General features: G+C 42.7%; 1 long non-coding RNA gene across 1 annotated transcript; it reads left to right on the forward strand.

The window, feature by feature from the left end:
- Window positions 1–25,084: 25,084 nt before the first annotated feature.
- On the forward strand, window positions 25,085–48,525 carry LOC146862362 (uncharacterized). Its single transcript, XR_014978431.1, has 5 exons — window positions 25,085–25,217; window positions 25,870–25,905; window positions 43,557–43,718; window positions 46,711–46,788; window positions 47,878–48,525. It is a non-coding gene; the product is annotated as an uncharacterized LOC146862362 (long non-coding RNA).
- Window positions 48,526–72,089: the final 23,564 nt, after the last annotated feature.

A 72,089-nucleotide genomic window follows, 5' to 3' on the forward strand; every position in this document is an offset into this window, starting at 1 on the left:
AATACAAAGCTGTAGTTGGATGGTGAACACAAGAACCAGCTAGAATTGGTCCTAATAATCCATCAGCTGCAGATGTAGCAGATAAATATAAGGCTGTGATTGAGTATTTGAAACAATGAGTTCCTGAAAAGGATATACATTGGTAAAAGATTATGAAAGCTTCACAGGAGAAAAAAGAGTCAGTGCATTCCTTTTAAGACAGGCTTATGCATATACATAGGAAACACAGCACAGTCGAGACAGATGGGGGTCAGTGAATTTGTCAGCTGCTTTTGTGTCAAGGTTAAAACTAGAGATTAGTAATCACATTCAACAGAGTGAATTGTGTTGGCAGACAAAGAGCATGGAAGAGATGGTGATGCTGATGAAAAATAATTGTGGTTATTTTGAACCAAAGAATAAGAAGAAGCTTAAAGAAACGCTGATGATTGCCCAGACAAAGCAGTTAGAGAAAGTATCTCAAAATCAAATGGGTTCAAATATGAGTTTTGTTCAGTCTGGTATGAATGAAGTGAATCAAATGCAGATGCAAGGCGGTGGTAGAGGTGATGGTATGAAGATGAATGTTAAAATTATGAAAAAGAAAACAGCTTGTCACTTCTGAGGGAAGATTGGGCACTGGACAAGGGAATGTTATCAGAATCCTAATAGTATTCATGGAAATGTAGAGTAACTTTCAAAGATGCAAAAGAAATAATGTGATGGTATTGAATATGCAAAATTCGGAACAGAGTAAGCAGAGTCAAAAAATAATCTAGAATGCCAATGCCTTCAACCACAGTGGTACAGCATAACATGTGGAGCAAGATGCCCTATAGTGCAGGGCACCAGCAGAATTAATTGATTCTGAACGATGAGTTGGCAGGGAGCAGTCAACAATCATGGTGCCTGAGAGGGAGGTGGATTGCTTACTTTGAGCAATCCTAGAAATAGACCACAGTGGTTCATGCATTGACAGGGAAGCCAATGGCTATCCTGTTAAATTTTTGATTGATACGAAGTCTACCGGTTTTACAGTTCATTCAGTAGATGTTCCAAACCTGTCCAAGTTGTAGGGATCAGTAATAAACAAATTGTTAATCAGGTTACAGCAGATGCTCCAGTTAAAATTGGTCATATGGAGAGTAAGCACCAGTTTGTTTTGTATTATTCAAGTCCTGTGAACTTGTTGGAAAGGGACCTGCTTTGCAACACGAATGATGTTGTGATTGAAACACAAGATGAGGATTCCATACATAAAATACATTTACCAGACTCAACAGTTGAGTTTTAACCAAAGAAGACCTGCCTCTGGATTTAAGACATACTTTCGAGGATGATGTATGGGATTTTACTGATAGAGAGATTTGATTGATTTAGCAAAGCCAGTCAAAATAAAAGTCAAACCACATGCAATATTTCCTTAGAACTAGACAATACACACTTCCAAATCCAGCAGTGATTTTGTTTCAAATTCCACCCAAAGCAGAATGGTATACATTCATTTACTGCATGAGGAATCGCAATTCCTTTTTGCATTTAAATTTTTGTATGAAGTGCTCATATGGTGCAGAATCGCACAAGGGTATATGGAACATACTTAGATTTTTAGTCAGATCTTGGTGAAATATCTAGAGAGTTTGAAATTGCCCTGAAATAGATCAGGGAAACCCTTTTACGTTTCTCTGATCTAGAACTCAGTTATTGAATGTTCCCAGTTATTTTTTACTCTGCTCATTTTTGTTGGCCCTGATGTGAAGGAGCTTGGTGAGTCTTACCGCAAGATCAAGGGTGCTGGAGTGTAACTTCTTTAAAAAAAAAAATTCAAATTTCTTTTTATTAACAAGACTCGAGAAACCATAGCATACAGAGATGATAGCATGAGGATGGTGTTTCCATTTACAATAAACCACAGATAGTACATTCTCAGATGGGGTGGCCCCCCCGGGGTGCCCCCCCCCCAGTATTTCACCCCACATCATAAATCCAACACCCCCAGCCCTCGGTACCTTCACCACGGCAGCCACACCCATTCCCACTTTTTGGCACACCCCCTGTTCTTGTACACTGTTTCCTCCGCTCTCTGGCACCAATCAAGGTCCCGTTTCCATTTGTCAAGCAGGGGAGGAGACTGGGGCCCCCAGTTTCTGGCGATGTTGCACTTCGCCACACCCGCCACCAATGCCAGCCATATGCCCACGTATCTGGACCAGTCTGCCTCCCTTCTGATCATGAGAAGAAGCCACTTTGGGAACAACGGAATCGGCTCACCCACCACCTCTGACATGACTTCAGTAACCTTCTGCCAGAATGCGGCTATCTCGGGACAATCCCATAGCGTGTGTAGGAAGTTACCTTCTTCTCCGCCCCCCCCCCCGCACGCACTGCGCAGATGTGGCACGTCCCCAGGAGTAGAGGTGAGTGCGAGGGTAGTATACGCAATGTAGGATCTTGAGCTGCACTAGCCTGAATCTGACGCGCATAGCTACTTCCCAGGGACTCTGGAGTGTCTCCTGCCAGTCTTTATCATCGAGATCACCCAGGTCTCTCACCCAAGCTGCCCTCAAGGAGACCAAGGTTTCCGGCAGGTTGTTAACTAGTTTGCGATATATTGTTGAAGTGGGTTTCCCATGTATGGGGTCCAGCAATAGCCGATCTTCAAGTGGGGAGTATTCAGGAATTGAAACCCCCTGTTGGATATGGGTGCGCAGCACATGTAGGAGCCGCAAGTGTGTGTATCGCTGCGAGTCATGCATATCATATTCTTTCTGCAAGTATTCAAACGATCGGGGTGATGTGCCCTTCCATACGTCTCCCAGGTACTCAACGCCGATTAGTCGCCAGCCCCTGAAACCCATCAGAACTGCCACCTCCCTAAGAGGATCGCCCGCCCACAGCGGGGTTCTGCCAGTCAGCCGCCCAGCCGAGGAACCTGTTTGCATCCTTCCAACACTGAACCACTACCCTAGTATGTTCCGGCCAGTCCGCGCCCAGTCAACGGGAATACAAGAGGGATTGGAGCGGAACTTCTGAGGTAAATTTGAGGGTGATCTAAAATAATGGGGTACATTGGAATTTTGGCGTTCTGGTCCCACAATGACGTACCCTAGGCAGAGCATTCTGACATAAATCAGTATTCCAATGCTATTTTACTTTCTGTCACTTTCGTACTTACTGAAGAACAATAATTTGCATTTCATCCCCAGGAAGAATTTGTTCACCTTGAGCATTTTCTTCTGGTACACAACTTAGACATGAAATTTGTTTATAATGTTGTAATTTTCACAAGGTATCCCGTACTGCTTCTATAATGCACACGTGTTTGTCTGCTTGGACTTCCAGTGTTTCTGTTGGATCTGCACTTTTATAATAGGCACATAAATGACTTCACATGTGCAGCGAAATAAAGATTGGCAAAGTTTTAAAATTCTGCCAAAGTGTTCTACTGGCAAAAGAGGGTACCATCTGTTGTATGGTGAAACAGCATATAAAGAAAAAATGCATCTACCAATCGAATGACAGCATAAAATGAATTATGCAACAACTGATTAATGTTATAAATAGGGAAGGCGTTTTGATGAGTTGGATCATAAAAACAAATTGGAATGCTTTTCGTAGAAAAATTTATAGATCTCTGTCTGACTCATCTGATTTTATTTTTATTCCCATTTGATTGTGAAAGATAACCATAAAACCCTATAACTGTCTAATTTGAAAGTTCAAGGAATTAATTTTTACATAGTGAAAGGTGGTAGTGTTGGTTTATGTTATAAACTAGGAATGTGTTTAAACATTTGGGGGATAATATGTATTTGGGAAACTTTTTATTTGTGGTACGAACTCTTAGAATAGTACTGAAATAAGTTTTACAATAGTAAGTTTGATTTCTTATATGTTTTAACAAACATGTGCGGGGCTTAAAGAGGCGCCACATTCTGTATGGCCTAAACAAGCGAGATGACAAACAATGAAAAGTAAATCTGAAACTTGTGCCGCTGATTACAGCTGTCTGTAAAACCTGTGGCCATTTGATAAAAATATTTCTTGGTTGAAGAATTACTTAGAATGCCACTGAAGGTGACAACGTGTAATCCTTAAACCACCTACATAACTCTGCACATGCTAAATTGAAACCTGGAGCACATTCTGAAAGAAGCTCTTTGTTATGAATATGTTTGGATAGACCACACACAAGTCGTTAGAGAGATCATCTGTTTTGACCACCAGGGTCCAAATTTACCAACATTTTGTGCTGGGTTTGGATGACAAAAGTGACATAAACTGACACAAAGGGTTGATTTTGGGCTTTACTTTCCTGCACAAAACATGTTTTGCACTGGAAAGCAGTCACAAAGTAAACACTACTTTGCATCAAGGGGCATACCATGGGCAGTACATGAACATTTCCATGCAACCATGCATGAGTTTTGATGCAAATCCTGATCTGCTAACATAGGTAGACAGAGATTAGCAACAACAATATACAGCCTTCTAAGGCAGTCTTAAAGTTAGAGAAAGGTTTTCTTTTCTCTAAAATGTTCTAACTTTACATGCATGCTGTACTGTGCAGCACACATACAGAGTTATACAAGTGTAAACATTTCCCAAAGCATAGTATTTTGGACTGGAATGGTCCTGGTCCAGTATAAAACCTTTGCTAGACATGATCTGCAAACCCTTGCACTATAGTGTAATGGTGTGTGCATTGGTTAAGGCAGCCTAAAGTGCCCCAGTGCTAAAATAGAGAAAAACAGCACCAGTTCTGCTCTCTTCCATCATGCTATGCAGAACTTATTGTGGCCGCAGGTGCATTGCATAAGTTCTTTGTAAATTTGCCCCTAGACGCCCACATCAAGGAAAAGATTAAGGGGCATATCTACCAGCGGCGATAAAAAAACTATCGCCTCTTTTGCGGCCGTTTTCGGACGAAAAGCGTGATAATTTTATCGCTATATCAGCAAGGTCACGCTATCGCGTGAATCCTTGCCTTAGCGCCTGTTTTCTGAACGCCCAGCTTTGCATCTCTATTGAGATGCAAAGTGAGGATTCCTTCTTGAAATAACTGGAGAAATGTCGCTAACCGACATTTCTCCAATTATCAAGGGAATCGCTAACAAGCATAGCGATAAAAAAGTAGTGCTAACCTTGGTTATCGCTACTTTCCTTACGCCTGCTTTTGGTTTGACTTAGCCATGATATCCGAGTTTCAAAAGCTTTACTCGACAGCATGTCATAAAAGCAAATACATCCTAACCATTACATAAATACTAAGCTAAAATACAATATATAAAAGTACATTAAATCGTAATGCTGGCGAATAATATTGAGTAAAAACAACATCAATAGATAAAATCCTTTTAAAAAGATCAAATATTGAATAAGAAATTAATTAGACATTTCTTGGTATCAAGCATTCATTGGCCAGTTTCAAGAGATTTCAGGGCACGAAGACGTAATATCCATGCCCACCCCAGAAATTTTGCAACAGCAATAGCCAAGCAGGGGGTGCAATCAGATTCAAGAATTCTTAGGGCTTCCTTGTAACTGCGTGTTCCCAAGTTTGAACATACTGGCTTTAGCCACCTAAGGCGGGGGGCAATATACAACGGACACACAAACAACAAGTGTCCTGTATCCTCAATCAGGTCTAAACAATAATGGCATTTATCATCCTGGGAGGGTGACCATCTATCGGTAAAAGCTTTTACAGGGAGAGACCCAATTCTAAACTGGAAATACAGTTTCCTGTCCATGGGCCTCTCTATAATATCCCAAAATGCCTCACAAGATGGTAGAGATTTAATATAAAAAAATCGACCAGTCAAGTTGGAGTTTTGGCCAGCACAAGAGGCAGATGTCAAGGTCATATCCCAGTACTATTTCTTAAGGATTGGCTTTGATGGAAGAACTGAACCATTTGGGTCATTCCATAAGTGCCCTAACTCCAATTTTGTAAGCAAATCCTTAATTTCTTTAAGCCATAAGATAGAATGAAAACGATCAGCCCTAATAACATCTTTCAGGGCGGTGGCATAATGTGCTAATTCTGGCGTTGCCATGATCCGCCGCCAATACAGGAGTGGACGTAATCGTGCCAGGTCCTCAACTTTTTTCCTACCTAGATCATATTTTAGCGGGACCATTGGAGTACTTTGGGGAACACCTGTTAGGCAACGTAAGAACTTGTTTTCAGCCAACCTTAAGTGATTCAGGTTGGCAAAACCCCATAGTTCCGAGCCATACAAGGAAGCGCTAATAACTTTCATGTTATAAATTTCCAGGGCGGGACTAATTGGTTTAGTCAAAGAAGATTTATGTTTAGAAATAATAGCACCTGCTAGCTGATGAAACTTTAAGACAGCCATGTCAATATGGTTTGACCATTTCATATTATTCTGAAGGGATATTCCTAGATATGTAAAAGCCTCAACCTGTTCCAGCGGAATACCATTAAATTTAATAGCTCCTCTAAAGTTTTGTCGCTGGTTTAAACACATAAATTTAGTTTTGGAGGTATTTATCTCAAGGCCCCGTTCTTGGCAGAAATCAGCAAACACATTTAGCGCTTTCTGTAATCCACTTGGAGTTCGCGAAAGTAGCAACGTGTCATCCGCGAACATGAGAACAGGCACTCGGGACCCTGCCAATATAGGGGCGTCCGTGGGGGAACATCCAAGGTGGTCAACTATCCCATTGATGTACAAGGAGAACAACGTAGGCGCCAAGACACATCCCTGTCGAACACCACGTTCGACAGGAAATGGGTCAGTCACCTCCCCCTGACTACCCCATCTAATTTGTGCGTAATTATTCTCATGTAAGCGGATGAGTAACGTTAGTAGTTCCGGGGCCATTCCTGCCTGAGCGAGGACTCTCCAAAGTTTAGGACGAGGCACCAGGTCAAAAGCTGATCTCAGGTCTATAAAGACCGCATAAAGGGTCCCGTTAGTCAGCTTCACATTCCTCCAGTAAAGAGCTAAAAAATAAAAAACTTGGTCAATAGAGCTAGTGCAAGGTCTAAACCCGGCTTGATATGGTGATAAGATATTATTTTCTTCAACCCAACATTGTAACTTATTTTGCACTAATCGACCTATTAGTTTTTGTGCTGAGTCTATAAGACTAATAGGTCTATAGTTACTTGGGAGTGATTTGTCCCCTTTTTTGAAAACCGGAATTATTTCCGCCCCTTTCCAAGAAGGAGGAATAGGTGCACCCATAGCTATTGAGTTGGCTAGCCATTGAAAATATTGGCACCAAGATGATCTGTCTGTTAAAAACACATCCGCAGGTATCCCATCCATTCCAGGTGCACGGCCCGCTGTTACGCTATCCAAAGCTAAGTTGACTTCTTTAATCGAAAACACCTGCGTTTGGAAATAGATGGTAGGGGGAAGTGGATACTCTCCTTCAGAAAAGACAGAAGCATACTGTGGTCTAAAAAAGTCTATCCATTGGTTTTTTGCCACATTATTTTGGGGAGAAGGTGCAGACCCACCTCTATCCCATTTTACTATGGCCCAAAATTGTTTTTGGTCTTTGGCCAAGCATGCATGTTTCAAATCTTGCCACTGTTCCTCATCCCACTCTTTCTTAGCTACTAACTGCGCTTGTCTATATAGCTTCCTAGCTAGTCTCACATCTTCCGTGTTTCTTGATCTCAAAGCTACACTCAAATTCTGGCGAGCTATTTTACAGGTTTTATTGAACCATCCCTCCTCAGGTGGATATCCCTTATTGGCTTTTCCAGTCCTAGAGGGCTTCATAAAAAACCCTTGAAGTTTTGAGAAAAAGATATTATGGGCCTCAAGCATAGTTAAGTGGAAGTTTTTATTAGTCAATTGGGAACTTAAATTGGCCACCTCACTAGTGGTCGCTTTTTTAAGGTCCTCTAAATTTTCCAACTTCTCTATAAATCTATCCCATTTGACATGTCGCATGTTATTCGATACGACAATGTCCAGGGTAATTTTCTCTCCTCCAGCTTTAGGTATTCTAGGACTATTTGGCAATTGTAGTTCCAAACACAGGGGATTATGGTCACTTTCATCCCGTGGGATTATGGACATATCATTCAGTCTATTCCAGACTCTAACATCCACCAGGAAATAATCAATACGACTAGAAAACCTGCCATTATCAAACGTACTTGCGCCCTGGCGGTCTGACTGGGTACGCCCATTGGCGGCTCTGAGCCCTCTTTCCAGACAAAGTGCTTTAAGTTGAATAGCTGCAGTTGACCATCTCTTGACCGGAGGAAGATCCAGCTGGGGAATACCCCACCTATTGTCCTCTTCAACGGCAAGAAACTGATCCTCAGGGCCAAGGGGCTCAAAGGTCGTATTAAAATCTCCTCCTACGATTATTATCATTTCCAGAGGAAGCGCTGCAAGCTGATAATCCAAAACAGTTGTCACATCAGACAAGGTTCCTCCAACCATCCCTCGAGCGTAAGTGTTGAAAATAGCCATACCCTGGTCATTGGGCCAGATGAGATTTAGAGACAAAATATCTTTAGATGGAAGGTTAGGTTGGTTAATTTTGCAACATAATGATTGACGTACCCAGATTATTAAACCACCCGATGGTCGACCTTTTGCTTTTTTAGTAGCAGGTATGTGGAAGTTGAGAAATCCAGTGCGAAAGACTGGGACCAGGGACCACGATTCCTGGAAGAAAATTATATCAAATTGATCAACAAAGCTGCACCATGCAGACAGGGGGGCCAGATGGAACCAGCACAGGGGAAGACAGGTCTCTCGGGCCATCAAAGAAGGCCCGACGGCTAATGGACTACAGCTTCCACACACTATGACTTTCTCAATGGCCCAGGATGTTATGGTACAGTGACTCAGGTTCATAACTGTGAATGTTTCTTATGATGTACTATATGCAAAACCCTAATAAAAACATGTCAAAAAAAAAAAAAAAGCTGCACCATGCAGTAGAATGTAGCTTGTTGGCTATACCTGCAAGGTTCCAGGATAGGATAGTCAATCCTGAATCGATTGCAGGGGGGCAAGGGGGATCTTTAATCAATAAGCCATGTGTCTCACCAGCTGTCCTGCCCACATGGACAATATTAGTGCATGAAAAACCTGGTGAGACATTTACTAATGCATCCGGTACTAAACTCGCACCTCCAGGATTATTAAGGAGTGGTTCGATTGTGTTGGTCTGAGTTTCTCTATGGTTATCTACTGCCCCAATTTCTCTGGAGCTAACAAGAATTGTAGAGGCGGTCACAGTATTGGACAGTACTATATTCTTGTTCACTGGATTAATTTCTCCATCAAGTCAATCGCATGCATTTAAGTCTGATAAAGCCCCAAACCTATTTTCTAGACTAATATTCCACTTACTGGAGGAATCACTCCTGCCCCCTTTACTTAAGGCCGGTATCCACCCTGATCTCAATGTCACTCGGTGGGCGTCTCTGTTTCTCTTATAATAGAAATATTTGAGAGTTAGTGGGATAATAGCACCCTGTCTTCGTTGGGGGGGGTGTATATTAGCCAAAACATTGGGGAGGACTTCGGGATTAGAAAAATTAAGAACCACACAATCTCCTTTGAATTTTTTTGGATAGTGCCCTAGCCATTGGACTCTTCTAGCCATAATAATTTCCCCTGCTAGTTTTTGCTCGCCCCAAGGAGACATCTTCATATTGTTTACCAACCAGTGCAAAGATTTACTGATCAAGGAAGATGTAGATTCTGCTTTATCAGCCGACAAAGTAGGGACATTGGCAAGAACCAATGTAAGGGGTTCAGCCTCAGTGATACATTGGAATTGATCACTTACCAGTGGTAGGACATTATAACTATCTTTATTTGCCTTCTGGAGATTTTTATTAGTTCCACATTGTTGGAGTGGGGCATTGACTATCTCGTTTGCTACAGCACTTAATCCTCCACTAGAGGGCACCCTATTAATGATAGATGCTTTTGGTGACAAAGGTATTACTCTAGTGACTTCGTCCACTGGCCTATTTATTATAGCATTCAATCTAACTACCTCTGCCATAAGGTGATCGATTTTAGCTACCAATGGTGTAATGATACTTTCTATTTTGGTATCGATCAGGTTTACAAGCTTCGCAGAGAGCTCGGTCTCAGGATCTTTGTTAGCAAGCGGCCCTAGTACATCTTCTTTATTCCCGCTTTTGTTTGCAGTGGTTACCCTTTTCCTCCCTAGGCGAGTCCCATAATTTTTAATCTGGGATTTTCTACACGCTCTAACCATCCTGGTCCTCAGGGGAAGGGCAGGAGACTGTAAATCTGACCCTTCAACAACCTCTACTATGTCTGAGACAAGATTTGATGGCGAATTAAGAGCTAGGGGCACACATGAATCAAAATTATCGCTATCTAGGATCGCTAAGTCGGTGGAAATACTACTAATGGTCTGTGAAGGAGAATCCAACGGTAAACCGGACAAGGGAATCAACGGTGGGGATTTGGGAGAACATGTTAACCCCAGTGACGCCCTCCTATCATTATTGATTTTGCTAACAATCTGGACCAAGTAATTGTCCATGGTATTTGTCGTCAAAGAATTTTTTTGTTTCGACATTGTACCACTATACTATAGCACTGACAGAAAATCAATCAAGTGATAGTATCACGAAACGTCAAATAACTTCAACAGCAGCAGTACCTGTAGAGGCTCTGTCCCAAAGCTAGAGGCACATAGGCGCTGATACCAATAATGTGGCCCGTCCCGTCCTCGCTCGCCCTCGGACGGCCTCAGACGGCCCGCCCTCTGCCCGGGCTCAGCCCGGCGTCGCCCGCGCGTGTCCGCGAGGCGGAGGGGGCTGTCCTCTTTTCAACTCCTCCGGCGCGGGAAGCAGGCAGTGGGCGGAGTCACTGGGCAGGCTGGGAATCGTAGTCCGCACCGCTCCGCGGCCGCGCGATGTAAGGGCACGGCGGCGGGTGCGACCACAACTGCAAGGCTCTTTGGCTGCTCCGCTTTAATATTACCAGGTAGGCGAGCAGGTGATAAATGTTTGTGTGACCTTCTCTGAATCTACTGCGGCTCGATAGTGCTCCCCCGCTCCTCAGTGGGGGCTGTCCTCTTTTCAACTCCTCCGGCGCGGGAAGCAGGCAGTGGGCGGAGTCACTGGGCAGGCTGGGAATCGTAGTCCGCACCGCTCCGCGGCCGCGCGATGTAAGGGCACGGCGGCGGGTGCGACCACAACTGCAAGGCTCTTTGGCTGCTCCGCTTTAATATTACCAGGTAGGCGAGCAGGTGATAAATGTTTGTGTGACCTTCTCTGAATCTACTGCGGCTCGATAGTGCTCCCCATGATATCCAATGGAAGGTGGATATCATGTTTAAGTATGCCCTGCCCTATCAACAAGCTATCGCCAAATGCTGTGCGAATAGCGCTGGATTTCCAGCGATAATCGCACATTTGGCAGCTTGCGCCAGGAATTTTATCGCTTTTGAGATAAGCGTTGCTAATAGCACGCTATCTCGGCGCTAGCCGGCGATAATTATCCTAGCACTAAGTGCGCTTAGCGGTAATTATCGCCGGTTGTTGCTGATATGCCCCTTAGCTCTTTCTAACATTCACAATATTTCAAGTCTCCTTTCTTTTAGATGGCGGAATACTCGACCTGCAGGTGATTGGAGATGGTGCTCTGCTTCTACAAGGGCCGCCACCCTCATTATCACGAACTGCACAATTCAGCTCACAATGGAGTAAAGGTGCCAGCATTCCAAGGGGGTAATGATTAAGTTCAGTTTACTTTGTTACTGAGACCTGACACATTTCGGCTATCCTGTAGCCTTGCTCACAATAAATGTGCACCATTTTGTAACACCCATATATATCAGTACTATGGTGATCGTGTAATGAACATAAAAGAAAAACTATTAAAAAAGGTCCTTGACAGTAATGTACATAATATTTGTATTTTCCAATGCATAAATTGGTCAATGCAAATATAACCATTAAAGAACTGAAAAATTCAATTCGAAATCAAATCACATTGTATAATCTTAGTAATAGAAAAATTCACATTCAAAATCAATGAACTGATACAGTGCATTTTTTCAAAGTGTTTGTACTTCTTTGCCAATTACTTCCTAAATTCAGTATCCTTGCAATCATGCCCTAGTAGGCTGTCAAAACATTGTTACAAATATACATTTATTTACAACGTCCAATCAAATAGAATAGATTCAGAGCAGGGACACGTCAACATATATACTGAGGGGCAGATTTTCAAGCCTCTTGCGACATCTTTATGACACCGTTACGCCTCGTCTGTGACGCAGCGTCGTCATAAACAATGCGCCACTATGCGACATATTTACAACGTGATGCATCCAGTGAGATGCGTCACGTTGCAAAGCCCTGCGCTACATTATACCTGCGTCAGGTATAATGAATGCAGGGTGGGCGTTCCGTCGCAAGGAAGCCTCGTAAAAGTGACTCAGTGAAAACTACAAGATTTCATTGAGTCACTTTTACGCCCCCGTTGCATCAAAACCTTACGCCTGCTTGTAGCAGGCGTAAGGAGTTACGCAGCACAGCAAGTATAGGCCACCCCTGAGCAGTGTTGGAGTTGGGTCGCGCTTGCGACACAACTCTAGCACTGCGTCACCTTTACGCCGAAAGATGCGTCATGCACCTATCTATCCTTGCGCCAAGGTGCACCGCATTGTAAATGCGGCGCATCCATGGTGGCGCAAAGGGTTTTTTACATCACGCAAAATAACTGGCGCATCCCTGCTAATATGCAGGGATGAGGCAGTTATTGTAAATCTGCTCCTGAGTACTCAGTTTTACAGTTATAGACTTTTCTTAGGGGTATACTTATGCCTCTAATCAGATTATACACTGCTTGAATATAGTCCCCATTTAAACGTGCTTTGCATGTCTTGCATTTATAAAATCCTGGTTGTAAGGGCAGCTTTTGAGGCTTTTCCTGTATTATCTCACTTTTTTACCAGATGATCTGTAGTTGATTTAGCCCTCCTATAAGTTATCATGGGATGTTTAGTTATCCCTTGACCTATTATAGAGTCATTGCATAGTAGATGCCAATACGCCCTCATAATTCTTCTGATGGTCACTTATTGTCTGTTATATGTAGTTATCAGACTGATTTCGACATCTTTCTGTGCGAACGACGTACTCTTATGAAATAAAATATCTTCTCTTGCTCTTTCCTTCCCCTTATTTACTGCCTTAGTAATCGTACTGTCTTTATAACCACTTGCTCTGCATCTCTGTTTAATGTACTCACTAACTTCCTCAAATGCCCTGTCACTGCTGTAGTTCCTTCTAGCTGGAATCATCTCTCCATACGGAATACTTTCTTTTAATGGAATTGGATTAAACCGTTTGCATGTAACAAGCTATTTCCTGAGTTGGGTTTCCTATATAAAGTTGTGTAAATCCATTCATCATCTATCCTTATGTTGTAGAGGAAACGTCATGGTCAACATTGGTTTACTCAGGTAAGTAACTTTATTGAAATCAACAAACGGAAGCGGTCTAATCCCTTACTGGCCAGTGGTAAACTCAAGGAACGTCCGCATTCAAACAGTAGCGTGGAATCTCAAAGCTGTGAGATTCCACCATGAGCACCTCACGCATGAGCTGAAGGCTCTTTACAACACATCCCCTTCCTTTCCAACCAAAAGCAAGGTGAACTAAAGAAAAGAAGAGAACTGACCAGGAGATGGAGCCTGGCACATAAAAGCACAACAAACAAAACATAGCATTATATAAAAATGTCTCAATGGCCTATAAACATAGATCAAAACAGAAAAATGAATAATACCCCAGCATTAAGTATATTTACAAATATAACCTTTCAAATACTCTGGTGGCCTACATTCTCATGACCTCATACTTTCCACATACCCTGACACTTCCATATTCCTCGCCTCTGCCGCAATGGGTCGGGTCACCACCTGTTCATTCACCTGTTCTTCTCTCCTGTCTTGAGAATTCAACAACCTCTCATTTTGTTTGAAATCTTCATCCTTCTTCAACTTGTCTCCATTGCAATTTTCTGCTTTCTTTCCAGAGAATTCACCACCCTTTCGATACAAAGTCACTCTTTGTCGGTTCCATCGCTCACCGTTCTCTAAGATCACATGAATCTCACGCGAGTCTAAGTGGGCCGTTAAATTTGGATAATCTTTTCATCACTCTGCCCATCTCAACTTTGACCCAATCACAATCTGCAATGACACCTCCTCAAACCACAGTTCCTTCTTCCATAGTTTCCACACTTTCTCCTCTTGCCACCCAATCCTTTAACCAAGCTGGTACCAATTTGGTGCCTCTTCCCCTCATTACTTCAAACTGTGACTTCTGAGTAGACTCGTGCTTGGTGGTACAATAAGCTCACACCATATATTCTACCATTCTCACGATACTCTGTCCTGACACACTCGCCATCTGAAAGACCCCCTTAACCAGTCGGTTGGCCCTTTCAACAATCCCATTACCCTGAGGATTGTGCAAAGAAGTGCAAGGATGTTTGATACCATGCTCCCGCAGAAACACCTCCATGCCATGAGAAACCAATTGCATGCCATTGTCTGTTATGAGGATAGGCAAGGCACCCTTTTCCAAAAACAATTAACTCAAAATATGACTGATAGCATCGGTGGTAATCTCTCTCATGAATTCCACACGCAACCACTTGGAGAAAACATCCAAGCACACCATGGCATATTTACAATCACTATGTATTTCTGACATGGAACCAATGAAATCAATACACAGGCTATGCCAGGATTTACCTAGGTTCAAAATATGTCCCATGATGGATAGCGTACCAACACCAAGCCTTTTATTACCCTCTTTGCACACACTGCACTTTACAACCCATTCTGTAACCTGGTAATTCATGCCCGGCCACCAAAACAAGGTTTTTAGACGTTGCTGGGTCAAACTCTGCCCCAAATGACCTTAATGAGCCATTGCTATAAGTTTGGATCCTAAGCTTACAGGTGGCACGAATCTTTCACCTCTCATCAATACACTGTCACCACATACGGACAATTCATCCATCACCTTGACAAAAGGCCTCACAGAAACTGAAACACAACTTTCTCTCCTTTTACCACCATGTGCATAATCTCGTTAAGGACTTCATCAACATCCATAGTTTAGCACCATTCATCTTCTGTGAAGGCACCAGCCCCCTCCAGTACAATATCCTGTGAAGATGCAACCGCTCCCTCAATCTCATAATCTGTCACAACAGGACCATTCACCAACTTTGTCTGTTTGCATGTTCTTCTAAACCTGAATGTGTTCTACCACATAACGATACTCCTGGAGCCTGGCAGCAAGCCTCGCCAATCTTGTAGAGCCCTTACCAGCCCCACCAGAGAGAAATATTTTCACAAGGGGCTTATGGACCGATCTTAACATGAAGTTCGTGCCCCAAATATAAGTCCTAAAACATTCTACACCACATGCGGCCGCCACCTCTTCTCTCTCAATCACCAAGTAATTTCAGCACTGGTTAGCGTCTGGAATGCAAAAGCCACTGTTTTCTCACCACTGCTCTGCTTTTGAGAAAGGGTGACACTAGCACCTGTGGCACTCGCATCCATCATCACAATAGATTTGAGTTTGATATCAAATGGTACTAGGATACCAGCCTCACAAATATTTCTTTTTATAAGTTGAAAACATTCTTCCTGCTCTTGCATCCACACAAAATGCGACCTTTTCTTAGTAACGCCCTTTGTACCTCTGTGTCATCAGCAAACCTTTGAAAAAACTTTGCAGGATATTCAATAAGTCCCATGAAGGATCTCAACTGATCCTTATCTTGGGGACTTGGAGACGATTCAATAGCTTCCAACACTTTTTTATTTGGTTTCACACCATCACCTGGCAGTGTATGCCCTAAATACTCCACATGTTCTTTCATAAAACATTTGTCTCTACGCAATGTGAGTCCCACTTCCGCAATCCTATGTAGAGCTTGTTTCAAATAGGTGTCAATAGACTTGCCAGAAATCAAGATAACGTCTTGAAAGTACAAAATATTTTCTAAACCTTTGAATACTTCCAAAAATTATACATTGGAACGCACTGGCTCCAGATGAGAGCCCGAAAGGCATACGATTAAACTGGAAAGTTCTCTTTATAGTGCTGCACACTGTGAGTGGCTTAGAACCTTCCTGAAGTTTTATCTGGTGATACCTTCCACCTTTTAATAACAAAACCATTTCATAACTATTTGGCAATGGATACGTGTTCGCTACAATGCTCTGATTAAGTGATTTTAATCAACACAGAATCTCAAACTCCCATCAGCTCTTGGGGTAATGACTACAATTAGATGCCTCAACTGGTTCTATAATACCTTCCTGTAACATTTCACAGATTCATAGTGTACATAGACCCAGTATCGGCCATGACCTGCACTCGCAAACACTTATGGTAAACATCGCCTTAGGTCTATTTCTCCTTTGACTTTCTTCCTCCCCCTCTTCTTGATTACCTACACTCAGGAACCTGTCACTCATTTCCATTGGCATGCAGGAAATCTCTGATACTGATGCTACCTTGCCCTGGCCACTTGTCCTACACATTCTCGCAAAATGGCCAGAGCAGCCACACTTCCTCCATGACTAGCACTGCCACAACGGTTACATACTTTGCTACCTTTTTTAACTGGCCCCCAGTTTTTACTGGATCTACTATTGGCTTTTGACACCGTTAGTGTCTCTCCTACTAATTTACGCACAGCCCCAACCTCTGCTACCACACTCCCCTGTTTTTTCTTCTCCATTTCCCGCATACAAAGATCTGACTTCTCCAACACCTTGGCTATATCAATCGCATCTCTCAATGTGGGATATTTCGCTGCCCACAACCTTTCTTGTATTTTCTTGTTCTTTCACTGAACTATAAGCTGGTCCTTGATCAGCTCATCTCTCATATCTCCAAATCTACCCCTGGTCGACAACTCACGTAATCTAGAAACAAATTAATCTATTGACTCATCGACCCTCTGAGGTTCAGTTTAAAATGTATACCTCATCATAACAAGATTTTCGTCTTTGGCAAATCAAACCTCCAGCCTGTACTTAGTTTCTTTAAATTCAATCTGAAATGGTTTACTGTTTGGTTCCAGGGCTTGCGGTAAATAACTGAAAACACACTGACCCTCTTTCCCTAATGTACTCAATAACAAAGCTTTCTTTCTAGATGCAAGGAAATCCTGCCCATCCAGAGTTTCTAGGTAATTGTCAAACATCAAAATCCAATCATCTCAAGGCATTGGGGGCAATCTTGCCTGTGCTAGGATGCATGGAGGTGAAATTACCAACACATGAGAGACTGGGGCAACCCCTGGTGCAACCGCACTTAGAGGACTTTCAGATGGTTCCCCCCATGTTGAAATGAAATGAAATGAAATGAAAAAGGAATTTAATAAAGCGCACTGCGGCCAAAGCGGCTTCCTGGCGCTGGGGGCTCAAACACGCTCACAGGGAAAACCCAAGAGGACTAGCCGGGAAAAGCCTGGGAAAAAAAAAAAGTTTTAAGGGCCTTGCGGAAGTGACGGTAGATGGGGATGGAACGGATAGCAAGAGGAAGGCTATTCCAAAGCCGAGGGGCCAGAACCGAGAAGCGAGTGCCCCCGGTACGAGTTTTACGAAAGCGGGGAATGTGAAGCAGAGACAAAGATGAGGAGCGAAGAGTGCGAGCGGGGGCATGAGAGGTGATAAGGGAGTTAATGAACAGAGGGGCAGAACGATGGTGGGCCAGGAAGGCCAGACAAGCAAGTTTAAAAGAAGATCTGAAATGTACTGGGAGCCAGTGGAGAGACCTAAGGGCAGGAGTGATGTGAGAGCATTTAGGTAAGTGAAGAATGAGTCGGGCCGCCTGATTTTGGATGGCCTGAAGACGGCGGGCTTCATAGGCCGGGATGCCAGCATACAGGCCATTCCCATAGTCAAGGCGGGAGATGATTAAAGCGATGACTATAGTTTTGAGAGCATCAGCCGAAAAAAAACAAGAGATCTTGCGAATGATACGAAGGGAAAGGAAACACGATGAAACAACAGAACTAATTTGTGAGTGCATAGACAGGTCTTGGCTGATCTTGATGCCCAGAGTCCGGACAGAAGAGACGGGTACCGGGGGAGGACCAAAAGAGAGAGGCCAATGAACAGGGGACCAAGGGTTGGAAGGACCACCGGTGAGGACAAGCTCCGTTTTATCCGGATTGAGCTTCAAATGATTGGAGCTCATCCACTGCGAAATAAAAACTAGAGTAGAGCACAATTTGGGAAGGGAAAGAGAAGGGGAAGAGAGATCGAAAACAAGCTGGAGGTCATCAGCGTAGTTATACACAGAAACCCCCAGCTCGAGAAGAGAAGAGACAAGAGGGCGGATATAAAGATTGAAAAGAAGAGGGGAGAGAGAAGAGCCCTGCGGCACCCCACAGGTGACTGAACGAGGGGGAGCGGAGAAGCCGGAAAGATGAACCGCTTGCGTCCTGCCTAAGAGGAAGGACGCGATCCAAGAAAGGGCAGCTCCCTGAATGCCCACTGCGCTGACACGGTCGAGAAGAATGGCATGATCGACCGTGTCAAACGCAGCGGACAGGTCGAGAAGAACCAGGGCCTGGGGGAGACTGCTATCAGCTTTCCCCTTAAGTTCATCCATGACTGCCAACACCACGCCCTCTGTAGAGTGGCCAGGGCGGAAACCCGCCTGGTGGGAGGCCAAAAGACGATTCTCCTCGAGATAGGTGGATAAGCAAGTAGTGACGTAGCTTTCAAGGATCTTCCCGAGATAGGGAAGCAGAGAAATAGGCCTGAAATTAGATAACAAGGAGGGGTCAAGACTAGGTTTCTTAAGAATAGGAAGAATGATAGCAGATTTGAATGAAGAGGGGACAGTAGCCGAAGTAAGAGAAGCATTAAGAAGAGCAAGAGGGGGAGCAGGGCAACTAGAAAAAAGAGTTCTAAGGATGCGAGCAGGAGCGCAGTCCGCAGGAAAACCGGACTTAACTTTGGCAAGCAGATCCAAAAAGAGCTGAGAGGAAATGGGCTGAAAGTAATTAAAAGAAGAAGAGGGTGAGAAGGAAGAGGCAGAAAATTCAGGTTGGGGCACAGGAGGAATGTTGGCCTTAATAGTAAGGATCTTATCAATAAAGTAATCATTGAGTGAAGAACATAAAGATTGGGAAGGAACCAAAGATGTGCAAGTGCGGTCAGAAGTGGCAAGACTATGAACTAAGGAAAAAATTTCACGCGATTTGTTGGCAGAGAGGGTAACTCTCTCAGTGAAGTATTTGGTCTTGGCCGCTAAAATAGCACTTTTGTATTCGTTCAAGAGGGTTTTATATTTGAGCCGGAGAGTGGGACAGTAGTTCCGTCTCCACTGACGTTCAGAGCGCCTGAGACCCAGTTTAAGAGTTTTTAGTTCACAAGTAAACCATTTGTGGGCATCATAAGGTCGAACACGCTTAACCCTCTTGAGGGGGGCGGCCTGATCACAAGAGGAGGAGAGCCAAACAGTAATGGCGTCAGCCTGATCTTCCAAGGGCAAGTTAGTGAGGTCAGGAGCGGATAGAGCCAGAGAAGATGAGAGAGAATTAAGATCAATCTGGTTCCAGCTGCGTGCCAAGATGGTCTTAGAAGGAGGAGCTTTCTCAGCAGAGCCCAGATGGATGGAGAAAGAGATCATAGAGTGATCCGACCAGACACAGGGGAGAATGGAAATTGATGAGATGTTGCAACATGAAGACCAGATTTGATCCAGAGTATGACCCTGTGTGTGAGTGGGGGCCGAAACATGAGAGGAAAAATTGAGGCACTTAAGAGTGGCAGTGAAATCTTTGGATGATGAATCCTCCCTGGGATCACCTGGCCAATAGTTAAAATCCCCGAGTAGCAGCAACGAAGAATTGTTGACTACCAGGGTGGCCAGGAGGTCCAGCAGGGTGGACACAAAAAGCGGCATGGCTTGAGGGGGGCGATACAGAAGAACAACTGTAAGAGGAGAGGGTAGATTAAGGGAGCGGGCCACCAAGAAGTCTACATTAAGTATAGGGGGTGGGCGAGGAGTTGAAATTTCAAGGAGGATCGAATTATCATGGCCACACCCCCACCTATCTTACCGTCCGGGCGATCAGCTCGGAGGGCATAATAGGTGTCAGGCAGAATAGCTAAGAGATCAGGCAGAGAGTCAGAAGAGAACCAGGTTTCTGTGAGAAATAGAAAATCTGGAGAGTCCGTGTGGAGAAGAGTGGAAAGTGCCGTATGATTTTTGGCCGCAGAGCGAGTATTGAGCAGAATAGCAGAGGCTGGAGGGAGACTAAGAGAGGAGCGGGAAGCAGGGGGAATACAAGGCAAGGGAAGGGAGGAGGTACTACCATCAGAGAGGGAACAAGGAAGAGGGCGGGCATAAATGCCCAAAGCGTCTAGATGGAGCCGTGGAGAAGGAGAAAGTGGTAGAGTAGTGGAGTGAGCAGACAGTTGAGCCGAAGTATACACCAGAGGGGAGGCAAGGTCTATGGCCCCTAGTCCCGGCTCGTCGCGGACGGGCGCAGACGGGCTTAACTTAGGCGCAACTTAGGCGCGCCTTCGGCGCGCCCGCTGCGCCCGTCCGCTGCGCCGCCGGGGCCAACTGGCCAATATGTAGGGACACATATGGGGAGTGGCAGGGGGGGAGGGGCCAGAAAGCTGCACCGCTAGCCCAGCGCCGCCCAAGATGGATGCCTCGCCCGTCTCCGTTCCGAGCAGCAGCCCGGCTGAAGGAGGCGATCAGCGGCCGGCGCTCTGGGGGGCGAGCAGGAAGTAGCAGGAGTGGCGTTGCGCAATGGACCAGAGCGCGGCTAGAGGACGCCAAAGATCGTGTCACCAGGTAGGTTTAAAAGTTTAAAAGTGCAGCGTTGCTCCCGGCGAAGCCTCGGGAGATCTGTAGCAGGCGTAAGACAGGGCGCGAAGACCACGGGCGCCTGGAAGTACTTGTTACACCATTATACTAGTAACGCTGTGCCCAAAAGGACCACAAAGACTTAAAAAACAAATATTAGAAATGGCACTTTTGCCTGTCTCCGGTTTAACTTTCTATGTAAGATTGTCAAAAAGGATAAGCACGTGTCAAGTATGTGTGCCCATCACAGGCCCAAATGCGAAGTAGGTATGCACAGAACCATAGTACGCACTGTTGCAACCTTGAGAATGTATGACTGTATGTAGAGGTATTAGTGCTGAGGTGAGTGCATCACCGAAGATGCGCAGCAAGGTTACATGCTGAGTTTTGTGTTAACAGTGTGTGCGCATCACCGAGGATGCGCTGTTGCCGCTTAATTTCTATGTGCGTCTGGAACTCCTTTGCCGTTTTAGAATCCTGCGGGCATGTTCCTCTGTCTTACAAGTGAAGAAAACTGCACAGTCCCCGGTCACAAAGATAATTAGCGCCCAAGATGGCAGCTACACTGAGTCAGCGTCTTACGTCACAATTCATCTTGACTGCACTGTCTGTTTTGTGGTGCACAAAAACTGCTGGTGAAATATCCTCCAAGATGGCTGCTATGTCCAAACAGTGTCCTACATCACGTTAACACTAGACTGCGCTGTTTCCTCCAAGCAGGTAAGAAAATGGCTGCGGCGGTCACCGTCAGAGTTTAACGTATGCTCTGCCAGTCCCAAGGGGAGGTTGAGCCCTCAAACTTCCCACTTACTTCCCAGAGGCAGAATCAGTCACAGCAACATGCCAAATGGACTCATTAGGCTCACGACTGCATAACAACTTCGCTGCACACTACACTTTAGGTTCTTTACTGCTACTCTGCACCTCAGTTGTTGTACCTCCACCTGCAACAACTATGCGCAGGCCCCCATTGTCCACTCCTCACTGGCCAGATCGTCACCAACTATGTTGTAGAGGAAGCATCATGGACAACGTTGGTTTACTTAGGTAAGTAACTTTGTTGAAAGACAACCACTGGAAGTGGACACATCCCTTGTTGGCCAGTGGTAAACTGTCCCTCACGGAACCTCCGCAGTCAAACAATAGCGTGAATCTTACAGCTGTGAGATTCCACCATGAGCACATCAAGCATGCGCTAAAATCTCTGCACAACACCTTGCTTTCTAATCAAGGAACTCCACTTCCTTTGTACTCAGTCACCATGAATTTCAAATTGAGGGTATTGCCATTAATGGTGTATTCAAATTCCTAAACTGCATTCTCAGCACCTTGTCATATTACAAAGAGGTCATCTATTAATCTTAATCATAGTATTATATGTTCAGACCACTTTTCCATTTCCAGACCCTGGATCAGCTGCTCCAACTACCAGCCTATATGCAAATTACCATAGCTGGGTGCAAAGCAGGTGCCCATCGGCAGCCCTTGTTTCTGCCTGTAGACCTAACGGTTAAAAAAAAATGTTTTGCTTTAGGCAGAATTCCATCATTTTCAATATCATTTGTTTATGTAGGTACAATTTTAAAGGGTGAGAGCTCAAAAAATGTTTAGTTGCCGTCATTTCATGTTAATGTATTGTGCTTGTGTATAATGAACTCACATCCATAGTTAACAATAGAAAATCCTCCCTTCATGATATATCAAAGATTCTCTTAAGAAAATCCCTGTGTCTTGTATATATGAAGGAAAACCCTGTACGGTGGTCTCAATGTGTTTGGTCAATGTATCTGGACATGTTTTCCAGTAGGCTCCCTTGTGAAGATACAATAGGTCTTACTGAAGGGTCAATAGGGTCTATATGAATCTGGGGGCTCATTTAAAAGGACAAGCATATTCTTCAAAATGTAAGATACCTTCTTCGCTGAATTCTGTTGAAGCAGAGTCAATTAATTGGGTCTGTTAGCGTGTATGTTAAGGGACTTTGTCACAAACACTTTTTACCACTGCATTATTAAAGCAGGCCTAGAGGTAAGTAATGTGTGACAAAGATGCTGTGCAATCATTATTTTCTTTTGCTCACTCTTGCAGGTTCTTTTTTTATTGCTGCTTTTTCCCTATGTCATTGTTTTCCTGATCTTTCCTGCCTTCCTCTTGCTGTTCTCTGAATCAAATTTTGATGCAGAAAAATATGTACCAGTACCCAGAATTGAATGCAGATGCTGGCCAACTGCAATCACTGGCACAATTTAAATTCTTTTTTCATCCCTTTTGTAAATGAAAAATTAACTAATGTGCCTCAATATTATGTAGCCTAACTCAAATTGTCAGTCTAAAGGATATTTTAAGTGCTCCCATTTTCATATTTTGTTACTTTGAACAATATTATCGTGTTGTGAGCTCCCCAAAAAGATTCAGAATCCAAAAAACAGCTCAACCCAAGTCTTCACCTCCACTTACCGGACCGCCAACTGGTGGTGCATTAGACAGTGCCAGCAACATCCTGATAAAACTGGTAATTTGGATGCCATAGAATAGGCTAATTACCGCCCCATAGCCTGACATATCTGTCGGCGCAAAAGTCATGCATTGCTGGAGTTGTGTTGCAAGCATGACACAACTCAGCAATGCATAGGGTAGGCCTGTGCCTATTGCACTGCGTCACCCTTACGCCTGCCATTGGTCAGCTGTAAGGTTTTGACGCATTGGCGTCCTAGAAGTGTCACAGTGAAATCTCATTGATTTCCCTGCAACACTTCTACAACATTTTCTTGTGGGGGAACGCCTACCCTGCATACATTATACCTGACGCGGGTATAATGTGGCGCAGGGCTTTACAAAGTGATGCATCTGCCTAGATTCGTCACTTTGTAAATATGACGCAATGTGGCGCATTGTTTACACCACCGCTGTACCACGAAAAGTGACGCAACTGCGGTGCAAAAATGTCACAAGGCCTTCATAAATAAGACCCAGTGATCCTAAGACCGCCTCGTTTCATGTGTCCATTGAACTCTCTACGAATGATGCCTTTTGATATCATTTGTCAACCCTCACTCATGCTCAGCTGAGCGTATATTCTCTTTTGGTAACTTACTTATCTCAGGAATGAACTTGCAGCTGCCCACATTGACCACAACAGTTGATAACTGTCACTATGGTGTGACCTTTAAGTCTGTCTCCCCTTGAATGTGTGCTTCCCTTTCACGTGTTGCTCACTTGCCTCAATGATGCCCATCATTTGGGTTTTTTGTCCAAATGTGTTTGCCAAGCTTCACCAACATACAACATATGTATAGCGTAGGTAGCAGCATTGCTGTACACACGCAGGACACATACAACAGGTGCGCTGCAAGTGCAAGGTTCCCTGTCTGTGGGAATAACACATAGTACAGCACAACTCATGTCCCGTCTTAAATATACTTTATGAACGGAGCCCGCTGTGTCTGAGCTCTGTCCCATCAAACTTGTGTTAATATACAAAAAGGTATTCTTCAATTCGGACACTTAAATTCTCATTACGTGTTCCCCTTTAATCCAGATTCTGCTGGTATCAAGAGTTACCAGTCACATCGTACTGCAAGCTCCACAGTAACTCAGAGTATCTGCACCCAGAGACTACATCTGCTAAAATAGGTGGAGGCTTCAGACTCTGGGTGAAATACCAGGGAAAAATAATAAATAAGAAATTCATGGGGTAATCATGACCAGAATGACTGATTCACCTAGTAATTCTTCATCTCCAGGGGGACCCTGAGGCGCCTCACTTGTAATCCCTGGTAACTCTGCCCTTCAGAGTTGTCAGTTCCCCTGGTATGGGTATCACGGAGGTAGGGATGGACTTACCAAGGGAGATGACGGGGCCTCAGAATGATGCCCTTAAATTAACCTTGTGAGAATCCACTGCGGCTATGACTCGTTGGAAGACAGCCTCCATCTGTGTCACCTGCAGAGTCATCACACAAGCCACGGTAGAGTTTTACAACGTGGAGTACAACAAACCTCTTGTAAATACCAACAGGAAGTTTACTCACTGCTGTATGAGCCATCACAAGCCCGAGGGCAGATGCGCACGGCATCTTTGTTTACCAAATGCTGCAACGTAGATGGATGGCTTTCTGTCATTTCTCCACTCAGAACGAAACTAAGAATTCACCATTTCTCTTTTTTTTTCTCTTTCCTGCCTGAATGGGGCAAAACTTTGCAGGCTTCAACTGTCCCCGTCTACTACGCAAATGCAGGTGCACGTGCAAGATGCCAGCGGAAAAGAAAAAGATCAATTACTCATCGGTCCATTTTACAAAGATTTCCAGACTTGATGGGTGGGATTTACCTCTCCGGCAAGGATGCATAAAAGGTATGTTAAGCCCCAGTAGCCTATTCATTGAAAATAATCAGCTTTTAGGCTAGCAAGAGACAACACAATACTGCAAGCATGAAGGTGTCCCTTGTGGTCGGTGTGTGCCTGGTCTCTTGCTGGTTAATGCTGGCCGAAACCCGGCCGTTGCTCAGATACCGGGAGCTTCTTCTAACAGTCAAATTACTACGGACATTGGTTGATGACGCAGTAAGTAGTTTTATTAATAATGTTGTTTATGTATTTATTTTGAGGATTTATATGGCACATACAAGGCCTGTTGAGCAGCAGAGCAGACAATAGTATAATATACAGAAATTGCATACAGATGTCAGCAGAATAGGGGATAAAATAAAATTATAAATTAAAATTAAAATAAAACAAGAATACAAATAAAATTACAGGAGAACTAAAGAAGAAATAAACAAGATTGTAAAAGAATCAATAAGAATATCATAATGAGTGGGTTGATCTAATGATTCTCAGGGAAAAATCCCAGCTGGAGCCTTTCACCAAAGTGGGGAGATACGATGAGGCCATTACATACTTCAAGATATTGCGTGGGGAAGAGATTGTAATATCATTCAAAGCATCATTGATTTAAGATTCTTATAAAATATCAGAGTACTGATCAGATTGTGTTTTGTTACAGAACCCCACAGGACTCTACTCTCCAGACGCAGCCGAGGTAAGGACGTAATTTATGTGGCTGTTTCAGCTATATTAGGGACGTGAAAATACCATCTAAGAATTTTAGTTGCCTGATGGTTGTGACAATAGATATTTGTTATCCCTGTGATGGGTTCAATAAGAGCGAGAAATGCAATTTTCAGTTTGAAGTGGCAGCCGTGAAACAGAGTTGCACAGGGGTGTGGGAAGCACGGCAGCCATGTTTGTCCCAATACTGAAAGAAGTGTGTTATCTAGTGAGCTATTACTGGCTGGGATCCTCTGACCCAAAGCACAAGGCATATTCATTCTTCGTATAGTGCTGCAGATGGAGGACAAGCAGAGCATTGAATTAGTCATCGGTATTCTCTTTCGACTACCAACTCTGGCGTGGTCTCTTCCTTGGGCACCACCGTCAGTATTTGAGGAGGAAGATCAACCAAGTGTTAGAGAAGTGTCGTTTGTAAATTGAATGGTATACCAATTCTGCAACAAAGCGACTTCGAATTTTTGCTTCATGATATCCTGGTTGAAAATATCTAATTTCATAATTGTTATCGTTTATTTGTAAATATATAATTATGGTATACACTGGTATGCTTACAAATCCTGTGGCATGCTAAATTATGTTTAAAACAGTAAGAAAAACAGTGGGAGTTCAAAGGAACCTTTCATTCATGTTTTACAATAATGATGAGGAGGTTGATCTTGGTTGCGTATCCCCTCACACAATATGTTTGTTGATGAACACACCTGCAGGAACCGACCACAATCTGAAGCAGTTTACGTTCTGTGTGAGAATGGTGAACGCAAAGTTCTGCAGAAATATCTAAAAACACAATTCAAAGAGGGCGACTCTGAAAAGTTGGAAATCTGCTCCCATTCCGTTATTCCTACGTAAGGAGTAGATTTCCAACTTTTGGGAACTTCACAAAACTCCCTGGAGCACGCCATTGAAATCTGTGATCATCGAAGGTCTACAGTCCGATATGCAAAACTGTACCCCCTGATAATTGCAAAAACATTACAGCAAGTGACAGGAGTGATCAGACGGAGCAAATCTTGTCACAGGATTGTACCAATACAGTCCCATGCAATACAAAAATATTGATGCAAAAGTGCACTGAGACCGGAGCAATATCGTGTAATCTGAGGCCAGATGTCGGCAGTCAGCACACAATTTACTGCACTTGCTTGCAGCCGGGCCATGTTATAGACAGATTGCACTTCAAGCATTATTACTAACTAATACTAACTGCGGATTGTGTGCTATACGAGTGCAAATCAACAAAAGCAATATAATATTAGAGTTTAGTGTCGGACTGGTACAGGAAAAAGCAGGAGGGCAAACCAACCTGGATCTATATATCTTAACAGCTGATGTTTTATCTGGCACCTAAAAACTATGTGAACTGTCTTTTCATTGGTAAGGAGCATAGCTTACCAGAATGCAAACAGTATCATACCTATTCGTGGGACAAATTTGCTTGCAGTTGTGTCTGCCTCTTCCTACAATTTTTAGTACCTTGATAAGCTGAGTGAGCATCAGGGTGAGTAACACCGGCTACTGCAGAGGAGTGAGTGGTATCTCAACAATGCCGACTTTTAGAATTTCACTTAAGTTTTGTGAAAGTAAAGAATACAAACCTTGACGCCTGCACGCAGTCACTGGGGTGCTCTCACCACAGGACGAGAGATGTTTCAATGAGCTTCAACTAAGCCAAGCCCGCGAGCGGGGCCCCTCCTCATTGCGTCGTCGGCTATCTGAGCCCAGACAGATCAGGAAGGTTGTGGTTCTTCTGCATCCTGGAGTACTCTAGGGTTGCCCAGCAAACACTACACTTTCAACACGAGCCTGTAGTCATGTTCACATTGACCACGACCATCAAATCGCTTGTACGAGCACCGATGAGAGTTTATTCTATTTTTTGTACATGTTTGTTGTCATTTGTATATGCTGTGCTGGGAAAAATACCAAGACCCGCTCACATGTTTGCACATGACACAAACGTAACGGTCTGTCAATTTGGGTTTTTACTGCCTTGCATCTTCCTCTGACTTGTCTAATCGTTACCCCCCAGAAGGCCCACACAGCTCTAAATTCATTTCCTTTTATGCGCAGTGCAACAGTGTGTGTGGTATACTACCAGAATATCGAGTATATTGCAGCTAGAATGTCAGCTACAAAAATATTGTGAAGATCAGCATGTATAAGTAAATATAGTTAAATATAGGTATGCATAGATGTTCTATACTTAAATTCACATGTATGTACCTCGACATGTGCGTATGTGTCTGTGTGTATATATATATATATATATATATTTATTCAGGGTATGTAAATAATGCGTTATGAACAGTACATTTATACTTACAAAGCTAATATTTGGTGACATCCCTGCATAGCATTTTGTCTTTTTGAAATAATGATGTTGTAGGCTGCAGAGGCAGGAGTGACAAAAGATTCTAAAGAGTGACATTTTAATGTCTGTATACGTCAAAGAATAAGTGACTGCATCCAACAAAGAATATATTACTACACTCACCTATGAGATTTATGATCCCTATCCATTAATGTGTACACATCGTGGGGACTATTCACAAATGTAAATTTATATGTGAGTAAATCTAGGTGTAAATTGAGTCTTAATGTTTGTTTTAAATGTACTACTTTTGGCTATTCGCCATTTCCAAGTGTAAATATAGTTCAAAGAGCAGACTTACATGTCTTCACCTCCTGAACCTGGGGATGGAGCCAAATTTATGAGTGTAGAGTTACTACTTGTAAACTTTTACCACATAGGCAGAGATCTCTGTCACTTTATGGAGATCTTTGCCACTGTAGTGGACATTTCCCTATCGTAAAGTATGGGGAAATTGTAAAATGTTTATTATCTTTATTAAAAAAAATAGTAAAAATATTTTACGTTAATTATGAATGTAAATTAATATTATGTTTATTTTAAATATAGAACAAAATAAAAAAAAAGCTACAGCATGTATAACCTAATTTTAGAAATAAATATTGAATTAATTTAAATACATTACATAAAAATTAGTTTTTTAAAGATTATTACAAAATCCTGCCTAAAGTAAAATATTTATATTTAATATGTATTACAAACTGCTAAAAGGTTTTTGTGGAGAACCAAAAAATAGACTATTGTACATTTACTTTACATTTCCGTACGTAGACGTTTCTAACTGGTTTGTCATTCACAATGTGTAAATTCTATGCTAGTTAGTACTCCTGGAACATTAAGCCTGTTGCAGTTTTTCAGAAGTACTCCATGAATTATTTGAGAATTCCACAAAAGGCAGAATTATGCTTCAAATACAGAAGGATTCCAACAGTGGCCATTTTCCTACTTTCTCTCCATGCAGCCAGTGAATGACGCCCACAATGTCGTGCCTGATAGTTAAAAGTCTTGACTGGCTAATAATTTTATTCTTTACATCGAACCAGACTTTCTACATTCAGGATATATCTCTGAATTATTTGCCAGAAATGTTTTAAGGCATGGGTAATGTTGGCAATTGCCCAGGGCCCTAACCTTCCAAGTGCCCTCAGCTGAAAGTGATTTTCTCCCTATTTCTCTATACATCTTACCTCTGTATATTTCTTTTTTTGCAATCACCATCTCACTCTTTCTCCTTCAACCCAGTGTCATCCTAAAGATTTTTTGAACACCAGGCAATACATATTTCTGTAAGTTTAGGTATAATTCAATAATGTTTGGCACCATGAAGGCTTGAAATAGTAGATAATGTGTAAAAAAAAACGTCAAAGTTGTTCTGATGGGAGGGCCCCAGGTAGTCTTAATCGGGGATCCAAAAATCCTAAAGTTAACACTGTTCATAGCCATTGTCTCCAGACAAAGAAAGGTGAGAAAGCCTTCTGAGATTAGCACTTTTTGCTAATGAGACCTCTCTGCTTTTTCCGTTCTCACGGTAAGTTATGACCTCAGCAGAATGCTGGAAGCTCATGAGACATATTGGTTTCTAAAACATCAGAAATGAAAGAAATGAGGCAAATGTTTTTAGTTTCAGCTGGAAAATAAAGCCGTTCTGAGGCATTTTCCAGTAAATTGGACGAGTTATGGTAACGGGTGTTTTTAAGGCACAAGTCGTTATGCTCTTTTGTATTCTTTTTTTTAAACCTCTCACTTTCACACAATATACCTGGGAGGAAGTACAATTAAAGCATGCAACACCCCATAGACCAGATTTACATAGGTTTTGCATCACATTTGCGTTACTTCTTTAACGCACACATGATGCAAAATCCTTTTTAGGATTTACCAACCAACACAAAATGGAATTTGTGTTGGTTTGTGAGGCAAAGTAATGCTTTGCGTTACTCTGCGTCAAGGGGGCATCTCATAGGTTGGACATGTGCATTCCTGGGCCCCCACCCATTGTTTTTGATGAAAAACCATAGTTACTAACAATAGAAGAGAGTGTTTTTTTTCGCCAAACATTAACGTCACTTGAAGCAGGTGTTAAAAGAAGAAATACTTTTATTTCTCCTTTCTTTTCTGTCTTTGCCTGTGTGCTGCTCTGTACAGAACACATACAAAGTGGTAAAAGTTTTACAGCTTGTCGAGGCATAGTATTTTGTACAGGTAGGGTCCCCTTCCAGTACAAAGCCTATGCTAGACTCATGCAAACACCCTTGCACCAAGGAGCGTGCCAAATCTCTGTAGGTACGGCGGTTTACTGCTCTCGTCATGTCACACAACACTGTGCAGCAACTTTTGGTGCGGCACTGCATTGTGTGACAGGTACGTAAATCTGTGCCCATTTCTTTCACAATAGTAGACTTCGCATGAATGAAAGTAAAGCCTTACTTGAACAATATAAAATAACTTTGGACAATATGTGCTAAATAAATCTATTTGTTACAGCGTTCTGCAGAGTGTCAGAGAGGCACTTTTGGCTACTTCCTAGTGCTCAGTGGAGCCATAGAGTACATGCTGACAAATATAACAATAGTAGAAAGTTACAAATGATTAGGGCTCCCAGTTTTACATTTTTACACATAGATAGAAAACTGTCTATTTCTTTGTATTTATATTTAAATGTAGAAAAAAGAAAAAAAGAGTATTTTTGGCAGATTGTCAGTGCTAGAACAATAGATATGTCGTATGACAGTTAAAGCAGCTAGAAAAGGACCAGTCTTTAAACAGCTGCAGATGTGCAAGTATTTGTACTGTAATGCTAATTATTTCATAGGTGTTTATTGTATATTGGTGATGCATTATGCATAGCTTCTTTTATTACTTCTTAATGGGAATCCATATGCGTGCTTCCCTGCCGTTGTACCTTAAAGTAATTTGGATAAATGTGAGTGGATACTTTGTTTTTTCAAAAAGCACAAAAAAACAATGATACATATAGATAACATGACTACAAATTAAATATTGATAATACAAGTGGAAATGCCTAATAACAAATTAGATAAAACAGGGAGCCCTATATAAAATCACATTGTATGCGGTAGCGGACAACCACCCCGACACTCAGTGGCAAGCTTTGGCGTTGAACAGTTCAGTCTTCAGGACTTTCCAGTAAACAATGATGTCTGGGTTCATCCCAGAGGTATGTGTACTGATTAGTTCAGTAGCAGGGACATTGTAGTCCCACAAATATGCCTCTCTGCTGCTTTCTTGTCTTGAAGACTCCCCCGATTGGTTGTGGTTGAAGGACAGCTAGTTGACAGTTTTTTAGGGTTGAGCTAAAACATGAATCCAAACATATCCCAATTAGTTAAGATCAGATTACTCCAACCTTTTCTTGCAATAAGAGCTACGTATGTTTAGTGAAAATTATCCTGAGCTACTGTTAGTGTTGTATTAGTGATCAAGTCACATTTGTGACCACCCCATGCAAGATTACCAGGAGTGATCACCATAGTGAATCAAGCAGGGTTGCCAGCAGTAATGTAAAAAAAGCTGTGTCAATTTCAGAAGCCCTCCACATGGGTAATTCATAACAGTCATGTAAAGCCCCACGCACCAAGGTAATGATATTAGTAATATGTCTATCCAGTTCTGAATGATTTATCACTTAAATGTCAGCTGTAAATAGATTTTAGAAATCGAGCCATTTGTTTCAAACATCTGCTTGTGATTTCAGAACACACACATTTTCATCTGGAATGAGCACTCTTACTTTTGGTATAATATATATATATATATATATATATATATATATATATATATATATATATATATATATATATTATCTACTGGCGGTCGCCAGTAGATAGTTATAGTTAGGACCGTGTTTCCATAGGAAATCTGAAAATTCTATTTTGAATAACTTTGGCGCCGGTTGACGAATCTTCGCAAAATTTTCAAAACTAATGGGGCGCTCCGCTCAGCTCCTACCCTGAAAGTCTCAGGGGGATTCGTCTAGCGGGGTCGAGAAAAAAGGGGGGTCCCAAAACGTGTTTTCCCCATGCATTTTCCCATAGGACCTTTAGTCGAAGGTACAGCCCGAACGGCTGAACAGAATTACTTGAAATTTGGCAGAGAGGTAGTCCTCAGGTCAGGGATGTGCCTTTTGCATATATGGAGTCAATCTGTTCAGTAGTTCCTGAGAAAATTGCAGTTAAAAGTACATACATATCTATAGCCGCGCACCCTAACGTGTGCGAGCGTAATTCTGATTGGTGGTTACATGTTAGTCAACATTCGAATCGGTCGAAATCAGGAAGTGTCGGCCGCCATTTTGTTTGTTTTCAGTGCGAGAGTGAAAAAGGAAGGTGGCGAACGTGAAAAGGGGGCAGGGTAGAGAGTTCCTGACCCCCTAGCCTTTGTCAGGGGGTCCCTGAAGGACCCAGAAGGCAGAAAAAAACATTATTATTATTTTTTTTTTAATTCGCGGGGGTGCGCGCACCGTGCGCGCACCGTGAAACCCCCCCCCCCAAAAAAAATGTAATACGTAGTTTATTGTAAAATAAATATATAAAAAAATAATAATACATACATAACTTAGCATTTAAAAAAACGTACAAATTCACTGAAAAAACCATAGGTTTCACACACGGTATAGTTAGGAATTAGCATTTAAAAAACCTTGCAAATTCACTTAAAAAACCATAGGTTTCACACATGTTATAGTTAGGTGGATATTTCACTCGTAAAAAAACAATGAAATTCCCCCGTTATAGTTAGTTCAGATAACTATAACTCGCGCGACCGCCACTCTATCACAAGGATGATGTCATGAGTGATGTCATGAGTGATGACACTGACCATGTCATGAGTGATGTAATATGTGACGTCATGAGCAGGATTGCGGGTGCGCGAGTTATAGTTATCTGAACTAACTATAACAGGGGAATTTCATTGGTTTTTTTACGAGTGAAATATCCACCTAACTATAACATGTGTGAAACCTATGGTTTTTTAAGTGAATTTGCAAGGTTTTTTAAATGCTAATTCCTAACTATAACGTGTGTGAAACCTATGGTTTTTTCAGTGAATATATATATATATATATATATATATATATATATATATATATATATATATATATATATATATATATGATAATTCAACCAGGACGACAGCTTCTAATTTAGCAGGCTGGGCTGCACACAAGAGAGCTACTTGCAGGTAGCTGGAGAGCTACAAATACCTCATGATCTACTCGTTGGAGAAGCCTAGTTTAGATAGTTTTCTCAGGTCTTATGAAATTATTATTTTGTTTCTAAACATGAGTAATAGCTACCTATAAAGTGGTTGTTCAATCATTCTAAAATATAGTTCATGCATTTGTCAGTAATATTGTGAATTTTGTATAAGGGCAACTTAATTTCCAGTCACAGGCTCTGTCCACCTGAATCCGTAGGCTCCCAGCCGCGCGAGGTCTTGACAAACCCTAGCTCCAGGCACACTATTACGATTTTCGGTCGTAACGACTAGGATAGGCAAACATGAGTATCAGAGGTGCCTCACCATCACGACGCTGCATTCCCCCCCTAGTGCAATTGGATATATTCTTCCATATTCATTCCCTAGTTTATACCTCTGTTAAACCCCAGTTCCTTTGCCATATATGGAACCCGAGATCGTAGGATGTGAACGTCACGATAACTGTATACACTGTTTATGCCCCTTGGTAACGAATCATCAATCAATACAATTGTTAAGTATCCTTACAGGATGTATGATCGAACACGACCACTTGAAGAATATGAATGATGTACAATGTATGAAATGTGAAAATGGCAATAAAAATAAGTTTAAAAAAAAAAAGGGCAACTTAATTTCTCTCTTTCCATAGCACTGAAAATATAAACCGTGTGTGCGCATTACAGCTAATATGTCCAGAGTAAATCTTTGTGTGGTCATTGTATTTATTTTGTATTTTTATTTATAAACTTATATATATCGTGAACATGACCCAAGATGGTATCAGAGTGCTTCACAAGATGTTTGTACAATTATTTGTTTACTTCTGGGTTTATTAAAGCAAGGTGTCTGCAAAGTCAGGTGGTCATAGGGCCACCTACACATTTTTTACTTGAAAGTGTTGTCTGAGTGTGGAAAAGCCATTTGTGATAGTAAATTGATGTACTGTTTCAGGGTACAACTTGAACTGTGGAACATCCACATATGTGGTGGAGGTCATAAAGTAGAATATGAGTCGTTCCAGGCAGATGTATGCAGTGAACACCCACAAACTCATAATTTGTTGGTATTTGCAAACATTTATCAGAATGTTTTCTACCTTGAAAATGCTCTCAAATGTATTCATACCAAATGTAGTGGTCAGTGCAATTATAGTATGTCAAAGCCTTATAGGTCTTGGAAATTTAGATGCCAGTGTAAATCTTTGCATAATTTACTCATGTAGATTTTGTGACTACTGGAAGTCGACGTGAGTAAGTCCATAACTGTCATACATTTCCAGAAGTATCACATAAAAGTTGGAAATCTTTCCTAAATGTAAAAGGAAAACTGCCGGAGCAACTCATAAATAAACAAACCCTATATAAACCCTTACCAATAATCATACAAATCTAGATCGTACATTCTTTTAGTACTTTTTATAAATGGGTATCTCAAGAATATTTCTACTGTCATTTGTATTATGTACTCCTGCTTGGCTAGTCAGTCTTTCCGCTTGTCATTTTGTAGTTAAGCTTGGCTCTATACCAACCACAGTAGCAATAATATGTAGGGAAGGGAGAATTCAGCAAAGCTCACCTAGATCAAGGTGTCTGTTTAACCAACACATCTATTTGGGTAAACAAAATTGTCCGGGTCATTTAAGACTCCACACTGTATAGTGACAAGAATCACTGAGACTTCACCAGAATAATTAATGATAGGTTTAGGATGCAATAAGACATTGTTTTTGCTTCCACTGCCCTTTTAACCTCAAAGTCCTGTTTGTGACTTAATGGCATAGGTGTCTTTTGAATTATTAGACTTATGATCATCTAATCTATGGAGACAGACACATTTTTCCCTATGTAAGATTTAAATGAATTGACACAGTCCCAAAAACAGTTTAGAGAGTGGAAAAGTAATATTAAATAGAAATGGTCACAGGGGAGCATGAAGACACCCACACGGATCTAGGAAAAAGACTGAATCTTCCAGCCCATTTGTTTGCTGAAACACCTATCAGAATCAACATGATGAGACTGTTACCATCTGCTTCACTTAATCTGTCTCTGAAGAGCTGAGCAAGAGAAGCCCCTGAAGACTGCTTTCTATGCAGTTCTGTACTTTGATGGCCATTACGTTGTCAAGAAAAGACACTTTGAGAATCATAGCTCTGGCTGGTAAGATGACCTAGGATCCAAAGAAGCTTTATATTGTCGCTTCAACTTTCCATAAATTAGGGTTGAAATCATCTCGATTAAAGTGTACTTAGAAAAGATGTACAAAGTTCTCTGTCTACTGAAAACCCATAACTAAACTCTGTCCCACTATGAAATACAAGCAGTGCTTGGCCTACTCCATTGTTATCACTTTCAATTCAAGTTTTATATGAAACAGAAGTGTCGCAAAAACATTTTAGGGGCAGTTTTTCAGGAGGCAGCACATTTTTTGCAAGGTTTTCTTTGGCAATAAAAGTGGTAATGCTGTAGGTGTCTCAGCTCACTTCCTGTTTCAAACAAGATCTTTTATATAGGGCTTTATCACTTGCAAATGAGAATCCTACCCACTGCCATAGGAGTATTGTCCATAATAGAAATAGTGCCTTGGTTCAGTCCAAGACGGGGGAGTACAGCACCATATTACACCACGGGAGGAGGCGGAGGTTTAGAAATCCTGATCTTCCTGGCAGGATTTTGGGGGGCCAGAAGGAGTATGCAGGCCCTGTGGACTCGTGCACTGATGTGGTTTAGTATGAGACTGCCTCATCTTTCCAGGAGTCACCTACAGCCACTCCCAGCAAAAAAGAGTATTACAGAGCTGGTCCATGAGCCTCTGCTCTTAAACACAGTGCTAGTGAAACATCAGACCAAAATGAACACTGGGAAGTGTGCCATCCCACTATCCAAAATGCCTTTATTGGGGTATGCATTTTTTTCTACCCAGAACAAATGTGAACGAAGCACTGTTCATTTAAAGAACCCAAGGAGGGGACATCCTTCAAGATACCACAGCTAATTAAGTCTTACAATGGATGTGAAATGGTGATAAAACAGAGGGGCTGTATTGTCTACCCACAGAGCCATTGGCAGGTCTGGAATAGAAATTCCTGCCCCATAGTCCTCTGAGTCTATGGAGCACAACTCCTTGCAAGGAGACTTGGGAGTGGTCAACCACCAGGATTATATTTTAAATGGTCTCAAATGGTTAATTGTACGTTGTGTCTTTTCAGAGCTGGATGGGCTAAGCAGTGAGCATCTCACAGCCGATTCATTGTTGAAAGCAGCTCTCTGCACCATAATCGACTAGAGATTTTTTCTGCATCCCACATGGGCAATATTGTAGACCCTTCCATATCTTGAGTAGATCTTTATGAATCTGGTAGTTTTCCAAACACTTGTGATACGGAAATAAAGTGGAGTACACGTTGGGATCTCCTGACATGATGAACTAACAGAGTGACAGAGGCACATACAATTGTACTGATCCCTTTATCTGTAACGGGTTGGCATGGTTAGATGTGAAGTTTATTGCACTTTGGGTTCACAATCAAAACAAGCACTAGCAAAACCAACAGGTTTGCCTTGTCTGTAATTCTAACAGGAGGCACATGGTGATGCCAATATTCTATATATCCCAAATTGTGAGAAGAAATATTATTCACTTCATCTATTACATAATGGGGCCAAGTGCACAATGTACACATTCACAGTACCCCATGGGTCCGTAGTTTGGATCTCATTAGCTTGACAAAAGTCAGTGAGTGTTTGAGATTGCTCAGCAATCCATCCATTAATTTGTTCTTTATGCATTTGTTCACCCCAAGTGGGAAGGGTATGCCCAGATTTGGGTTGCGTGCTCACTATGTCACTGGATTCAATCTAGTCTGGCTGATGAGGGGTGATACCCGAAACTGGTCCCAGGATGCTTGTTTTCCTGTCCAGGGAGGGCCCAGTCTGCCATTTCAGGCTCGACTGCTCCCTTTGGAGAAGGGTCAAGACTGATTTGCATATGGCTAGCTCCAAACTGGGGTGGTATGATGAGCAACAAAACAATGGATTTAACCCAGATCTGTGACTGCGGGTGAATGTTTGACAATGTTCAGCATTTCGCCTATCATCGTTTTGTGTTGCAACAGTCAGGTTCAGCAGAAAAACTGCAATTTTACACAGCTAGTTCCTTCATTAAGTCATCGGGACCTGGGTCCATGAAAGCAAGAGCCATACGACACCATGATACACCCTTGGTTTAAATAGAACAAACTCACTGTATAGTGCCTTGCATTAAGTTGTAATGGGTTGAATTGGAGCTGCCACATCAAGCACCTGAAAGAAGACTCACTACAGGGTACTTAGCCCAATTTCAAATTTTCGTAATCAAGACTCACCACATGCAACTGTTAGAGGACCATAACCACCTTTAGTGATTATATCAATATTTAAAACATTTAAGGATAAATAACACACTCAGAATTAATTAAATGATATAACCAGGCGATATTAGAGTCATACTTTGGATAATTAAATAAATTAAATGTAATTCTCTATTGAAGGTTGATGCTGATATCGTCTGTCCTACAATATATACATACATTGGTGCCAGTAGGCGACAAACTGGCCCAGTGACAACAGACCTCCAATCAGAAACTAAGTAGTTGGCCATTCATCATCATCAACAACATGTCTGCCAGCATCCCCACACAGATATACTGCACAGAGAGGCATGCATGTGGTACAAGTGCAGCATGGTAATCCCTTAAGTTGATGCACAAGTGCCACAGTGGTCCTATGGAGATGGGCACACTGGCAGATCAAACTGCTTTGTTACAGTGCTGATCTACCACTCGCCTTCTCCGCACACAAGCAACAACCCAAATCAGTGCTTAATCTGTTGTCCATAGATCCCTAGGGGTCTGCAACACCTACTCAGGGGGTCCACAACAGCTTATAAAATGAAAAATTCTTAACAGAATAATAAAGGGTATATAAATAAAGAAGCAAAATGTAAAACCAAAAATGTTTATATGTTCCATAATTGTGAAGGAATTTGAAATTGGGTGCTAAAATTAAGTTGGATTCCTCAGATTGATTCATGGGAGCAGTGCAAATGCGTCAAACAGATTATAGTATGGATGACGGGTGGCCGCAGTTGAGTTCAGAAAAGCCCCAACCTTCCCATTAAAATTAAATTTTTATTTTTCAGATTTGTTTTTTAATTAAATGCTTGTCTCTGTATTTTTGTGTATTGTTTTGAGGTTCAAATCATCGAAATTGCTTAAATCGGTATCCCCATCATCTAGTAATAATTCAGGGGTTCCCTCGGATGCATGTTCCTTGAAACGTTTTATTACTTTTATTTTTTTCTCGCAGCAGCTATCAGCAGCAAAAGAAAGGTGTTTGCATTTCAATGAGCAGGTCTGTGTTCCTATTTTAATAACCAAAATCTGGCAGATGGAAATCTAGTCCTAGCCACAGGTTATTACGTTCCACTGCGTTCCATGTCAACGTTTTGAGCATGTCTGTTCCATTATAGGCAGGGAGCAACCATGTGGAAACCCCATTTGAAAGGAAGCCCCCTCTTACCCTCTACCTCTAACAGTAAGCCTCATTCTTGACCTGCAGTTGAGTCTCTGTGGTGCAGCAAGCTTGGGTCGCTTATGCTCCCACTCACAGTTCATGTGCCCCGGACCCGGAATTCCCCCTCAAAGCAGTAACCAAGACTGAATTGTGTGTGGTTGGATTGCCTTCTGTAGTGGTGCAGATATGCCAAACAACCACTGGCAATTCTAATTCTTTTGGCTTTTGCATAATAAAAAGATTTTCTGAAGGTCCAGTAAGACCCAGGGAACAGGTAATAAATGGGCCGAGAGACAAATCAGAAGTGCAGTCTTCCTTCACGCACACATAGAACAGAAACTACCTATGCATTATCTGTGCAACCTTATGTCTTCAACACACGGAAACTGCATGAGCATCGGAGGTGCAAGCTTCCTTCGCACTCAAATTCACCTGCATTTATAGCATCCTCACACACACAGAACAGGTATAGTGTAGACATCAGAAGTGGAAGCTTCCCTGACACACACAGAACAATTATGGTATGGGCAACAGCAGTCTGAGACTTCTCCGGGAGCGCTCAGAAATGGCAGGAGTAGGGGAGACTCCCCCTCACACATAGAGCATGCACGGCAACAGCAGTGCTAGTTTCCTCGACTCACAGATCAGTCACAAGCATAGACAGTGACGGTGCAAGATTCACAAAGGGAAAAAGCGAACAGGCACAATACCTGCAGTGCTATAGAGCAGGCTGCAGCATGCAAGCTTTCCTCACACCAAAACCTACAGCATGGACAGTAACAATGGAAGACACACACCTGTAATTGTACATTGTATTTGTAAATTGAATTTATATAGTGTTTACTATCCCTAATGAGGCACTGAAGCGCTTTGCGGCGAGTAGCACGCTACCCTGGAAACCAAGATAGATAAGTAGATAAGTACAATTCTCTTTTCTTTTCTTTGTGCATTAGTTGTGTTTAGTTTGTGCTCTTGATTTCTTGTGTTTTAGTAGAGTTTAGTGCAGGGATAGAACGATGGGAATGGATTTGAAAGGAGAAGCAGTATGTTCTTTTTATAAGTAGGAGCCGTATGTGCCTGTTAGTTGGGTGACATGGCTAAAAAAGGGGGGGAAGTTTGGGGGGGAAGTTTGAGAAGGATGTTTGGGGATGATAGTAGTCAAAAAGGTTTGGAATGAGACAGAGAGAAGTGGGATGGGGCAAAGGTTGGAAGCAGGATTTTTTTTATATAAAAAGCTGAAATGAATTTATACATACACATATGCATGCGTGGTAAGGGTCTATTGGATGTAGAAAACCTTTCTATATAAATACCCATATGTGCACAGAAGCAGTAATACTTACCTAGTCTAATATGCACATTTATCTTGTGGTAAAGTATGCAATGTTTGTCATGACATTTTAAAAAGTTTTAGTAGCACGCATCTATATGCACCTATATGTACATAGAAGCAGCAATTATGACATGTACCGTGTGGTGTAATTTATATTTTTCTCCTTATATGACTCTATCTGCTTATAAAGGTAGCTATAGTTCAATGTACAATGACACATGTGTAATAACAACTTCATCTCTATAACACGAGAAGCATAGTTGGCCATGCCTAAGTATACTGTTGTGGTGCACTGTTGTGTAGTGAGCATAGTTGTCATGAGCGGAAGAGCCAGCTCTAGAATAATCTTCGGAAGCTAAGATAGTTGTCAGTGGATCTTATGTGTGTGGGTAGTGAATTTCATTGTTTGGCTGCTTGAACAGAGAAAGATGTTCCACTCATGTTTTTTTTTTCTTGTATGTAGGAACGGTAAGGCGGGGAGCCATTCTTGAGGGCTGGTTACTTTGTTGTATGTATTTGTGGATTTTCTTCTTGATGAAGAGTGTTTTTTTTGGCCATATATTGCTTTGTGTGTGATACAAAGCAGCTCGAAGATGGGTCTTCTGGCAACTGGTTGCCTCAGTTGTGACAGTGCCTCAATAGAGAAATGGGAGATATGTAGCAGCTGTGAGCAGCGGCACAGGTCTGAGGTGCAAAACAAAGTTAAAATGCAAAATGATAAAAATCCCAAACTGAGTGAGAAAAATACAGTAACATTTTATACACAAAAGGACAAAATCCAATAAGGGGAACCAAAGATATGAATGTTTTAAGTTTTAAGTAAAAATAGCAAATAGAAATAGCTCAAAGAAGCACAAAGTGCCAATGATGATCAGTGATCGCTGTACAGCAGGACCTAGGCACAATTTGATGCTGAGCCGATGCAAGTGCAGTGTTCATCCTGGTCAACAATTTAACCTTCTGACTTTAGCCCTTTAAGTCCAAATTCACCACAGGAGTACAAGCTAAAGTGCCCCAAAGGCCCCAGGAGAGGCACTGAGAGACTCGCTGGGAGTCAGGCACAGTCCGGCCCAGGTCCAGTTGAAACTGATCAGCAGTCAACTGGAAGAAAGGACTCCTGCAGCTTGTTTAATCCCCGTAGCTTGAACAGGAGGTCAGCTTCATAACTCTTGAAGTACACTCCTTTGCCCAGGATACAAGATAGAGAGCAAGTCCATTCTTCTAGGGATCTTTTCAGATTGCAAACAGCAGGTTCAGTTCTCTTTTGATCTACCGCGGGTCCAGGAGTGTTCTGAAGAGGATTCCTAGAGATGCCACAAATATGCCAGACATGAGCTAGTGGGTGGGAATGACCCCTGGGCTCACCCATAACCAATGGCTAAAGGTTCCTGGGGCTAACCCTGCCCATTTTGGTCATTTTAAAGATGGCTGAATTCTTTGGCCAACTAAACCTGGGTTCTGAGGGTTGTGTGTGGGGGGATATACTATGGTAATCCTAGAGTTCACCCATATTTTACACCAAAATCCAGTTCCTGTACTCCCAAGAAACCCAGAGACAGAAATCTGGTAGAACAAAGCAAATTTCTTCAGCAACTAGTGGATATACAAGAATTGTTTGGTATTCTGCTCTCGCCCTTTGAAGTGCATCTCAAGTAAGATAAGTAAAACCCCAGCAGACCTGTGAAGCAGGTCTTGACACTCCAGCATGATCTGACACTTTGATGTCAACAATAGGCTCAATGTGATGGGGGCTGGTTTGGCTGGGGGGGGGGGGGACAAAGTAGGGTGCAGACCTGGGTGTTCTCTACATCTGATTGTGACAGGGTAGGCCTCTTAATCAGGTCCCTGGGCCCAGCCCACAGGCCATCTTGCAAGGGCACAACAACACTTCCCCACACCCAAGACCATTTGTCCCTGTCCTGGGAGCAATTTCACAACTATTCAAATGCCAATTACTAATGGCAGAAATAGGAGAGCAAAATCCAGATTAGCTTCCAGCGATTTCAGGCAGGGGAAAGGTAAATTTTTAAAAGTAAATTTTCCTTAATAGTTATACAGAAAACAATTTTACCAATAAATTGGAGTTGGATTAGCTATTAAAAATAGCCACTGCAGGGGCTGGCACAAAGGGTCCTGTAGCACACTAGTGACATTTAGGTTACAGGCCCTGGGTATACTCTGCATCATATACTAGGAGCTTTTTGGGAAAGTTAAATATGCGAATCAGGTTTATACCAAATTTACTGTGCTAAAAGGGGGGAGCACAAGCACTTTCTTGCTGGTTAACAAGCATAAAGTATGCAGAGTTTTATGGCCAACAAAAATAGGATTCAATACTAATCCCATTCACATGGATTTTTTGTCGTTTCGGAATGTATCAAGGTTGGGTGTACGCTAAAGCAGGTACCAGGCAGAGGCACGGGTTTGCTAAGCTCGCCTACTGACTGAAAATTGGAGATGTTAATACTATTAATATAATGTGCTATTTCTCCCTGGTTTGAATTCATCACACTATGTCCTGTGAAGGCAAAATATTCTATAGCAAGATGTATCAGTTCTGTTTACAGCAATGAGCAACTTCAATAGCGCAATGAAACTCTGGTGTACATGTGCTCTATAAACATTCATAGCATAACACAGTAAACTCTTTCGACAAAGTAGGGATAGGTAATAGATCCAACTACTTCTTGTTGAGGGAGCTATTTCTTGAAAGATTCAATGTGTTGTCTTTTTTAGTACTTGCATGTAACTACACCTACACGTAAAAATGATGGAAGGAACTACTTACTCTTGGAGGTCCTTGGGTGTGTGGTTAATTAGAGCATCTTTATTCACCACATTTTATCTGTGAAATGCTTTTATATTGTGACCTGTGGTGTAGTCAAACGAAAGGATAACAAAATACAACACAGAATATGTTGTGATAGCCAAAATGTGACCTATTACTAAAATGTTCCGCATTGAAGAAACGTCATCCTCAAGAGAGAGGGGGAGTCCTCTGTTCTGAACATCTCACTTCATTGCCCAATGCAAAATAATATGTGAACAATGTGTTTGAAAATGAAAATGTGGCAATACTGCTTTTTAGTTGATATTAGGCAATGGCTAACAAATCAGCACTTGTGATTTTTTTCTCCCAGGGAAAGTGTTTGCAGTCTGCGCTTGAATGCTTCCAGGATCAAAGCTCATTGTTAACGGAAGTGACTGGGTCACAAGTGACTGGATCAAACTCTTCTCTCTTCAAAATAGCAATGAGCAAGCTGAAACCGAGACGGAGCGAAAGATTTCCAGAGCTGAAAAAGGTATACCTTATCATTTTCTAAAGTATCCAAAAGGTCAATGATACTGTATGGCACGGTATGTTTGTCATAGGCTCCTATAAGTGAGTATGATGTCCTACATCTGACAAAACCAGAGTTGGTTGGGCCACTAAGGCCCAGGGGTAAGGAGCGATTGAGCCCCACCACTTTTACCCTCTACCTCTAACAGTACGCCTCCAATACATTTAGGCCATCAGCTTGCTTACTGGCTTTTATATGCACAAAGCCTGCTTTCCTCCTATACATTTGTAGTGTGTATACTTATGCAAGGGGAAGTTCAGCATGCTTACCTTAAAAGGGCCTAGCAAGTCAAAGCTGTTGTATCGGCCAAAGCAAAGCCCTCACCAGACCCCCAACTCTTCTATTCATTGGCTGTCTTAAGCTTGGAGGGAGAAGTAGTCATACAGTGAGTGGATGAAGATGAGGTGGGGCCTCTACCACTCCATAGCAAGGTATCACTGTCCATCAGGGTCAGCAGTCTTATGAAGGGAGAAGAAGGGTATCTGGAAGGATAGAGTCAAAACCAATCTGCCTGAAGTTACTCCCTTGCCTTTCCAACTTTCTACTGCCATTGTAATATCTCCCCTCTCCCTCTCGACTGTCCCACATCCCCAGGGGAAGCTGCCCTGGAATGTGATAAGCATTCTGGCACTTTGGGCTACATTGCGCCATGGCAGGCACCCTTACACCATAGTGCAAGGGTGTCTGCGTTATGGTCAGAATAGTTGATGTGCAGGAAGCTGCACCTTTCTGCACTAGAATTATCCTTGGGGGCTTTTTCTTCTTTGCATGTGTACTGCACAATGAAGTACACATGCAAAGAAGAAATAACAAGGAGAAATAAAGATATTTCTCCTCTTTATGCAAACCTAAGGCAGATGAACCACATTGGCGCAAACCCATTTCTACAACTCCTTGTAAATATGGGTTTGTGTCAAAATACATGGGTGGATGCACAGAATGCCCATCAACCAACCATGCAAAGCCTACCTGACACAAAGTAACACAAGGTAGGTCGCACAATGTGCTGTGATGTATTACTTTTTCTTACAAGGCCACGCAAATAAACATTTGTATGGCTTTGGAAATACAAAAAAGTATTTTGGAAAATGGCTGCATCAGAAAAGTGATAAAACCGAGATGCAAAATCTTTGGAAATCTGGGCCTATGTATATATGGGTTTGCGTCAGAATTCATGGGTGGATGCACATAAGCAGCCATGCACTGCTTGTTCAATTATTTACCAAACCTCTTCATTCTGGGAACCAAGAAATTCAGTTGTAGCACTCCTCCCTGCCTTTCCAAGCTATATGTGGTCTGCTGGTGATAGCTATCCGGCCTTACAAGAGAGTGTTCTGTAAACCTTTGTCATCTCAAGCACGGATCTCTTGCTCTTCTAAATGACGATTCCTTGCATTCTGGTAAAGTGAAAACTCTGCATTTATGCTGCCATACTAACTTGTGTGTCAAGTCCTCCAATCATTCTGCTGTCCCTCAACTTCACTGCCCTTAGCTCAAGTAATAGTTTGCCATTTGATCTCGCTGTCATCTCATATCACCTCTTGAACGGTACTACAGGTACTTATTATCACCTTGGAATCATTCCTTAATGCATTACTGACTGTGCTGTCTGAATTGTGTTTTCTAAAGAAGAAAAAAACAGAAAAGACCTTTGCTCACGTACCTTTCTGCTTGTGAGTCATTCACAGACATTTTTCATGCCAAACACTTGAAATGCTACTCCACAAATAACTGCAGTAACTGTTTCTGGTGTGGAAAGAGGTTGGGGATACCACTAAATTTTATGGATGAGTAAAGGAATTTCTCCAAAGGGAGAAATATTTTCCTTGTGACAAAAAAGAAAAGGTTAAACATCAAGATGCAAATTTCCACTTGAATGAATCGTATAGATTTTCCACCCTTTGGGAAATCTGCATTAATTAATATTGGACAGGAGGAGTACTTTTAGAAAATTATGATACTTGTACGTTTTGTGGGGATGTTTATGAATACTAAAAGAATTCTTACTCGGAGTAGATTTTTAACTTCTTTAAGTAGGCAGTTTATTAATAGGACTCATGGTACCCAGCTTTCTTTGTTGTGATGACTTCCTTTCAGCAGACAAAAAGCATTTACATGTCTAAGCTGAGTTGCCATACACCCACTTGTTTCCCAACACCAAGCACAGACATATTTCGAGTAAGTTTGTGAAATGGATGGTTGGGGGAAGTGTGCACTTGAAAGAGAAATAGACTGAGACAGAGAAAGGGAGAGACTTGCTGTTTGCCCACAAAGCTCTTTTAGAAAAATCCCCTTCATACTTGAAAAATAAACTACGCCCGACACGCACACTGAGATCCAGTGACAAAACGTTCCTCTCTATCCCTCAGATTCGGCTCTCCAGATATGGAGGTAGATCCTTCTCTTACACCGCTCCAAGAGCATGGCACCAACTTCCTGTCCATCTGTGCGGCTGTGCAGATTTCGGTCAATTTAAGAATCTGTCGAAACCCTGGCTATTCTAGATCTATGACGATGGCTCCTGAAGAGGTTAGCGCTGACATACACCTTTGGGTGTAATTCGCTGCTCTCTAAAAAAGGTTATCATATCATATCACACACAGAAAGAGAGAAATAGACAGAGCGAGAAAAAGATGGAGTTTAATGATGCATGTATTGTACAGGAAGAGACATCTGTCTACCAGTATAAAAGCCAACGATTCTTCAGTGGGTAGAATGCAGAGCTTGTATTTGTTACGTATGCTTCCTTTAGACTCCTCATGCGCTTCCACTTTGGTTCATTCTGCAGATTCTTTGTATGAACGAAGTACATCATCGTAAACTGATATGCTTGTATCCGACTGTATAAACTAATAAATAAACTTGTTTGTAAAAATGAATGCTTGCCTTAACTACTGGCAGCACAACATGAATGATTACACGTAAACCAATATGTGACCTCTTTTTCTCCCAGCAATGTAAAGCATGTGAATTTTACCGAAAGGAAGCACCAAAGAATTTTCTCATAAGCATGGAGTCCTTGATACAGAAGGTAAATATTTCAATTTTGGCTTATGATTTCGGTTTCGGGATGTAATTTGCTCAAAATCACTTTGGGAAAGTTTTACTAAAATTTCCCTCGGCAGCAAATTGTGAGCAACAAAAGTGATTCCATTTATTACAAAAGTGAACTATATTGGTTTGTTAAAAATTCAATTTACTGCGGAAGTGAATCATTTTGTGAAACAAATGAACCGTGGGTAGATTTATGAAAATTGTCATGCAGTGCAGCAAGTCACCTTGTTGCGCTTCACAGCGTGACAGAGAAAGGGCAGGAATGCGCTGTATTTTAAGTCAGTACGATGCATTCCTGCTTTTTCCTGCGCTGGCACCCTTTTGGCAGCCTAGTGCCAACACAGGCAACCTTGCACCATGGTGCAAGGGTGCCTCCGTTGCATAAGGGTTGTTTTTTTGCGGGAAGGAGCTCCTTCCTGAACAAAAACAATCCTGAGAGGCATATTCAGCTTTCTATGTGTGCTGCAGAATGCAGCGCACATAGAAAGAGGAAGTAACAAGCAGAAATAAAGATATTTCTCCTCGTTACGCTTTTCCTGGAAAGACTTATCTTTTGGGCTCATTCCCAGGTTTACCAATTCTGGTAATTCTAGGATACGCCACAAATCCATGAGAGTTGTGAACACCCACACAGCGCCCATGGAATGCCTTCCCATGGCAGAGTAACGCAACACAGCGATTTGCGCTGCGTTGCTTTACTCCAGATTCATTGAGCCACTCAGGGCCACACAAAGAGGCCTTGCGTGTCTTCATAAATCTCAGTTAAGGTTTGTGTTGCGGATGTACCACATTGCATGGTGCACATGTGATGTAAAGGGGATCATAAATATATGCCCCTGTATCTTTAAAAGTCCAACAATTCTTGGCGGGAAAAACTGTTTGCAAAAAAAATTATTTGCTGTTCGCACTTCCAAATCTAATTAAAAATCTTCCTCAATATACAGCAGGGAGAAGCCGTATATTTTTCAGACTTTCAACATGATTCTCAGTTTATATAGAATCTAAATAAACTTCAACATGGTGCCTTTATTATATGTTTGATGTTTCTTTCGCATTTATGTTACAGATATACAATCTGACTTGCAATGACGTGCATGTAAGAAGCTCCCAGATTGGAGGACTGAGCTCTTTGATTGTGTGCCGGGACAATGCCACCCTCAAGAATACCAGGCCCTAACATCTTCTTAGAGTGTAGCCATATAGGGAGGCATGGATTGAAAGTGCTGCGGACACACATTGAGTTACTATGGATCTTCCTTACCTTCAACCTAGTTGACATTTTCTACTTACATGTAATACAAAGTTCAAACACATTGAAAAAAAGTATGTGAAGTGCGACAGCACTCTTTAAAGCTAAACACTATGCTGCATAACATTTTGTAAATAATATATATTTGTTTTTTCATTATCCAGTATTACTCTTGCTAATGTATACACATGCATACAGACGTGACTTGTATTTTTTTATCATTTATATTTATTTATTGTTTGTACACCCCATACCTGAAAGTTAAATTGTTTTTAACTTATGTTGTAAACATTTTATGAAATGCTTGTTTGATATCAACTGAAGTATTTATATATAATTAATTATTTCTGTGTATACCAATAACATTTTTTCTTTCACTTCTGAGAAGTGGAGGCCTGTAATACACTCAATATTTATTGCCAGTGCTATGCCCCCAATAATCTAAATAAATATTTAAATTTTAAATGACTTGTCTATGGTGCCTACACAACAAAATGCACAAGCATTTGCTTACATTGGAGAAATAGAAAGACCGGCTGATAAGTTTTTTGGGGTTTTAAGAAAAAAAAAGGGTACCCCAATACGTGAACCTGGGGTGAAATATGCGGTAAAAAAACAATGGTTCGGGTGTGGCCAAAAGGTCCAATAATAAAGTGATCCTAAGGAGAGCACTTATGGTTAGAGATTTGAAGATTAATTATTTTAAAGGAGCAAAAAAATTAATAATGTACATAGGGACATAAGTCAGTTCATGTGAAACATTTATTTCCACAACAATAGAATTCAGGTGCTCACACAATAAGTGAAAGAGGCGTGACGTGCAGAGTGATGGTGAAGTTTAAAATAAGGGCATCGCATTGCCAACAATAGTGTAAAACTCCTCAAGCAACTTTATAGAATAGGAAGAGTTTTGTTGTAAAGGGTCAACGGCGTTTCGATCTCAACTGTTCGAGATCATCATCAGGATATATAACGGGTGAGCAAGCTGAATTGATGCAATTATTCATAGCGCAAGGAAGAGCAATTGAGGGCTTCAGAAAACAGCTGAGGGTAGACAAGTACACCCAGATTAATTCGCTGAAGGTACGAGCGTGAGAATATCACGTGTGTGTAAACTTGAAAGGCAGGGTCAGCTGTATAAATTGCGCTTAATGATTTGCTCCCTCTCACTAAACGTGAACAGCCCAAGCAGCATGATGCGCTGAGCTCCTCTCCCAAGACTTTCAAATATGAACTGGGAGTGACTTTAACTAAACTTATTGGCAGCAAATCATTAAGCGCAATTTATACAGCTGACCCTACAGTCACTAAAAAAGTAAATAGAGACGGATCCATATATAGCTGCAGAAAAACTGTGCAATGGAAAATGGATAAAGATATTTTATTTTTAAAGCGTGCAAACAAGTAACCATACTGATAGAGATATCCACAATAGGAAATCCAATTCCAGCAAGACAACCCAAGAAATAAATATTCACGGGGAACTAACGCATGAGTGGAAATTACTTATACAAAAGCCCTGAAGAAGCGCTAATTGCGCGGAACACATGTTGGCTCTTTGAGAATCATTTATGTGTATGAATAAAAATAGCCATCACAGTAGATTCTTGTGTCAGACACAGTTATTTCTTCTCAGTATTATGTATATATTGTACCAATGCTTCCCCGAAAAAACTACAAAGAGTATTTTGTCTATTTCCATCATGTCTTGACATCACGTGTGTTTACCAGGCACTTGCACTTTAAAAACGAAAAAATGACTCCGTTTCGTGTCATGTGATCAAGGCCTCGTTGGAGGCTGAAACGCGTAATGGCGGAGGTGCGGGAGTTTCCCAAACAAACCAACTTGCACTGACTCTGGGTCTGCCTTTTCGTCCTTGTGATTATATGGTGGCGGAATCCTTTGGATATAAATATACATATATACTCATACAGACACACATATAGATGTGTTCCTCAGCTATACATTATAAGTATATTGCAAATCACAAAGGAGTTACTTGTCCATAGGGGGCAAGAATGAATCTCCGAAGTGACTTGCAGTAAACTTTTACATGTATAGTTGGTTACTGCTGTTTGTTACAAAATCGTACATAACTGTGAGCGCCAATCCCAGACATTATTGGCACACTTACAAGCCCCATGCGCCATACTTCACTTTTAATGATGCTCAAGCAGCGCACACTGCAGAGCCATATCTACTTGGCCAAGTAAAGCCGCCCTGAGTGACTTTTCATGTCCTGGTAGATATAGTGTGAGGCAACTGCATTGCCTCACACTGCAATAGGGAGGCATGCCATGGGCATTACAGTGAGTTTTCCTATGTAGCACCCATGGCATTTGACACATTCCCAGATTTACAACATGCTGTAAAACTGGGAATGTGTCAAAAGCCTATGCCTCGCCAGGGGTGGCGTAACGGTTATTTTTGTAAAGGAAGGCCCCTTCCTGCACAAAAACAACCTGATTTCAATGCAGGCACCCTTGCACCATGGTGTAAGTTTGCCTGCATTGGCACTAAGTAGCCATTTGTGCACCAGCGCAGTGTAAGACGGCAGGAATGCGCCGTATCTCATAGATATGGTGCATTCCTGCTTTTTTCTTTTGACACAAGGCAGTGCAGCAAATTGATGTGGGAGAGCTGCCCTGCATCAAATTGATGTAAATAAGTCCCTAAGAAAACAGGCAGAGCGGGTTGTATTCCTCGCAACCACACATCTCTCCTCAACTGGACCAGGCTCACATTCAACTTGCAGCCTGTTCCTGACAGAGCTCTCTCCATCCCACCAATAAGTTTGCAGAATGAGGAAGAGGTGAGACTGAAACCTAATAGCAGCAATGGATTGGGAGGCATGGTGACATCACTAGTCACTTGCAGTAACTAAGTAGTACTTACCAGGATCTTCACTTTCTCATTGCAAGTGCTTTCTGTCATCAGACTGCACCTGTAATAAGAAAATAAAGTATATAATGTCTTCAGTGTGATCAAATGAAATGTTCACGTTTGCAACCTTCCTACTTGTACCCTTGGAAATAAAAAAAAAAGGGCTGACAATTATATAAATTTACTTCCAAAATGACATTCCTGCGGCATTTTTAGGTTTCACTTGTACAGCGCGCAAGTGCTGTCAGCGAAAGCTTTTGTAAATAATAAAAGCTTTAAAACAGGCCTACACCTCGCACCATACTTACTTTTGGATGGCTCCCATGTCGCTATCATCTTCTTTCTTATGATTGGTCATAGCTCTCTGCTGCTTCCCATTGCTTTTCGCTGCTTGCTGACATCCAGTCGTAGGTGGAGCTTGAACCAAGTACAGTTCCGGTCTCTACAGTCAGTGTTCCTCCACTGGCCGCAGCTTGTACAGGTACTTTTAGTTTCTTTCTAATCAGGCAATCCTTAAGAGTGCATGTCTTTGTAGGCTCTGTCTACCCTCTTAAACGATCCCACCCCTCTCCTTCTTTGTTTGAGACGGAGCAGTCGTTGAAGGAAGTCTGGTGCTGCTGAATGATTTGTGCTGCCGATGATTATTACCGCATTTTAGTATATTTTTCTGAGACTTAGGGGTCTATTACGATGGCGGGCGGACCGTAACGGAATGCGGGACCGTCCGTCAAGGGTGCGGCGGTCCCGCACATGCAATTAGGATGCCACCGTGGTGGTGGCATCCACCAATCCCAACGTTGTGGTGGGCGAAGCTCACAGCACCGCCCGCCACAATGCTGGGAATGCACATTGTGCATTGGCATGCACAAGGTGACAGGCACCGCGCGGTGCCTGCCACCTTGCCCTTGCCAATGTGTGGTACCCCCACAAGTGCACCCTCCAACACTTAGGGGGCCCGCAACGGGCCCCCGCAGGTAGAAACCGCATGCTTTTTCATGGCGCAACGCAGCCATGGAAAGGCTCATCTCCGCACTCATCATGATATGGATGGCAGTGTCTTGCAGACACTGCCACCATGTCATGATCTTTTTCCGCCCGGTCGACGAGTCGACCGGCGGAAAAGCGGAAGACGGTCTTTCCGTCCGCCGCGGACCCCACAGCCATACTAATATGGTGGGGGTCATTCAGGCAAGGATGGTGGGCGGATCGCCCCTGCCGGGCCGGTGGTGGCTGCCGCCGGCCCAGCGGGGGTGATCCGTTCGCCATCCTAATGGGGCCCTTAGTTTTGAATTTTGGTGACTCAATGTCACTAAAAAATGTACTTCACCAATAAACATGTTTGGTGTATGAAGAGCCCTCCACTCCCACAATTTCATTTCATCGATGTCACTGAAAAAGGTACTTCACCAGTGATCGTGTTTTGTGTATTAAGAGCCCTCCAATCCCACACTTTCATTTATCCTCTGCCACGCGCATAACGCCCACGGGAGGAAGCGTCAATCCCTTGATGCTTCTCTCTCTTGATAATGCTGAGAATAGGTGCTGAATGAAACCTCTCTCTCCTAGGTATACATCAGAAATGGGAACTCTGGGAGAAGCTATCCTTGCTACTCAGAGTTCCCCAGTCCTAGGACATGACCCATGCAGACACTGCACTGGCGTAACGAAACTTGCGGGGGCCTCCCTGCAAGACACGTGGAGGGGACCCCTCCGGGCTCAATCAGGAGCTCTGCAGCCAAAGTGCTGTGCTTAGGGGGCCCACCTGGAGCTTAGGGTCCCCCCGAACCGCGGGGGCCTGTGTTACGCCCCTGAGACACCGGCTCTTTCTGTTGTCTCATTTTTTTTTTTTATATATATATTTTTTGGGGATTTCACCCCATTTTATACAAGGCACAATCAATAGCCTAAATTATGGTACAATCAACACCAAATATATATAACAAAAAATACATTGCCCGGTTTGGGCTAGTTTCACAAAAAAGAATAAATAATACGTTAATACACCACATTATTTCACAAATAGGGCCAGTAGTATTAAACCATAACCCTCTATCCCCACCTGAAATTTGAAAACAAAAACATTTGTACAAGAACAAACATCAGATACTACTTAACAAACTGTGATTATACCATTCCTACATTTGCAGTATCCAATCGGTAACTGGAGCCCATATTTGGTATCCCAGGGCCCTTTTTTTCCTACCTTTTGTTTTATAAAGGGAGGTCTCTAAATTATAGATAGCTAACAACCTTGACCGCCAATTAGTGAACGTAGGAGAGTCAGGGCTGATCCATTCACTTGCTATACATAAGCGGACCAGAGCCATAGCAATAAACAAAATTGCAGTCATAGATCTCGACCTTGTGTTGCCTGCCCTGTGAGATCCTACACTCAAAATTACCAAGTCCGCAGTAATAATTATCGGCGTTCCTAATATAGTAACCAAAAAATGTTCAATCTCTTGTAGGAAAAGACCTAGTCCAGGACAGGAGAATAACATATGAACCAAATCTGCAGCTTGTAGTCCGCACCTGTTACATTTATCCCCCTTGAAACCCCCCATTTAGCAATCCTCCCAGGAGTATAGTAGAGATCAAAGATAGACATAAAATGCAGTGTTCCCCAGCTTATTCTCCAACCTTGAATTCCATATGCCAATATCATCCGGAAATACTTCCAATAATTGTTGATAAATCTGTCCTATTGAAGATTTTTTCCCTATTCTTTCAATCAAGGGAATTTTTTCCAACCATAGCCCTGCACCTGTCCCAATCCTCCCTAAAAAACTACCGACCTGTAAATATTTATTTTGATAAACTAAATTTCCCCTTCAAATTTGTAAAGGATAGAAGTTGGCCACCGTCAAACAAATCACCCAAGTCCCTTCGACCCCCATCTAAATGTAGCTTGATCCCGAAAGATTGGTGGTAGAAGGCCGGAGGCGTAAAATGGGGTATAAATGTTTACATTTGGATTATTCATCTTTCGCCTAATTTGTTTCCAAACTAGATAAGCAGCCTTGAGTAGCTTAAATTTAGTCTTTTTATAATAGCTGGGCTCTAGTATCCTCACCAAACAGCTATTGACTTCCTCCCCCAGCCCTAATTCATAGATGGTTGGTTTACTAGCAAGCGGTATCTTATCCTTAGCCCCCAACTAAAAGGGGCCCCATCTGTTGCATCATGGATGCCCAATAATACTGTAAAAAGTGTGGGATACCCCAACCTCCCCGTTGTCTCGGAAGAATCATCCGTTTGAATGCCCTTCTCGGCCTCCGATAGTCACAAATAAATCTAGAGCAAATCCGCTCTACCTTTGTGAAACAAGAAACAGAAAACTCAAGGGGGATTGTTCTAAATAAATATCTGTTGTCTCAAAGAAGCAATTTGCTGGCTGCTGCCAGAGGACTATTTGCATGGCTGGGCAGCGAGGGGTAGTCAAGGAAGACAATGAATGTGTTTTTTCTGTGTGGATATGTTTTAATTTGTATTTTCAGAGGATTCCTGCCTCGGTTATCTTTTTGGAACATTAGCAAACAGTTATCGCTAATCTGTGAAGAGTCTGCAAAAAAAGCATCTTGTTTATCTTTCCAGCCCACAATCCCTAACTCCCTGTTGCTGCCGCAGCTCCCATGTTTCTCTTCTTAATTAATCTTTACAGGCCCCACCTAGCTCCTCCCATGCACCCCGCCCCTTCTTGCATTCCTATAGATGACATGCTTGTTTCAGAACAGACTGCTGAAAACGAAGGCAACTTCAGAAAAAAAATACATTGTTGCTCGTTTTACATAGCAGTAGATATCCAGCAGTATTAAATCTCTATAGAGGGCTGGCGACGGGCCCATCCTACGAAGCTCTATATCTTTTTTCGTAGATAGGCTCTCGTTTGTGCTGAAGTTACCCTTCAGATGGAAATCTACAGTTTGAATACATTTCTTATGTGCATCTCTGCGTATTTCTCAACTCCACTGCCTTTCAGTTACACAGCTAACCTATCTACTTTTCTATTTCATGCCTCGCATTTATGTTTAATTTTTTTAATCTCATACCTTTTACTGCATACACTTCTTCTTTACCTATCACTTGAACAATATTTTTAATTTCAGTAATACCTGTTCTTTGCATATATTTAATTTATGTTCTGCTTAGCTGCATACTGCTCACATGCAGTCATTTCCTTTGCATGCCCGTGGTTGACAAACATTCTCATGTGTATACCACCTAGGTTATGCATCTTTTACTTGATATTTTTTTCTTACAAATCTTGGACATCATTAACTTGCACACAACGGATTGCCCATAGAATTCTATGGGAAATATACTGACTTGCTGGTCCCGCGGCTCCAGGAGGTTTATAGAGAAGCTAGAACATTAGGACGGCTCCCCCTTTCGATGCGCGAAGCGCTGGTGATCCCGCTATTGAAGCCGGGTAGGGAAAGTGAGAAGGAGGCCTCTTATAGGCCGCTGTAGATGCTAACCACCGACTATAAAATATTGAGTAGTGTACTGGTGGCCCGATTACTACAATATATGCCCACCCTGGTTCATGAGGATCAAACTGGGTTCATACCACAACGAAACACGACTGCGAACATCCGGAGATTGGTGCGATTACTGGACGATGACCACCCAGAAGCCCCGCAGCCTATGATACTCTCGGTAGATATCGAGAAAGCTTTTGATAGCTTGGAATGGGGATATTTGTATAAAGTATTGCGTAGGTTTGGATTAGGAGAGGGTTACCTCCAATGGACAAAAGTGTTATATACTTCGGCAGTGTCTAGGGTGCGAGTGGGCTCCTTGATTTCTCCGAGATATTTGGTTGAGCGCGGGACGAGGCAGGGTTGCCCGCTCTCCCCGTTACTGTTCGCCTTGGCGGTGGAGCCCCTCGCGGCTAAGATTCGGACAGGCCGCTACTACGGGGGTTTGGATGGCAGAGACGGGAGACAGCATATATCGCTTTATGCAGACGACCTTTTGCTGTTCCTCGAAGACGCTGGCGGGGCGATGGCGGGGGCGGAGAGGTTACTATCGGGGTTTGGGGACATATCAGGGCTTCGAGTTAATTGGGCTAAGACGTGCCTGTTCCCGGTGCGACAGGGGTAGGCTAGGCCGGACATGTCCCGAGCGGTCCGCTGGGAACCCACCTGCCTGCACTACCTAGGGGTACATATTTATCACACGATGGCAGATATACTGGAGGGCAATGTGGGCCGCAGCATACAGGCCCTGAAGGGGAGTATGGCCTTTTGGGCCACCCTCCCGTTATCGGTGACGGGCCGCATCTCCCTTTTGAAAATGGTGGCGCTCCCTCGCTTATTATATTTTTTTAGGACACTTCTGGTGTGGATACCCAACTCAACGTTCCGGTTGCTGAAATCGATGGTGGTGTCTTTTTTGTGGGGTACGGGCAGGCGCAGAGTGGCGCTAGCAACGCTTATACGATCCAAGAGTGAAGGAGGGCTGGCGGTCCCGGACTTTGAACTATATTACTTAGCGGCGCAATTGCAGATCTTTACCCAAAATGTGGCGCGGGTGTTCCGCGGTCCGGAGGCCAGACGGGATGGGGGAACACCACGCCATGTCCTTTCCTACATTGCCCTGCAGCAGAGGCTGGAATCCCGGGACCTCCTTACGGAGGAGATAACCTTCAGGCTCTGCTGGAATCGCACCCAGAGACGAGCGGGGGTGTTACATCCGTATGCACCGGAGATGCCACTGGGGATGCTGACTGCATTGCCACACGGCGGGGACTGGTCGCACTTACAACTTTGGGAAGAAGCGGGACTGCAGGTGGTGGGAGACCTATATGAAAACGGGGTATTGCTGTTCTACCAGACTCTCCAAGAGCGGTTTGATTTGCCTAGGGGAGGTTTCCTGTTGCACGCAGCGATTACCAGAGCGATGCAGGCGCATTGGAGGGAGGGGTTGATGGAGCCTAAGATGTCGATGGCCTGCCAGTATACTATGATGGCGGCAGGAACTGTTAAGGCGATTACGTGCCTATATTCTAGAATGCTCCTCGAAAACCTACAGCCTCTAGCTGTACTGAGGGAGAAGTGGGAGAATGATCTAGACAGGGCTATCCCTGAGACGGCCTGGGCACAGATAGTGCGACAAGCTTGGAAGAGCACGAGAAACGCAAGGTTCCAGCTGGTGCACTTCTACATACTCCACAGGGCATACTTGACACCTGGGAAAATCCAGAAATATTTTAAAGTTGAGGAGGCGGCATGTCCCAGATGCCTGAGGACTGGGGTGGAACTGGATCATATGGTGTGGTCTTGCCCGGCGCTGGGGCCTTACTGGAAAGAGGTGGGAGATACCCTGAATGAGGTGACAGAGAGAGGGTTGGAGTTCGATATGGCTGTTAGTATATTGCACTGGTTCCCACACACGCCCAAAACTAAAATCACAAGCAAATTCGTAGACATGGGACTTATACTAGCAAAACGAGAAATCACGAAGAGGCGCTGCGGTATCAATGGGCTCATAGGCGCAATGATGATAAGGCGCTAGAGGCGGCAGCTGGGTGGGAGGCATTAGTGCCGGCACTGCGAGAGTATGAGCCAGGCGTGGATGGAGACGACCGAACCGGGGATGGGGGGATTACCCCGGAGCACATTGGGCACATCACATAACTTGAATCATTGGTATTCCTTGGACTGTATGATATTAGAGAGCAGAGATGGACGCATGCGTTGTTGAGGAGGACTGAGGGAGGGGGAGGGATTTGGAAGCTGAATAGGGGTTAAAAATAGAGGTTTTGTTATGCAGCTTATTGGTTATGCGTTGTATAGGCCGGGAGGGACCTTTATGACCCTGCTTTAGGTAGGGTAGGATTGGCGGGGGGCTTGTGCCTAATTTGCAGGGTGGATGGTGAAACAACTTGTGGAAGGCTTTATATGTGGCTGTGCAACAAAAAAACAATAAACTATGTTTAAAAAAAAATCATTAACTTGCACACAATTTACTTTCATGATTGTATACAACCTAGGCTGCTAGCTGTTTTCTTGTACCTTTGGTTGTGTTTAACTTCTGCTTGCAGAATATCATTTTATGATGAATAAAGTGCCACAGCTGATGTTAGGACACATGACAGATTTTAGCAGCTGTGCATAATTCTCATCTGTATTTTCACTTGCATTGTGGTCCCCAGTATACCTCACAATGATATGCCTTCTGATTACACGCCATGTTATGAAAACTGTCGCACTGGGTGCTTTACAAAGGTGCGGAAACTAACCAAATTACTGATCGTTGGGACATGTCATCTGCCTATTTGCACGAGGTTCCTGTTAAACTAAACCTCACCCCCAGATATTCACTGCACAGGTCCATACACTTTGAATAAGCACAGAGGCCCTGTCGTTTTATCAGTGTTATTCACACACACACGAATGACCTGGAGCCTTCGCTTGCTATTCTACATCAGTAATTCTCATTCCCTTCTTCTCTTACGTCACCGCCCCTTGGCTACTAACAGACACGACCAATGGGGCTGACGTCATGTAGCCTAAAGACAAGCAACAGTGACCTTTCACATAAACACTTGAACTGAAAATGGCCCATCGGTGTTGCTTTAAGTAACAATTCAGGTGAACAAGACAAATGGCATTTAAATGTTTTTGCATGCACTTTCTGAAAACTCAGTGAAAAATGGCCGTTCTCATGAATGATGCATGGCAATTTAACGTTTCTAAATGGTTTGCATTTTATTATCGTCATCATGGAAACTTTAGTCGACTTAAAAAGACATAGTAGCACACAGCACAATACGAAATTTCATATACATTACAAATGATACATCAATAAAAACAATACTCCCTTGCCCAACTATCAGAAGGCAACAATTATCCATAACGCTTCCTAATGGTAAGTGCCCCAACAATTTGGCAGTTTTCAAAGGAATCAAGGGATAATAAAAACATAAAGCCATCTTGCTGCAAGCTAAAACCACGCAAATTCAAAAGAGGGAGTACAAAAGTTGATCTTAAGGTATTTTAAAGAGCACAGAAAAGTAAAAAGTGCAATGTGCTTTATCTGAAGATATTATCACAGGGGCATGGGGGTAAGTTTCCAAGCTTTCCATCTTGGGCTGGGAATGCGGCTAAAAACTGAATTGAAAATGCAATAGGCCTCGCCTTTAATTAAGTTAAAGCCATTTGCTTTGCTATACAATACCATTAGCAAAGCAAATGGGTTTAACTTAATCAAAGGCGAGACCTATTGCATTTTCAATGCTTGTCTGTCAGGCAGATGGTTATCTCCATGAGTAAGGAATGGTACGAGGACTGGAGGGACCTGGGAGTAATGTATCGCAACAAGACGTTTGATAGGCAATGCATTAAATGTGCACATGACATTTTAAACACTGTTTATTTCTTGTTATTTTGATTACTAGTCAATGTGCTAGTTTGTTTAGCCTACCAATACCTGGCCCTTCCTTTAATATGCTCGAAAAATAGCAGTCGATTATGAACAGATGCTTCTTTTTAACACTTATGCTAACCATTTCATATGGATCTCAAACAATTTTTTATAGGCTGTGTAATGCAAAATATCTTTGTTTTGCTTGCAGAAGCCAATATTAAAAAAGATTCCTTAAGTGAATGAGGCAAAGAATAAATTAACTGCTGCATTCTTTCATTAAGACAAACGACCTGTCATGGGAAGAGGGAACTCTCCCAATAATTGCTTTGTTTACTGCACACGGATGGTGCTGCCTTTTCTTACGTTTTATCCATCCTGAAGTCCAATTAATGAAGGTAAATTAAAGAAATCCTGCAAGGGCGATTGTGTTGTGGTGAAGTCTAGAAACCCTGGCTTTGTGCATACCGTAATACATGGGTACCTCACCAAGCATCTCAACTGAGTTACATCCAAGTTGCCCTGTTCGAGTACTTTTATAAATATGAAGATTATACTTCATCGAAATATCGTGTAATATCGATTGATGGCCTGGATTGACATGACCTGCAACACTCCGGTGGAACAAGCAACTTGTCCATGGCCACTGAAGATGACTTTGGGGAGAGCAATGGCGCAACAAGAAGGGATAACCATCCTTTGTTAAATCTCTTTCACGCACAGCAGGTTGCACAGTTCAATACATGAACTACACTTGCAACCTGGAATGATGCGGGGGTTACAAACTGTCAAATCCTGATTGGTTAACTCACATATCAAGATTCAGCATAATTTGTCTCCAAGAAACATGGGCAGTGGATAGTTTCCATGGAGATGGTTTAAGTACGTTTGATACACCAGTATTTCCCTCTTCCTCAGGTACAGCGAAGAGGGTTTAGCAATACTTGTCTCAAGTCTTCTTACAGCAAAGTTCCTGTGGTGCAATAAGGATTCATTTATGATTTAAATATCCTAAAGAAACTAAAGAAAGTCCACCCAGCAGTAGTACCAGACATTCTGAAGCAGTAGGTAATACAGTAAAGGTTAAAATCTCACAGTTCAATTCGCCCTTAAAATAGCTATATACAACTCTTATGTAAAATAGTGAATTCTAAGTGTGATCCTCAAAAATAGTTAAGACTAGGCCATTTGAAACTGAAATTCTCAGCTTTGTGGACTAGATATGGTTCGGGTAAAAATTAGTTATAAAACGTTTCATTCCTCCTTTGCAGTAACCCGCCTGGTGCATAGATTTGACTAGGGCATTTGGCATTCGCAAGTTATACCCATTTAGGGCCTACCGTTTGGCCTCACTGACCCAGTGGCAGCCGCCTTTTAGGAAGCTGGGTCTTAACCATTAAATCTTTCATGGAGCAGGCGGAGACATGTGCATACAGTTTGTCAAAGTCTCGTTCTTGATGTTGGAATGGGCGTACGTAGACCACGCATGACGGAATTCTTGAAGTGGGAGTAGAAAAGGCTGCAAATGTAAAATAGAGTTTCTAACAGATTTAGTCATGCTGGTTATCAGATAAGCCTGAGTTATATTTTCTGTATAGGAATCTGCCATATACGAGGAAATCTTCATACCTTTGAAGGCGTCCAAATCAGCTGTATGTGAAATAACTGTCACTTGCTTCTTAAGAACTGTCTTTAACTGTGCCACAGATGTTGGTAGGCTCCAAAGGGTACCAAGGGTAGCAGCCTGCAATGTATGCAAAGCGGATTTAAGATAATCGTTCCAATGGGCACAGGCTGAAGACCAGGCAGAACGGATTGCCGCCTTTAACAGAGGAACTGTCCCATAAGTAGTAGTGACAGCTGAATCTGATTAAATTCTCGCCTGACAATGGCTAGTAGGGTTAGTGAGTTGAAAAACATACTTAAATAGCTTAGAGAGTAACCTCGGAAGCCACATGCTAGCTGAACCCGGAAAAGCAGAGATGTCGTATACCAAGGAAGGCAAGTACTTTGCACGTATTGTATGGCCATATGTAAAGGCATTATGGAGAGCCTTCCAGATTGTTGCAAACGCCGTATAATGGCGAACATGAGCGATGCTGCTGTGGAGTTTAGATGGTCAAGGTGTTCTCTAGAGGAGCCTTTGCCATCAAACTAAGGGGCATATGTACAAGGAAGTGGTGGAGTGCGGCGCTAGCCGTCATGCTTAACGCCTCTCTCCGCCACTTCAGAAACGCAAGGCTGCACGTTATTTACAAGGATATGGTGCCACCTTGCATTTCCCCTGGCGCTGGCGCTACACTTAGCAGTGTAGCCAATGCAGGCACCCTTGTACCAGAGTGCAAGGGTGTCTGCGTGCAGGGGAGGTTTGTTTATGTGTAGGAAGGTGTCCCTTCCTGCACATAAACAATCCAGAAATGCCATTTTGTCACTTCTATGTGTGCTGCTTAATGCAGCACACATGGAAGTTACAAAATGTCATTTTTTTAAAGGATTGTTTATGTGCAGGAAGGGTCACTTTCCTATACATAAACAATCCAAGGCATTTTGCTTTTTCCATGTGTGATGCACAAGACAGCACACATGGAAAAAGCAAAAACGAGGAGAAATAAAGCCAACTTAAGACCAATTTTTACCTGGTCTTATTTTTGGCTCTGCCTCCTATTTACGCTGCCCTTGCAAATAGGCTGCACCATCAAATACAATGTGTGTTGCAGTGGAACGCCCACTGCAACACCCACTGCCCACCCATTTCACGCTAAGCATAGCGTAAAAGGGGGCCTTATTTACAAGGCTGCGTTAAGCCACGTTGTGATGCCGATAGGGGCTTTTTACATATGCCCCTACATTTCTAGATAGCAGAACGTTGTTTGTCTTACTGCAAACTGATTCCCGATTGACCACTGGGTTAAATTGCACTACCTGTTGCTGAACACTAAAACTGCGCACTCAATGAAAATTCAGACTTAAATTATTAGATTATACATTGTAAGTGTTTACTGCATTAAGGGCCTTTTGTAATCTTGTTGCATACTGCAGAGACTGCAGTTGTAATAATGCTAATTTAGGAGGACAAGTCCCTTGTACTTTGATGGAAGCTGACAGATCTGCTGTATAGAAATTAAAAAGCAATGGAGCCAGCACACCCCCGTTTAAGCCTTCTATAGGTTTTTATCTTTTTCAACATATGCTCATTGTCTTTCAGTTTCACTTGCAGCCAGTTATTCCAATGTAAAGACTCGAAAGCCATGTGATAATCTATGAAGCAAGCAAACAGGCTGGTCCGTTTTACCTTTAGCATCTCCAGAATGACTAAGGAGAGACGGAGAATGTCGTCTAGAGTGCTTCTGGCTCCCTTGAAGCCAGGTTGTTTGGGGGGTATTAGGTTGGTTGAATGGGCCCAGGATTCTAGTTCTTTTATCATAGAATGTGGCCTCTCCATCTACTTCAAGCAATTTGGACTGGATTCCAGCTCATACAAATACGAATTCTACAATGATCACAATACACTAGAGCACTTTTAGTTAAAATTGGCAGCGCTAGATTGGATTGATGTCCCAGGGATGTAGCCAAATGGGTAACCTCATATATACATTATGGTCATGCCCTTGACTGGAGATCTTCTGGAAGGAGGTATTTCAATGCATGATAGAAGTTACAGAAGTCCTCATGGAACCCAAAGTGAAACTGTTTCTTCTAGATATACGGGAGGAGAAGACCCCATTCAAAATATTTTGCAGCCCAGGCCTAAAGGCTGTGGTGAGCAAAAAATCCCTTGTCCCCCAACCCCCAGACTCCTGAGATAGGGATCTGGAAAAAAGTATATGGACTGGTGCATCGTTGAGCATGTTTAGGGAGGCACAGCTACCCTTGCTTGGATCAGTAAATGTACAGACTGTAGTATCTTGGTTATAGTAATGCTAAGAATGTTAAGTACTGTGGGGAAGATTTACAAGCCCCTTGTGTCATTTTTGCGCCGCCGTTGCATCACTTTTTGTGACGCAGCAGCGCAAAAATACGGCCCATTTACAACGTGACGCATCTAGGGAGATGCGTCACGTTGTAAAGCCCTGCGTCACGTTATACCTGCATCAGTTGAAACATACGCAGGGTGGGCGTTCCAATGCAAAAAAGCCTCGTAGAAGTGAAGCAGTGAAATCTACAAGATTTCACTGCACCACTTCTAGGGCGTCAAATTCTTATACCTGCTTTAAGCAGGTGTAAGGAGTGATGCAGCACAATGAGGATAGGACTCCCCCTGTATTCCTGGAGTTGCGTCGTGCTTGCAACACGACCCCAGCAATGCGTGACTTTTACGTCAACAGATGCGTCAGGATTTCTGTTGCATCTGTCAATCCTTGCGCCATGGTGCATTGTATTGTAAATACAGTGCATCCATAGTGGCGCAAGGGTTTCTCAGGGTGGCGCAGGGAAAGTGACGCATCTTTGCAGATGCTTCACTTTCTTGTAAATCTGCCCCTGTGTTGTTTCTTAGTGATGTAACATAGAATGTGGAATGTGGGGAAGTTCAGATGATCCTGGGAAGTCAGAGAGACTGGTGGGGGGGATCCAGATGCTGCTGTGGCTGGAGGGTTTCTAAGGATGAAACATAGGTTAAAACATTTACTTACTCTGCTGTGGAGTCCCTGTCCTATCTTTACACGGACACATGCATTTCAGCGAGGATTTTGAGACCACCTACCACTACACCAATGAGCCATCTCCTAGCCCTTCAAGTACTCAGTCCCCTCTTCCTTCTAGTAATTCTCCCTCATCAGTGGCGTAGCTAGGGTGGGGCGGTGGGGGCGGTCCGCCCCAGGCGGCACTATTTTTGGGGAGGACAAAGGCATTCAGATAAGGCTTGGCTTGCTTTCGTGGAAGTTCGGGGACGGGCAGAGAAGGAATAGGACTCGGGCAATGTCCTCTTCTTTTTTGTGCTGGCAGCTGTCCCCCCCCCCCTTCTCTTCCTATTATTGCCTCTCTTTCTGTCTTGCTCCTCACTCACTGAAAACCGTGACTTGAAGAAACGGTTCACAACCTCTCTTTCCTTCTTTCATTTAGTTGCTTCCCTGTGAAATGGATCCAAAAAAGAAAAACACTCTTGCGAGAAATGCCCTTTTTCTAACATTTTTCTATTCCAAAGTGCAGTGGGATGGAGAGAAATAGAAGGTTTTAAATATGAAAAATAAATACATAACTAAATAAAGCAAGACAGAGTGGTTGCAAAGTAGCCAGATTGGTTTTATTTACATCCAAATACATCAGCATCACTTTACAGAGTTTGCCAGTGAAGCACTACTTTTGTTTTCGCATCTTTCTTTGAACAGCATTGTTGTTCCCAGGTGGGAAAGTGTACCATTCCTGGAGGTACTGCAATACCTGGTTGATGGGTGGGTTGGAAAACAAAATGTGTGCCATGGCTCTGTGTTTATGGATGTGGTCTTTTTAAACCATACTGCTTACGTTTTGTAAGGATATAAGCAATGGACATTGAAACGGTTCCCTTCAGGGCCCTCTAGTCATGTCCTTAACTTTTCAGGTAAAACCACTTGCTGATTTCTGAATAGTGAGTGAGAGATCGTTACGGTAACCATGTTGTTTCTGCTTACATTTCACATGCTTTACTTAATCTTGCATTCCCTATGAGTGGTTGCTTTTCTTTTTTTTTTAGGCAGCATATTACTCTTATCAAGTGCATAATTTGAATTAAGCCACATCCAAGTTGTTTATAGCGGGCACAATTAGGTTATAGCTGAAGGCAGTGCCAGTTTCTCTCAGTGGGGAAGTATGGTGTTCAGTGGGGGAGAGGATGTGGCATTATGGCCAGAGCTGTTGAATTTGGAACTGGGGAACTGGGTTCAGCCTTCATGACCAGTCCACCAGACCACTCTACTGAGGGAGCATATTCCCATGCTAGACCTTAGAAGGCCCCACTAGACCTTAGAAGGCTTTATGTCTTAGCACAAGCAGGTGTACCCTAGTGATGTCAATTGTGGGTTAACCTTGAAGGCCTGTCCACCACAATCCATACTGAAGTTCATCTCTAGTCTTTTGGGCAGGCCTACGAAGCAGCACACCCTAGAGCAACAGTGATCCAGTCTCTGTGACTCTGTCACTGAGGTCACATGAACCTTGAGCAGGTTAGGGTGATGCGAACGGTGTGACCGCACTGAGAACCTATTTTGGGTGGGTATGTAGTGTTTGCAAGTATATTATGGTTTAAAAATAACTTGCTGCCTCCTTCCTGGCCTCCAGCAATTTTCAGAAACAATAAAAATGTCATGATAACTTCGGTGATTAATGGTCTTCCTAGAGAGAGATCGGAGTTTTGTCTAGTGGAAGGGTTGACTCCTGGAAAGGTAGCACACAGGGTTAATGTGCCTGCTGCAAAGAACATGTACCATGCAGATCACAAAGTGCACTGCTTGAATGGGGGGACCATGATGAATGGTCTTTTAATGTCAGCTGTAGAGGATGGATCCCTGAACAGTGTCATGTATGTGCATGTTTGCATTGTGCTGAGGGGATTACCAGGTAATTATTCACGCAGCTTTCTGATGGATGTCACATGCAGTTTTTCTGAGTCCCCAGATAGATCATGCAGTCTGTGTGTTTTCTTTTGTACTGCCAGTCACCGGTGTATTCAACTGTGTAGCCTTGGACCGTGTCATGTATGTGCATGTAACTTGCATGATCAAGGTAACTATTAGTGGCGATACTACGTGTCTCTCGGACCTCTTTCAAGTGCTCGCCGTCCTTTTTCCCCAGCAACCCCCCCTCCCCAGGGGCGGCAATCTGAGGGATAGCCCCAAGCTCTAGCTACGCCTCTGTCCCTCATCCGAAAGGGATGTTCCCGGCAAGTCCAAGAAGTAGGTCTGCACTCAATGCTCCTCTTGGTGAACCTTCTGCTCCCTCAGCTGAAAAAGTGAACCTTAATTGATCTTTCTGTGTATATATTTTATTTACCAAATGTATAATTTTTTTTAATTTTTAATAAAAAATTGGTTGCATTTGTTTATTTTTACTAAAACAACCTTATTATGCAGTACGAAGCATATATTAATATTTCATATGAGGCGTTTCCTCTTTATTGTGTTATATTTGTAAAAACATTTTTTTAAAAAAAATCAAATTTTTTTAACAACTCAATCATTGTGTCGCACTTATTACTGAGAAGCTGCAATTTATTTGACATACACTGACATCATGCCATGCTGATGATGTTGTCGGACTGTGTTTCTCTGAAGATCGGCATGATATTTTACAGATAAGTTATAATTATATTAGGGTTACTGCGGCATAAATCGATCTCTAAAAATTTAAATGTTATGTTTCAATGGTAATATTTATTGTGGGATTTGTTTAAATGTTTAAAGCAATGTTGTATAGCATAATTTTAAGTAATTCCAGTCTCACCAGCCTTTAATATAAGTAACCTATGAATAAAAAAATATTAAATAAAACTCAATTGTTAATGTCACATTCAACAATTTTTACCATCGTTTTAATGTAGGGGCATATTATCAAGCACGGCGTTAACATTATCGCCGGTTTAGCGGCAGAAAACTGCCGCTAAACCGGCGATAATGGGCTTGATAATATGCCCTTGAGAATTCCCATAGAAGCCCATGTTTACACCAGAACATGGGCTTCTATGGGAATTCTCAAGGGCATATTATCAAGCTCATTATCGCTGGTTTAGCGGCAGTTTTCTGCCGCTAAACCGGCGATAATTTTTAACGCCGTCCTTGATAATATGCCCCTAAATACGTTTTCACTATATTTAAAAGAAGTACCCCTTGCTCTAGGCAGGTAGTAGATTTAGGTGCTAATTCCTAATGTAAGAAGGCTTTCCTCCCGACTTGTAATAGCTGTATTAATTTTGTATATCTCATTTTACTGCACGGCCAAATCTCATGCGTTTATTTCGCAAGCGATTTTACTGCACAGTGAAATTGCACACAGAAAATTTGCAGATGAAAGCTTGTAATCGAACAGAATAAAATTAACGTTTGAAAATACGCAATAATTTTGCTCCGCCTGACTATTCGGAGCAATAGTGTTCTTCAAGGTGTGCCCGAATGAGCGTATGAAAAGTCTGCCTAGCCTGTTGAAGACTGCCCCCTAGTGTTCAACACACACATTTTCTCAAGTATATCACCCAAAAACGACTAAGATTGGAAGCTAATAAATTAACGCGCGGCAAAAGAAGTCTGAACAGGACGAATTATTAACAGGAGAACATCACTATTTGTAAATGCATTGCATTGAGGAAAAGGTCCTACAGCCTAATCGGGGACACTGAGGTCATTGTCTTTTTGGTCAACATTTTTATTGGCTTAACAAAATTTAAATAAAGCAGGATTGCAGGAGGATAATATATAAAATAATAGTACTATTACCACAACGTAAACTCCTCATAGATTGATGAAGCTGAAAATGAACTACCGAATCCTGCTGTTTGCTTTGCCATGACAATCATGTTCTACATGCTGCATTTGTTTACATTATTTATTTATCTGAAGGATTCCAAAGGGAACAATATAGGGAATGGACACCCTGCTATCGCGCCCCTTCACCAGCTGCCATACACCCATCAAGCATTGTAAAGTGGACACAGCAAGACAAGGAAATGAAGGAACCAAGGAGCGAGAATGGGAGAGGAAGGAACCAGGCTGGGGCAGCAAGGGGAACAATGGCACAAGTATGGGAGATGGGAAAGTAAATACAACAGTAAGAATCAGGAAAGGAATTTCAGGCTACAACATAACCATGAGTAACAACTCAACTGAGAGACTTCTATTTCTTTCAAGAGAATTATGGACCTTATCACGATGTTGGGTGGACCGTTGTGGGAAAGGACTGGTTCCGACTCTATGATCAGGCGGTTCCTACACCCCAAATGGGATGCGCCCGCATATACATTTTTCAAAGGGAGCTTGTGTAGCAGGATGAAAACGCCCACAGCACAAGATCCCATTGAAAAACTGAAGTTGGTAAACATTCCTGCACCGTGTGGCAGGCACCTCATGATGCAGGGGTTGGTGCCCCCCCAGGCCCATATTCGGAGACCCGAGGGGAAGGGGGACCTTTTGTGGGCCCCCAAATTCACTTTCCGATAGCCAATCCATGTCGGAAAGGCCAACATGGATTGGCTGTCGTAAACCGACATCGTAATCAGCCCTGGGCGTAGTGGACGTAGTGAGGCTATGTGAAGTGTTACGGAGTGGGGGCAAATCTACGCCCACCCGCACACTTCGCGTAGCCCCACTACTATCCAGGAACCAGCAAGATGGAGCCCCGGGACGCGGCAGCTCAGGTAAGTAATTTTCTTTATGCAATGTTTCTCTGAGTAATTTTAAAATGAGGGCGGGAGGGAGGCGGGTGGCGGGCAACTCTGCTCCGCCGCGGGGTGTGCGTAGTCTTCCCCTGCTACGCCTACTTTGCGAAGCGCGAAGTGGGCAGTACTACGCACACTCCGTGGGCGGAGCGGAGCACTGCGCCCACCCTTAATCGTAATCCCGACCCGTCATTGAAGGGATTACTATTCCGTTGGAAGAAAAGCGGGATCCCCTTGTGGTTTTCCCTCTGCCACCGTAATCAAAATACGGCGGTCAGAGGGAAACCTCAGGATGTCTGGCCCATTGTCTTTTAATGTAGCTTGCTGCCATGTGTGGTGTATTCTCGATCTAAATCCTGTTAAAATGCTCTGTGAGAACTCACGCCCCCATTCTAAGCAGCACTGTTACACTACTAGCCTTATGGCATTAGAAATTAAACACTGTAAATTAGATGCTAAAGGGAACATTTGCTAATATTTTGCACAGTGCAGGGCAGCAAACAAATTTTGTGCTGCATTGTGTGAAAGCGAGAGCGCAGAAATGTTCAGTTTTTACACAGATATGGATTGTTTCTTCTCTCTCTTTGTGCTGTCACACTGTGTGCAGCCTAGCGCCAAGGTAGGGTGCAAGGATGCCTTCGTTACGTGCAGGAAGGGAAACATGTTGCTCAAAAACAATCCTTAGAGGCATTTTCCTCTTTCTATATGCAGAATGCAGCACACGTGGAAAGAGCAATTAACAAGGAAAAATAAAGATATTTCTTCTTGTCACACCACACTAGGGAAGGCGTAGCATTTTGACGCATTTCCAGGTTTATTTAGCTTTACTAAATCTGGGAATGCACCAAAATCCATGTGTGGATGCATAAGAATGCACATGCTCCACCAATGGAATGCCTACCAAGTTGAAATGTAAAATAACACAGCGCAAGCAGCTGTGTTGTGTTACATTTCTTTACAAGGCCATGCAAGCCAGCACAATTCTCCCCTTGTGTGGCTTTGTAAATATTACTGAAGCCTTTACGTTGTCCTTGCGTGATGCAAGGACAATGCAATGGCTTCATAAATCCAGGCCTCAATTCTATCATGTTTTGACCAATGTTTAGTGCGTTCATATATGTTATTTGTCACTGCATTTGAGCCAACTCGCCCTGATTATGCCTGGTCCAACCCGGTGCCGTCTAGCACAAGGACTTTTCACACAATGTGCCCTGCCCTCTCCAGTAATGCTACAGTGTGTTTCTCTTCTTGTAGTGTGCTATTAGGCTAAGGACCTTTCATTTATTTCTTTTTTGTTGCAAAGTGGTATTGGCATGATATTCAATTCTTGTTTCAGAAGCAATCTATAATGCTTATTCTTTTGTTTATAGCTTTGGGTGCCGTTACCTGCTTTAGGGCTGAAAGGCTATGGCACAGTGACCACCTGCTGCTTACTTAAGCCACCCTCCCGAACCTGGTGTGCGTTTGGTACAAGCAACCTTTGTCACAAATCTCTCGACCAGTGCTCTTCCTGATGATGGCATGTTATTAACTGACTGAGTGCTAGAGTCTAGTTTCTTAGAGGACCATGAGAAGTTGTAGTGCGGGGAATACTTCTCCCATAATGAAGCTATGACACTAATATTAATTGGTGGCATGGGCATTGTCTCGTTGGCAATAAGCATCCCCAGGTAGGACAGTTTGTGCTATGACTGGTACTACCAACTAGTTTTAGCAGTAGTGACCTGGGAGAAAGTAAAAGTGAGATGAAGTTTTCGACTTAGAGACATCACAAATGGTGCACACCTCATAGAAAAGACTTAGCTGTTAGCCCACCCCTTTGTCTTGAGAACAGAAACTGTCTACCTGGAATACACAAGCAACAAAGTGATAGTTTCACACCCAAAATGGCTGCAATGTAGATGTGGCTCCCTGAATGAAAAATGTACTAATCACAGTTTGTTTACTCCAAACGTTTCTCGCCTGTTCACTGATCACCTTATGACTTGTTGAAGCCCTGCACACTTGTGTAGAGAAAGGATTGAAGCTGAGACAGAATCAATGATGTCTTGCTATAAGACCAAGGGGCATATTATCAAGCAACTTTTCGCCACTTTTGCGGCCCATTTCACCGAAAAGGCGGCAAAATTAACATCGCTCTATTAGCAAGAACTCGCTAACGCGTGTTTCCTTGCGATAGTAGCCTGTTTTGACATCGCTTTGCATGCCAGCGATATTTATCACTAATGGCATGCAAAGTAGACGTTCCTCGCTAAAAGTTAATGAAATATGTTGCTAAAACAGCTTTGCACTATTATCAATGCGGAGCATATCCGTGAAGCTATGAATGTAGTTGCGCTGAGCACCGTTTATCGCAGCTATTTAACACATGAAAAAAACATGACTTAACCACCTTTACAATGTCATGTCATGTCAATAGGAATTTGTAGAGCGCACGTACACCGGAGAGGTTTCATGGCGCTGATTCGGTCGAAGTCCAGGTCCCCGAGAGAGAATTTAGAAAGCCTGTCGAAAGAGCCAGGTTTTTAAGAGATTTCTGAAACCAAGGAGATTGGTGGGGAAACGGATTTCAGATGGGAGGGAATTCCAAAAGGAGGGGGCCAAGGTGGAAAACCTGGCACCACCGGTGCGCTTCAGTCTAAAAAGAGGGATAAGAAGAAGGTTTTTGTACGCTGAGCGAAGGTTACGTGTGGAAGCATATTTATTAATCATGTTGTTGACGAATTTCGGGCTGTTACCGTTAAATGACTTGAAAATAAGACATCCAATCTTAAAGGCACACCGCTGAGCAACCGGCAGCCAATGAAGTTGCTTCAAGAGGGGGGTGATGTGATGATGCCAAGGCTGGTGAGTAATCAGACGCGCTGCCTGGTTTTGTACCATCTGTAAGCGTTTTAAGAGATAGAGAGGGATGCCAAAATATAATGAATTGGCGTAGTCGACATGTGACATGACCAAGGGAATAATCAGCTGTATCCGAGCATCGTGAGTGAGATATTTACAGATCTTCTTTATTTTTCGAAGTTGAAAAAAACAGGTGTAGATCACAGATCTAATCTGGGGCTTCAGAGTAAGATCTTGACTGATGACCACCCCAAGGCTTTTAGCCCAGCTCTCCGGGCCAGAAATGAGGTCCCCAAGGATTTTTATCAATACCACCAGTTAGAATTAGCTCAGTTTTGTCCTGATTAAGTTTCAGATGGTTCTCGTTCATCCATTGACTGATGAACAACATGGTGGATTGAAAAGCATGGATCGACTCAGAAGAATTACTAATTGAGAAGATGAGTTGAATATCATCTGCATAATTGAAAGTGCAAACTTTGCTCTCCTTCAGAGCTCGGACATGTGGGAGGAGATAAAGATTGAACAATAGGGGAGAGAGGGAGGAGCCCTGGGGGACTCCACAAGAGATTTTGATTCTAGGGACAGTGA

Source organism: Triturus cristatus, chromosome 2_2 (assembly GCF_964204655.1).
Source record: "Triturus cristatus chromosome 2_2, aTriCri1.1, whole genome shotgun sequence".
In the NCBI taxonomy this organism is placed as follows: Eukaryota; Metazoa; Chordata; class Amphibia; order Caudata; family Salamandridae; genus Triturus; species Triturus cristatus.